The 53,353-nt window shown below is 34.9% G+C and overlaps 1 protein-coding gene across 2 annotated transcripts; it reads right to left on the bottom strand.

Moving 5' to 3' along the window:
• Positions 1-1,722: 1,722 nt before the first annotated feature.
• On the bottom strand, positions 1,723-43,930 carry LOC150107036 (protein archease-like). 2 transcript variants are annotated; one of them, XM_090393390.1, is made up of 6 exons: positions 43,802-43,930; positions 24,858-24,936; positions 4,916-4,998; positions 3,609-3,661; positions 3,480-3,516; positions 1,723-2,518 (listed from the first exon to the last, which is right to left on the bottom strand). In XM_090393390.1, the coding sequence occupies exons 2-6, from the start codon at positions 24,922-24,924 to the stop codon at positions 2,492-2,494; spliced, it is 267 nt and encodes an 88-aa protein (XP_090249516.1). In that variant the 5' UTR covers positions 24,925-24,936; positions 43,802-43,930; the 3' UTR covers positions 1,723-2,491. The 2 variants fall into 2 exon arrangements, with proteins under 2 accessions (XP_090249516.1, XP_090249517.1); XM_090393391.1 differs by having other exon boundaries at positions 2,494-2,535.
• Positions 43,931-53,353: the final 9,423 nt, after the last annotated feature.

Genomic DNA, 53,353 nt, shown 5'->3' with positions numbered 1-53,353 from the left:
TCCATCAATTCTTTTTTCAAATTTTATTTGCTTGTTTTCTTTTCTCTTCATATTCTTTTCTATTATTTCTTGTATTCCTTTGTAAATACATTTTCTTTGCTTTATTTTTGAGTTCAATTATTTCCTTATATTCTTCATCAAACCATTCATTTCTAGTTTTGCTATACCATCCTATTTCTTCTTCAGCAGCATTTATGATTGTTTGTTGGATTAAATCCCATTTTTCTTCTGTATTCTTTCCCTTTAATAAATTTAGTTTAATCCTTTATCCAAGTGTAAGCAAACAAAGTTTGCACCCTGAAACCGGTCTGGGTAGTGGCCCTTTCCTTAATGCATAGCATCATACATGGCTGCAAGGAGATGTGCTTTGCATTATGGGAGATACTAAGACAAGGAGTGATGAGAGCTTGGTCCACCTTTACCACGAGTTGCCTCAGTCCTGAAGAGTCTTCAGGCGCAAACTTTGTTTGTTTACACTTAGATAAAGGATTAAACTAAATTTATTATAGTCTAACTAAGTGGGAAAAAACTTCCAACATTCTTTCTCTTTTCTATTGTTCTAATATCTTTTATTTCTCTATTTTGGAATGCTTCAGTGTTCCATTTCTTTCTCTCTCTCTCTCTCTCTCTCTGGTTTTCTTTTGGTCTACATTTGATATTCTGTATATAAATTTAATTTTAACTAACATATGATCAGATTCATAATTTGCTCCACTATATGCTCATACATCATTGACTGAATTTGCCTATCTTTTCAAAATCAGGAAATGTTTATCTAATTACATTCTTTGGTTGTTAGAATAATCCAGGTCCCCAAAATGTATCCTCTTATGTTGAAAACATAATTATTCGAAGTTTATTTGATATTGCTAATTGTATAAGTATTTCCGTTTTCACTAGTTTCTTCATGTACTGTACTTTCCAATTACTTCAAGAAATATGTATTCTTTCCCTATTTTTACATTAAGATCTCCTAATATTATCATGGCATCATTTTTATTTATTTTTTCACGTTTCTTGTAAATCCTCATAAAATTCATCAATCACAATCTCGTAAACATTTTCAGCTGGGGCATATACATTAGTAAAAGCGATATTATGGAATTTTCCTTTAATTAATGCAAAACTTGCAAATTCTTTCATTTATTGGTATGAATCCTAAAATTCATTTTATTATTTTTTTCTAATAATAAATCCTACTCCATAATTTCCTTGTTCTTCAGCACCACTATAATACATAATATAATTTTTTTTTTTTTTTGTTTATTCTTCCTTTTTCTCTCCTGAAATGCTATAACATCCAATTCAATTTCTTTAACTCTTCTGCTATATTTTGCATTTTCCCTACCTGTAACATTGTTCTAACATTCCATGTTCCAAAATTCATTAACCTTTTCCTTTTCATGTGTTATTTCCATGAAGTTAGTCTGGCTGTTTAGCTTTCTTAACAAGATTTTTTTTTTTTTACTCCCAATCTGGAGGCCCAGGCCTCCAAATTAATATCCCCTGGAGGCATGGTGGCCCAGCTATACCCCTAGGCTCTAGGTACCCATTTTAGTCATCTCTTATGATATGCATAGGGTACATTGGGACTATTCTTTAACCCCGGTCACCACATGGGAGATCTATTTGTAAACTAATCAGAATAATATCAGTGGTCATTGTTCTCTAAATAACTAAATGCAGGCCCAGAGGGAAAACAAGGTAGTGACAAGAATAAACAAATTACAATGGAAATAACAGTATTATTCTTTTATTTTTTGAAATAGTAAGATAAAAAAAAGTAAAAGATTTGGGATAGATATCATAATGAGAAATACTCCTTGCAAAAGTATTCAAATTCACTAGGAAATCAGAAAGTAGGCATTTATAAAATTCAGTTAGTGCAAGTGATGGGGGAGATGCAGTTGAAATGCTTTAATAATGAACATAAATTATTAATCAACCAGTTTACAAGCTATTAAACACTGGATATTCACTGAAATGACTATCCTATAGAAAGATAATGACATTTGTTTGCTGTTACAATTTAATATCACATGATGTTTATGACAGCAATATATTTCAAATTATAAGCATGATAACAAGCATATTGTATACTAGGATTTCAGGAAATTTTTAAAACTGCATTTATTTTTAATAAGTATTACTTGCTACAATAATTTTTTTTAATAACAGAAAAACAAACTAACATTTTTTTTAATGTGGCTTCCACACGAAGTAAATGTATAGTACATTAGTACTGTGGGGATGAGCCAGGGATTTTTTTTTTTTTTTTATCAGTTTTATATTTTTACTTTTAAACAATCCAGAAACCCTGTTCTAGAGACTAAAGATGGAAGCCTGACATAGGTGATGACATTGATTTCCCACCTAAAGACAAAATCAACAAACATCCACGCCAATGGCAAGATTTGAACCTGTAGCCTATTGGTTGGAGAGTGGATATACTAATCACCTGGCTAACTAGGCTGGCATGCTTTTGAAAATACTATGAAAGTAATTTCCTCAATTCTTTCTATAAAATAAATAGAACTGAGTAAATATTTCTTAAAACATATATTATGCACTACTGATTTGAAAAATAACAGGCTGCATATGTATGTTTTATATTATTATATTATTTTATTTCTATTAATAAATATAAATTTCTCTTTATTTATTAGTAGAAATTGTTAGGATTGATCTGATGTCACATTTTTAAATAATTGTGGGCAAACAAAATAAATAACATATTTCCTACTGGGAGAATTTCAATCTCTGATAACAAGAAATGCCAAGTAAAAAATTTTAAATCAAGTAGTCTCAAAGATTAACTGAGATTAATTGTAATAACTCTTGGTTATTACAATTAATCTGTTAATTGTTCTACCATTAAGGAATTAAAAGCTGAGCAGGAAATTGCAGGATAAAAAACCAGAAGACTGTGTTTATCCTTCAAAAATCACGAAGCCATATAGACTGCTGATCCATTGTTTGTATATTTTATATATTTGATCCATTATGCTCCTCCATTAGGTAGGTTAAAAGGCAACTTGGATGACTAAGTGAATATTATCCTATCCGCCACCCCAACCTAAAAGCTGTGAATTCTATTTCATTGTGGCACATAGCTGCTGCTGAACATCATTAGGTAGATGTTCATAGCTTAGTGTCAGACAGCCAACTCTGCATACTGGAGACATAAAATGGCTTAAAAAACACCACATTTCAGTGCTCCAAGATTATCTAATTCTTGTCCAAGTTACAGAAATAATGTAACATTTATGACCATTCATGAGTGGAATTGTAATTAAATTGTTTCTTGACAGAGGGCAGGCATGTATTAGTATGCTTTGTAACTAACTGTATAAGAAATTAACCTTTAACACAAATAAAAGCAGAATATATTAAACCAACAAGAAACAACACTGGATATTCCATAAAACATTTACGATTTTGTTACATAACTGAACCCTATAATTAATGGTCTTACTTACTTGAGGATGCTTATCAAGGTCAAAAATTTCTCCATACCTGAAAAATAAAATGAGATTATTAAAAAAAAATTAATATAAATATGTTAAAGTTTTGCAAAACAGTAGCAGTATAAACCAAAAATAACTTACCCACGTGCCTTAATCTTGAAATTTGTTCTGTCAAAGTGCAGAATTTTCACTTTCTAAAATTAAAGATTTCAAATGAGAAATTTATAACATGGGTAAAAAATGATTATATAAAACATAATTTTAAGAATAGCAATATTCCTCAAACTCTGTGCACTCAATATTATACAATAATGATTTTAAATCTCACTATTACTGCACACTCTTAGTGAAAAGAGGACAGGAGGAGAATACAACTGCCATTTTTTTTAATCAATTCTGAAATACAACTTATGTTTATTTTAAGCAAGATATAATTTTTAATGTAGCATCCATATACTTGCAATAATATAGGATTATAAAAACCCTATATAACAGGGCATAACAACATATACTAAATACTTATCAAAATTAAATTAGTTATGATAGCAGCTACCCTAATTACTGAACTTGACCATATTCTCAACACTTTCTTAGCCAATGGCTGCAATCCCCCACAAAATTCAAAAAATATTAAATCACGTAACTGTCCCCCCCCCTCTACCCCTTCAGAGCAGAAGTTACAGAAAATCTATCACCATTCCATATATCTGAGGCACATCCGAAAAATGAACAAAAATCGTAAGGAAATACAACCTTACAACTACTTATATATCTGAGGCACATCCGAAAAATGAACAAAAATCGTAAGGAAATACAACCTTACAACTACTTATAGACCACATAAAAAAAAAAATCAACATCCCTTATCTGCTCTACCAAAGACCTACCAGGTTCCTTGCAGTTTCAAGTTGTTCTACTATGGCCAAACAGGCAGGATAGCCAGTATCAGAATTTCTGAACACACGGACTACACCCAGTTCCACCATTATAACCACTCTGGACTAGCTGACCATGCTTTGGAACACCCACCACAGGATAGTCAGAAGAAGGCCACTCTACAGCAAATACAAATATGAGCAGCTATTACTCAACTGGATGCACAAAACTGCCCCAAATTTGGGAAGCACTCATCAGATCTTCAGCCAAATGGCCAAGAACATCCAATTTAGCCCACCAGGGGTGCCATTTAGAACTCTAGGCTCAACTTTGGTTCCTTTCTTCAGCCTCATTTGTCCAGCATACGTGCCTGCATGCACATATCACTGTTTTGTGATCTCTGATGATGGCAATGTAATGTTGCTGAAATATAAGAAAGTAGTAAAGTTATTATAATTAGTATTTAGTATATGTTATTTCCTGAAAAATAATAGTAATCACTTGCTATTGTAAATGCAAAAACTGGTAATGTACATAACCAAATGAATTCAATGATATTGACGTTTACTCACCCTTGCAATGAAATATGGCTCAGCACTAAAAATATAGAGAAATTCATCAAGGAAATGGTAAAAAAGGCCTAACATATCATCACCTGCAAAACAAAACATTTCTGTAAGGGAAACAATATTTAAGTACATCATGATAATACAGTCAACTCTTGCTACAACACCTCAGAAAAAATTGTTTTAGCAGATAGTTGCTTCAATGCATTTCCTTTAGAACAGAACTGTAGTTAAGGGCTTTTGATTGGGATTTTTCAGCTGTTTGTTAAAATGACAGTCTAGACCAGTGGTTCCCAACCTTTTTCCACTTGCGTACCCCTTGTTTTTAAATACTGACACTTTTGTTCAGTGCCAATCTTAATGTAAAATTGTTTGCTTTACTTGTTTTTCCACCATTACTGATTATTTTTCGTTTACTCCTGAACGACCCAGCATGTATCCCCGGGGATATGCGTACCACTGGGGGTACATGCTGGGTCAGGGGTACATGAAAAATAATCAGTTTTCCAACTGGTGGTATGCATACCCCAGGGTATGTGCTGGGCCGTTCAGGGGTTACATGAAAAATAATCAGTAATTGTGGAAAAACAAGTAAATGCAAAACAAAATGTCAGTATTTAAAAAACAGCTATTTTAAAAACAAGGGGTACAATTTATAGAAATAGGTTTAAAAGGGGTACACAAGTAGAAAAAGGTTGGGAACCACTGGTCTACTAGACTAAGAATAATATGGACAATTTTTCAATTTTCTATCATTAGTGTATTAGTGTATTTTTACTTTTACATTAGTGTATTTATATTTTTTTTTTTTTTTACTTTATTTTTAACTACTCAGAGGCAATACTGAATATATATATATATATATATATACAGGGTGTTCGGGATAAATTTGACAGTTTCGTAAGGAAAAAGAAAATCTTCTTTGTATCTATTAAATTTAATGAATTGACAAAAAAACATTACAGGCAGAGTTAATTACAATACTATCAATAAGATTTACTCAAAATAACCACCATTAGCATCGATCACAGCTTCAATTTTGCTTCGGAACCTCGAACAAGCTGATGCTACAGTCTCCCTGGGAAGGGCCGCAAAAACTGTTTTAATTTTATCCATTAACTGGGCTTTTGTATTACTGGAAGTGCGATTGGTGTCTTTTTCAACTGCGCCCCATACAAAATAATCCATGGGGTTAAGGTCTGGGGAGTTTGGAGGCCAAACATTTGGACTGGTGAAGTCGTAGAAATTTTCAGACAACCATTTTTGACTTTTCCCAGAGGTGTGGCAAGGGGCCGACTCCTGCTGCCATACATACGGCCTACCATTGGCTGCCCTTGTTATCCAGGGCTTGACTACAGTTAGCAACTCCACGAACAAAGCCCGAATTCCAATGCCAGGGTTCTTCAACACCTGTTCCTGCAGATTTACGAGGAATTCTGCTGTACGAACGCAATCAGATCGTCTGCTAGGGATCTTTCTTCTTGCTACATCCTCGTAGTCACCATTGCAAGTCTCTAGTTCATGCCTGATTGTTTTTACTGTATTCAGGGAGCATTGGGCAGCAGTCGTAATATCCTTATTTTGATGGCGGGCACGAATCATCATGATACAAGTTATTCTCTTCCATGATTCAGGTGGGTTCCAGCTATCCATCCTTTCTGACATCTTGTATATGAATGAAGAAGGGTCCAAACTTTTAAATGAAGAGAAGTGTGTGTTAATACATGTAACTTACGGAAAAATATAATTAATTATAAATATGTCAAATTTATCCCGAACACCCTGTATATATATATGCCAAGTCTGAGGTCAACAGACAGCAAGCCCTCTTATGATCAGATTTACTCTGTTATGGCTTGTAACCAAATCAAAAGGACTAATCAATTACTTGTAAGTCTCATATATAAGTAGAAACCAGACTGACAAATTGGAAATGAACCCTGGACCAAAAAAAATTATATGATATAGAAAGGTGTAACCAAAACATTAAAAGTTTAATGTAGAACATTAGAGGAGTAGCACATAAAGATTTGGAGAAAACAAAAGCAGTATGTTATAAAAATAGCTTTCATAAAACAAAAAAGGGATTAAAGAACTAAATTATATTCAAATATACAGTGAAGTAAAAAAATCTAAAAGAATAAAAATGTAGAAATCATATTAATGATATCTGAAGATTGGAAAAATTAGCTATAAATACTAGAATGAAAAGTAAAAACACCGAGTAAAACATGATAATATTCAGTGTTTATCCCCTGAAGAAAAAAGAATTTCACAAACAACTTCAGCAGATAATTAAGATCATAAATAAAAACACACTGACTTACTTATATTAGGTGATCTAAATGCAAGAATAGATAACAAACCAATGAAAGATTGTATGGGAAATAATGGGGAAACCACATCAAAATAAGAATGAGCTAAGATTAATTGACTTTACCCTATTTAATAATTTGAAAATAGCAAATTCCTCACTTGCCTTAGTATCCCGCAATGCAAAGCACATATTCTTACAGACATGTATAATGCCATACATGAATTATGGGAAGGGCCACTACCCAGAGCAGTTTGACTTTTAATGAGAGCTCATCAGTGAGAGCCAGACCCAGAAGTGATACCAAGGTTGAAGCAATGCTGAAGTCATATTTCCATATATAAGTAGCCAAAAGGTTTAACACCTTATTACTAAAATACTCTGGATTACAGATAGATATTGAACGTTTTTCCACTTGGTTATACTATAAATTAAAGATGTCAAGAAATTATATTCTTGATTTAATCCTTTATTCAAGTGCAAGCAAAAAAACGTTTGCACAGCACGTGAAGTGACTTCAACTGGGCAACTCATATATACAGGCTAATCACTTGCCTTAGTATCTCGCATAATGCATAACAATGTGCTTTGCATTATGGGATACTAAGGCAAATTAAAACAGCACCATGTATGAGAATCATAAGACTTAAGTTTGCAGAAAGGGAAAGATAGTTAAATATTTATTATTTTCAGGGTTTCATTAGAAATATAATTTACTTCAAACGAAAGCAGGCAAAACAGCCGTAAAAATAATAATTACTTCAATTTTGCACGAGTAAGATTTATTTCATTTTTTTTATTTGGCTAAAAATTTACAATTTTTTTTTTTTTTTTGGAGGGGGGATGATCAAACATCCCTCTCTCTTTTATCTTACCTGGTTCTGCCATTATAAATGAATGATACTATCATCATCATCAAATTCCTGACATTTATCCTCAAGGGGTGCACAGGATATGATAGTACAACATGAAAAATTTATATCATTACTAACTTCCTACCTACAATTTTCCTCCAAATCAGTCTGTCACTTGTCAAGACTCCAATATTATCATTATCAGATCTTATATTTCTATCATCTAAGGCACATTGTACGGTATCAATCAACCTATATCTTGGTCTTCCTCTGGGTCGTTTTCCTGCCAACCTGGCAGAGAACACTTGTTTTGCTAATCTTTCCTCGCCCATTCTGTTTAAGTGACCATACTACCTGAGATTAGCTCTGCTAATGCATTCCTGGATGCCAACAATGTCAAGTTCTTTCCTAATATCCTTGTTTTTAATATGATATTATCATTGATGTCATCTATTCACGCCTCTAATCTTTCTCAGGACTCTCATATCTGATATCTCATATCTCTAATCTTTGGTCAAGTGTTTTACTTCTGATCCAGCTCTCAGATCCATAAGTTAAAACACTGTCTTCTATACAGCTAATTTATTGTTCCGACTATAATTTCTCTCTTATTATATAAGAATTTATTCAACTGACTCCCTACCATACCAGCTTTATTGATTTCGTTGTCTATTTCCAAATTTAATTTACCATCTTCACTAAAAATCGTGCCTATGTAGCTGAAATGTTTTACTTGTTCCACAGGTCCCCCGTTCACAACACAGTTGACATTTTCAACAATTCTGCCTATTTTCATTGTCTTTGTCTTTTTAAAGCTCACCTTCATATAATATCTATTACAACAGTTATTCAATTTAGTCAGGGACTCTTGCAAACTTGTAGCAGATGTATTTAGAAGTATAACATCGTCCGCATAAAGCAAAAAGCTGACATTAACATCTCCAATTCTCATATCATTTCATTATCTATATGGATCACATTATGAAGGAATGTGGTATTAAACCTGATATCAAAATTGGAGATGTTAATGTCAGCTCTTTGCTTTATGCAGATGATGTTATACTTCTAAATAAATCCGCTACAAGTCTGCAAGATTCTCTGACTAAATTGAATAGCTGTTGTAATAGATATGGTATGAAGGTCAGCAATAAAAAGACAAAGACAATGAAAATAGGCAGAATCATTGAAAATGTCAACTGTGTTGTGAATGGAGAACCTGTGGAACAAGTAAAACATTTCAGCTACTTAGGCACAATTTTTACTGAAGATGGTAAACTAAATATAGAAATAGACAACAGAATCAGCAAAGCTGGTATCGTGGGAAGTCAATTGAATAAATTCATATGGAATAAGAAAGAAATTAGTCGGAACACTAAATTAGCTGTATACAAGACTGTGTTCAAACCAATTTTAACTTATGGATCTGAGAGCTGGGTCAGAAGTAAAACACTTGACCAAAGACTAGTGACCGCAGATATGAGAGTCCTGAGAAAGATTAGAGGCGTGAATGAACAGATGGCATCAATGGCAATATCATATTAAAAATGAGGATATTAGGAAAGAACTTGACATTGTCAGCATCCAGGAATGCGTTAGCAGAGCTAATCTCAGATGGTATGGTCACTTAAATAGAATGGGAGAGGAAAGATTAGCAAAACAAGTGTTCTCTGCCAGGTTGGCAGGAAAACGACCCAGAGGAAGACCAAGATATAGGTGGATTGATACGGTACAAAGTGCCTTAGACGATAGAAATATAAGATCTGATAATGTTGGAGTCTTGACAAGTAACAGACTGATTTGGAGGAAAATTGTAGATAGGAAGTTAGTAATGATGTAATTTTTTCATGTAGTACTGTCATATCCTGTACACCCCTTGAGGGTACATGGCAGGAATTTGATGATGATGATGTTGATTCTCATATCATGTTTAACACCACTTTCCTTCATAATGTGATCCACATTGATAATGAATAACAGATGGGATAATGTACATCCCTGTATCACACCAGATTTAACATTAAATCATCTTCCAGTACTTCCTTCAATTCTAACTGCCGACTTACAACTCAAATACAGGCTAAGTATTGCTTGATATAATGTCCCATTGACACCATATAAATGTAGCGTATTGAATAGCTTCTCTCTTCGCACCTTGCCATATACCTTTTCCAGATCGCCAAAACTTAAATACAGATCTTTGTTATATTCCCATGCTTTCTCAACTATTTGTCGTAAAGTGAAGATCTGATCCTGACAGCCTCTATTTGGCCTGAATCAAGCTTGTTCTTCACCAAGCTTTTCTTCCACAATTCTTCTCAACCATTTCTCAAGTATGCTTGCATAGAACTTGCCAGGAACACTCAGTAGGGAAATACCTCTGTAATTCTCACATTCAGTTTTATTTCCCTTTTTATATTTATATATGGGTACTCTAATGGCTCTACTCCAATCATTGGGAATTTGTCCATCTGTCGAGGCTTTCTGAACTATGCAGTGCAGCCATTGTAAGACTCTTATACCACTATACTTCAGCATTTCTAGTCGAATATCATCTACTCCTGCTGCGTTTCCACATTTCAAGCCTTTGATGGGTTTTTCTACTTCAAGTATGGATATGTATTCCTGACTGTATGCCTGTTGCGTGTTTTTTACTACTGTGCTATCACTGCTTGTTTCATAGCAATTTTACGAAGTAATTACTCCATACTTCAAGGATATCTTTTTGTCCCATTTTCATTTCACCTTTATCATCTCTAACTCCTTTTACAGCACTCTTTCCTCAATTTCTAAGCTTCTTCAACAACCTCCAGAATATCTTACCACCTTCTTGATATTTATTTTCTATATTCTTGCCAAAGTCCTCCATGACTTTTGTTTAACTAGTTTTACACAGTGTTTAGCTTTCTTTCATTTGTCTCTGCATTCTCTAAGAGCACAAGCTGACGTATTTGCCAGGAACTTTTGATATGCTTTCTCCTTTTCCTTCATTGCCTCTTTAACTTCCTGTGTCCACAATGGAGTTCTGATTTTTCTATCCATGCAGACAACCTCACCACATGTCTCTCTGGCTAAATCAATCAGGGCTTTCTTCAAGGCTTGCCACTGAATCGACTCTTTCATTTTTCTTCTTCAATAATCTTTGTAATCAATAGTCTACAGTTCGGATATGAGAGATGCTCAACTTTTATTTGTATTAAAACTTTCTTACATGTTATTCTTTTCAATACGAAATTCAATTTTATCCTGCTCAAGACTAAATAGTGATCGCTTACAATTTCAAATCCTCTGTACACTCTGGTGTCCTGCACCAGGGAGAAAACATCATTATCAACAATAACATAGTCAATGAGATTTTTCTTATTCCTTGCCTCTTCTCTCGAAGTGAATTTGTGCATTTTTATGTTGGAACATGGTGTTAGTAATAACCAGTCCATTACCTGAGCAGAAATCCAACAGGTATTTGCCATTATTATTGGCTTTGCTCTTTTCTCCAAATTTTCCCAAAATATTTTTGTATGTCTGACAATCATTTCCTACTCTGCTATTTAGATCCCCAACAAGGACCATCTTTTCCTTTTTCATTGTGCGAGTTGCTTTTTCTAAAGCATCAAAAAATTCCTCCACTTCTACCTTAGTAGAACCTTCTGTGGGACCATAGGCACAAATAAGTCTCATTGTCCAGTTCCCGATTCTCATATTTGCCCACATTACTCTACTTGAGACTGACTGCTATTCAAGAAGATTAGCTTTGTATTCCGTGTTTAATCCTATGGCTGCTCCTTCTTTTCCTTGATTGTCATTGCCTGAATATAACAGTTTGTATTTATTGTTCAGAAAGATCTCACAGTTTTGGTCTTTTTTGTTTCAGTCACCCCTATTATGTCGATCTGGCACTTATCTAATTCCTCAGCTAGCTCCATTTCTTTGCCATTGAGGCTTCTTATGTTGATAGTACTGATCTTTAACTCTGGTGATGTTGAGATGGGGTGTGCTTTCAGATTTGTTCCAGTAGCTGACTTTTCGCTGTTCGCCCTGATTCCCTGTCGAAAGCAACGGGGGGGGGGGACTTGTTTAACAGGGTGATGCCCCAGCAAAAAAAAAGCCAATAAGAATACAATTTGGTCGGCTAAATCCCAAATTGCCAGCCCATCCTCGTTCATTTAGTATCCAGGTAGATACCCAAAAGGGTGTACCAAGGTGAGGACTGGACATTAGGTTAGAAGCCCTGGTCTGTTCTCGGCATTCCTTTAAAGGATATGTGGAGATCTCCTCTCAATTATACAGCTTTGACCCTTAAGCACCCCTAAATGATACTAAATAAATAATATTAAGTTTATTCTCTGTGCAGAATTAATCATGGTGAAAATTTATACATATATAGATATTTTTTACAAATGTCCCAATAATGACACAATCCTACTATGGAACAAATTTCCGCCCGACATTACTGCCCTCTTTGCCGACATACTACGGTCCGGTTATTTCATGTGGCAAAATGAATTTTACATACAAAAAGAAGGTACAGCAATGGGCTCACCACTACCCCTCCCCCCAATCGCTAACTTCTCTATGGAAGCTTTTCAACAAAGTGCTCTTGATTCCACCACTCTAAAACCTACAGTGTGGCTTAGATACATTGACAATTTGTTCATTATCTGGCCGCATGGGCGACAAACGCTAAACACATTCCTTAGCCACCTGAACAAACAACATGAACGCATAAAATTTACCATCAAAATTGAAAATCAGAACTCGCTTCCATTCCTAGATACACTGGTCACACGTCTTCCTTCAGGCAGTCTATCCTTCTCGGTCTACCGCAAACTGACACACACTGGCCAATACATGCATGCTAATTCATACCACCACCCATCACAAAAATATAAAGTCATTAACACCCTTAAAAACAGAGCTATAACAATTTGATCCAACCAGCAAGCTCTGAAACAGAACTAAAAATCATCAGCGACACATTCATAAATAATAGCTATAACAAAAATACTATCAATAAAATACTTCATAAAACATCAACAAAAAGGAATCTAGACTACAGTAAAACCATAGCCATCCCATACATTAAAGGGTTATCGGAAAAATAAACAGAATCCTACACCATTATAACCTCAATGACACCTTTAAACCACCTACTAAACTTAAAAACATGTTCAACTCCTCTAAAGATCCTCTCCTTCCATTAGCACATTCTGGAGTTTATTGCATCCACCTGTAACTTACCGTGCATTGGTGAAACAGAACATACAATCCCTATATGTAAGAAAGAACACATAAGACACATTAAATATAACCATTTTGGTGAAGCAGGCCTCTCAGATCACCCTCTCAACACCTTACACCAAATCGACTGGAAAAGTATCTGCTCTTTACACCATACTAAAACCTGGTATGAAAGAAAATTTAAGGAACCTTGCGAAATTCTAATAAACCACCCAAATATCAACAATAATGACGGCATGAAAATTCCATGAATCCAGATGTATTCGGATCACCGTGTAAGCCTAAAAGAAAGGATTATACATATATATTTTTTTTTAATGTACCATATATTTAAATTAGCAAAACAAGTATTCTTTACCAGGTTGGCAGGAAAAATACCCAGAGGAAGACCAAGATATAGGTGGATTGATATGGTAAAAAGTGCCTTAGAAGATAGAAATATAACATCTGATAATGTTGGAGTTTTGACAGGGATTGATTTGGAGGAAAATTGTAGATAGGAGGGGTTGCTTAAGGGTCAAAGCTGTATAACTGAGAGGAGACCTCAACATAGCCTTTAAAGGAATGCGGAGAACCGACCAGGTTTTCTGACCTAATGTCTAATCCTCACCTTCTAGTGGTGCACTCTGTTGGGTATCTACTTGGATACTGAACGAACAAGGATAAACTGGTAATTTGGGATTTAGCCGACCAAATTGTATTCTTATTTGTTAAACCAAAATAAAAAATGATGGTACAACATGACAAAATTTCTTGCCGGCTGGGGCGTCGCCCGGTTAAACAAGGTCCCCCACCCCCCGTTGTTTTCGCCAGGGAACCAGGGGAAAAAGCAAAAAGTCAGCTACTGGAACAAATCTGAAAACAAACCCCAACTCAACATCACCGGAGTTAAAGATCGGTACTATCAACATAAGAAGCCTGAATGGCAAAGAAATGGAGCTAGCTGAGGAATTAGATAAGTAACCAGATGGACATAATAGGGATGACTGAAACAAAAAAAGACAAAAACAGGTGAGATCTTTCTGAACAATAAATACAAACTGTTATATTCAGGCAATGACAATCAAGGAAAAGAAAGAGTAGTCATAGTATTCAACACAAAATACGAGGCTAATCTTCTTGAATGGCAGTCAGTCTCAAGTAGAGTAATGTGGGCAAATATGAGAATGGGGAACTGGACAATGAGACTTATTTGTGCCTATGGTCCCACAGAAGGTTCTACTAAGGTAGAAGTGAAGGAATTTTTTGAGGCTTTAGAAAAAGCAACTGACACAATGAAAAAGGAAAAGTTGGTCCTTGTGGGGGATCTAAATAGCAGAGTAGGAAATGATTGTGAGACATACAAAAATATTTTGAGAAAATTTGGAGAAAAGAGCAAAGCTAATAATAATAGCAAATATCTGTTGGATTTCTGTTCAGGACATCATCATCATCATGATCATCATCAAATTCCTGCCAAGTACCCTCAAGGGGTGTACAGGATATGATAGTACTACATGAAAAAAATTACATCATTATTAATTTCCTATCTACAATTTTCCTTCAATCAGTCTGTTACTTGTCAACACTCCAATATTATCAGATCTTATATTTCTATCGTCTAAAGCACTTTATAACGTATCAATCCACCTATATCTTGGTCTTCTCTCTCAGTCGTTTTCCTGCCAACCTGGCAAAGAACACTTGTTTTGCTAATCTTTCCTCGCCCATTCTGTTTAAGTGACCATACCACCTGAGATTAGCTCTGCTAATGCATTCCTGGATGCTGACAATGTCAAGTTCTTTCCTAATATCCTTGTTTTTAATATGATACTGCCATTGATGACATCTGTTCACGCCTATAATCTTTCTCAGTACTCTCATATCTGAAGTCTCTAGTCTTTGGTCAAGTGTTTTACTTCTGATCCAGCTCTCAGATCCATAAGTTAAAACTGGTTTGAACACTGTTGTGTATACAGCTAATTTAGTGTTCTGACTAATTTCTCTCTTATTCCATATGAATTTATTCAATTGACTTCCCACCATACCAGCTTTGCTGATTCTGTTGTCTATTTCTATATTTAACTTACCATCTTCAGTAAAAATCGTGCCTAAATAGCTGAAATGTTTTACTTGTTCCACAGGTTCTCCATTCACAACACAGTTGACATTTTCAATGATTCTGCCTATTTTCATTGTCTTTGTCTTTTTATTGCTGACCTTCATACCATATCTATTACAAGAGCTATTCAATTTAGTCAGAGAATCTTGAAGACTTGTAGCGGATTTATTTAGAAGTATAACATCATCCGCATAAAGCAAAGAGCTGACATTAACTTCTCCAATTTTGATATGATGTTTAATACCACTTTCCTTCATAATGTGATCCATATAGATAATGAATAACAGAGGGGATAATGTACATCCTTGTCTCACACCAGATTTAACATTAAACCATCTTCCTGCTGACTTACAACTCAAATAAAGACTAAGTATTGCTTGATATAATGCCCCATTGACACCATATAACTGCAGCGTATTGAATAGATTCTCTCTTGGCACCTTGTCATATGCCTTTTCCAGATAACAAAACTTAAATACAGATCTTTGTTATATTCCCATGCATTCTCGACTATTTGTCATAAAGTGAAGATCTGATCCTGATAGCCTCTATTTGGCCTGAATCCAGCTTGTTCTTCACCAAGCTTTTCTTCCACAATTCTTCTCAACCGTTTCTCAAGTATACTTGCATAGATCTTGCCAGGAACACTCAGTAGGGAAATAACTCTGTAATTCTCACATGCAGTTTTATTTCCCTTTTTATATATGGGTACTATGAGAGCTCTACTCCAATCATCGGGAATTCGTCCCTCTGTCCAGGCTTTCTGAACTATGCAGTGCAGCCACTGTAAGACTCTTATACCACCATACTTCAGCATTTCTGGTCGAATATCATCTACCCCTGCTGCCTTTCCACATTTCAAGCCTTTGATGGCTTTTTCTACTTCAAGTATGGATATGTATTCCTGACTGCATGCCTGGTCAGGTGTTTTTTACCACTGTGCTGTCATCACTGCTTGTTTCATTTAGCAGTTTTTCAAAGTAATTATTCCATACTTCAAGGATATCTTTTCCTCCCGTTTTCATGTCACCTTTATTATCTCTAATTCCTTTTATAGCACTCTTTCCATAATTCTTAAGCTTCTTCAACAACCTCCAGAATATTTTGCCACCTTCTTGATATTTATTTTCTATATTCTTGCCAAAGTCCTCCCATGACTTTTGTTTAGCTAGTTTTACACAGTGTTTAGCATTCTTGCATCTCTATATTCTCTAAGAGCACAAGCTGACTTATTTGACAGGAACTTTTGGTATGCTTTCTTCTTTTCCTTCACTGCCTCTTTAACCTCCTGTGTCAACAAGGGAGTTCTGATTTTTTTAACCTTACAAACAACCTCACCACATGCATCTCTGGCAGAATCAATCAATGTTTTCTTCAGAGTTTGCCACTGAATCTCCAAGGTTTGATTCTTGTTCTCAAACTCTTTCATTTTTCCTTCAATAATCTTTGTGTATTTTAGTCTACAGCTCACATCTGAGAGCTGCTCAACTTTTATTCGCTTTAAAACTTACATGTTATTATTTTCAATATGAAATTCAATTTTATCCTCCTCAAGACTAAATAGTGATCACTTCCAATTTCAAATCCTCTGTACACTCTGGTGTCCTGCACCAGGGAGAAAACATCACTATCAACAATAACATAGTCAATGAGGCTTTTCTTATTCCTAGCCTCTTCTCTCCATGTGAATTTGTGCATATTTTTATGTTGGAACATGGTGTTAGCAATAACCAGTCCATGTCCTGAGCAGAAATCCAACAGATATTTGCCATTATTATTAGCTTTGCTCTTTTCTCCAAATTTTCCCAAAATATTTTTGTATGTCTCACAATCATTTCCTACTCTGCTATTCAGATCCCCAACAAGGACCAAGTTTTCATTTTTCATTGTGTCAGTTGCTTTTTCTATAGCCTCAAAAAATTCCTTCACTTCTACCTTAGTATAACCTTCTGTGGAACCATAGGCACAAATAAGTCTCATTGTCCAGTTCCCCATTCTCATATTTGCCCACATTACTCTACTTGAGACTGACTGCCATTCAAGAAGATTAGCCTCATATTTTGTATTGAATACTATGGCTACTCCTTTTCCTTGATTGTCATTGCCTGAATATAACATTTTATATTTATTGCTCAGAAAGATCTCACCAGTTTTTGTCTTTTTTGTTTCAGTCACCCCTATTATGTCGATCTGGTACTTATCTAATTCCTCAGCTAGCTCAATTTCTTTGCCATTCAGGCTTCTTACGTTGATAGTACCGATCTTTAACTCTGGTGATGTTGAGTTGGGGTTTATTTTCAGATTTGTTCCAGTAGCTGACTTTTCACTGTTCGCCCTGGTTCCCTGGCGAAAACAACGGGGGCCTTGTTTAACCGGGCGACGCCCCAGCCGGCATGAAATTTTGTCATGTTGTACTATCATTCTATATTTTGGTTTAACCAATAAGAATACAATTTGGTCGGCTAAATCCCAAATTGCCAGCCCATCCTCGTCCGTTCAGTATCCAAGTAGATACCCAACAGGGTGCACCACGAGAAGGTGAGGATTGGACATTAGGTCAGAAGCCCTGGTCGGTTCTCCACATTCCTTTAAAGGCTATGTGGAGGTCTCCTCTTAGTTATACAGCTTTGACCCTTAAGCACCCCTATGTGGAGGTCGCCTCTCAGTTATACAGCTTTGACCTTTAAGCACCCCCTGTTCAGGACATGGACTGGTTATTACTAACACCATGTTCCAACATAAAAATGTGCACAAATTCACATGGAGAGAAGGCGCAAGGAATAAGAAAAGCTCACTGACTATGTTATTGTTGATAGTGATGTTTTCTCCCTGGCGCAGGACACCAGGGTGTACAAAGGATTTGAAATTGGAAGTGATCACTATTTAGTCTTGAGCAGGATAAAATTGAATTTCATATTGAAAAGAATGACATGTAAGAAAGTTTTAAAGCAAATAAAAGTTGAGCAGCTCTCAGATGTGAACTGTAGACTAAAATACAGAAAGATTATTGAAAAGAAAATGAAAGAGTTTGAGAACAGGAATCAAACCTTGGAGATTCAGTGGCAAACTGAAGAAAACATTGATTCTGCCAGAGAGGCATGTGGTGAGGTTGTGTGCAAGGATAAAAAAATCAGAACTCCCTGGTGGACACAGGAAGTTAAAGAGGCAGTGAAGGAAAAGAAGAAAGCATACCAAAAGTTCCTGTCAAATAAGTCAGCTTGTGCTCTTAGAGAATATAGAGACAAATGCAAGAATGCTAAACACTGTGTAAAACTAGCTAAACAAAAGTCATGGGAGGACTTTGGCAAGAATATAGAAAATAAATATCAAGAAGGTGGCAAAATATTCTGGAGGTTGTTGAAGAAGCTTAAGAATGGAGGAAAGAGTGCTATAAAAGGAATTAGAGATAATAAAGGTGACATGAAAACGGGAGAAAAAGATATCCTTGAAGTATGGAATAATTACTTTGAAAAACTGCTAAATGAAACAAGCAGTGATGACAGCACAGTGGTAAAAAACACCTGACCAGGCATGCAGGTGTTTTTTAAAAACTAAAAAGACAAAAACTAGTGATATCTTTCTGAGAAATAAATACAAAATGTTATACTGAGACAGCGACAATCAAGGAAAAGAAGGAGTAGCCATAGTATTCAACATAAAATACAACGCTAATCTTCTTGAATGGCAGGCAGTCTCATGTAGAGTGATGTGGGCAAATATCAGAATGGGGAATTGAACAATGAGACTTATTTGTGCCTATGGTCCCACAGAAGGTTTTACTAAGGGAGAAGTGGAGAAATTTTTTGATGCTTTAGAAAAAGCAACTGACACAATGAAAAAGGAAAAGTTGGGGATCTAAATAGCAGAGTAGGAAATGATTGTCAGACATACAAAAATATTTTGGGAAAATTTGGAGAAAAGAGCAAAGCTAATAATAATGGAAAATACCTGTTGGATTTCTGCTCAGGACACGGACTGGTTATTATTAACAATGTGATCCAACATAAAAATGTGCACAAATTCACATGGAGAGAAGAGGCAAGGAATAAGAAAAGTCTCATTGACTATGTTATTGTTGATAGTGATGTTTTCTCCCTGGCGCAGGACACCAGAGTGTACAGAGGATTTGAAATTGGAAGTGATCACTATTTAGACTTGAGCAGGATAAAATTGAATTTCATATTGAAAAGAATAACATGTAAGAAAGTTTTAAAGCGAATGAAAGTTGAGCAGCTCTCAGATGTGAACTGTAGACTATTGATTACAAAGAATATTGAAGTAAAAAAATGAAAGAGTTTGAGAACAGGAATCAAACCTTGGAGATTCAGTGGCAAGCCTTGAAGAAAGTCCTAACTGATTCAGCTAGAGTGGCATGTGGTGAAGTAGTCTGCAAGGATAGAAAAATTAGAACTCCATGCTGGACACAGGAAGTTAAACAGGCAGTAAAGGAAAAGAAGAAAGCATATCAAACGTTCCTGGCAAATAAGTCAGCTTTTGCTCTTAGAGAATACAGAGACAAATGCAAGAATGCTAAACACAATGTAAAACTAGCTAAACAAAAGTCATGGGAGGACTTTGGCAAGAACATAGAAAATAAATATCAAGAAGGTGGTAAGATATTCTAGAGGTTTTTGAAGAAATTTAGAAATGGAGGAAAGAGTGCTGTAAAAGGAGTTAGTGATGATGAAGGTGACACGAAAATGGGAGAAAAAGATATCTTTCAAGTATGGAGTAATTACTTCAAAAAATTGCTAAATGAAACAAGCAATGATAGCACAGTGGTAAAAAAACACTCAAGAGGCATACAGTCAGAAATACATATCCATACTTGAAGTAGAAAAAGCCATCAAAGGCTTGAAATGTGGAAAGGCAGCAGGAGTAGATGACATTCAACAGAAATGCTGAAAAATGGTGGTATAAAAGTCTTACTTCCTGAACTATGCTGCACTGCATAGTTCAGGAAGCCTGGACAGAGGGATGAATTCCCGATGATTGGAGTAGAACTCTCATAGTACCCATATATAAAAAGGGAAATAAAACTGAATGTGAGAATTACAGAGGTATTTCCCTACTGAGTGTTCCTGGCAAGATCTATGCAAGTATACTTGAGAAACGGTTGAGAAGAATTGTGGAAGAAAAACTTGGTGAAGAATAAGCTGGATTCAGGCCAAATAGAGGCTGTCAGGATCAGATCTTCACTTTACGACAAATAGTCGAGAAAGCATGGGAATATAACAAAGATCTGTATTTATGTTTTGTAGATATGGAAAAGGCATATGACAAGGTGCCAAGAGAGAAGCTATTCAATACACTACAGTTATATGGTGTCAATGGGGTATTATATCAAGCAATACTTAGTCTTTATTTGAGTTGTAAGTCAGCAGTTAGAATTGAAGGAAGTACGGGAAGATTAATCTTAAATCTGATGTGAGACAAGAATGTACATTATCCTCTCTGTTATTCATTATCTATATGGATCACATTATGAAGGAAAGTGGTATTAAACATGATATCAGAATTGGAGATGTTAATGTCAGCGCTTTGCTTTATGCGGATGATGTTATACTTCTGAATAAATCCGCTACAAGTTTGCAAGATTCCCTGACTAAATTGAATAACTGTTGTAATAGATATGGTATGAAGGTCAGCATTAAAAAGACAAAGACAATGAAAATAGGTAGAATCGTTGAAAATGTCAACTGTGTTGTGAACGGGGAACCTGTGGAACAAGTAAAACATTTCAGCTACTTAGGCACGATTTTTACTGAAGATGGTAAATTAAATATGGAAATAGACAACAGAATCAGCAAAGCTGGTATGATGGGAAGTCAATTGAATAAATTCATATGGAATAAGAGAGAAATTAGTCGGAACACTAAATTAGCTGTATACAAGACTGTTCAAACCAGTTTTAACTTATGAATCTGAGAGGTGGGTCAGAAATAAAACACTTGACTAAAGACTAAAGACCGCAGATATGAGTCCTGAGAAAGATTATAGGCATGAACAGATGAGATCAATGGCAATATCATATTAAAAATGAGGATATTAGGAAAGAACTTGACATTGTCAGCATCCAGGAATGCGTTAGCAGAGCTAATCTCAGGTGGTATGGTCACTTAAACAGAATGGGCGAAGAAAGATTAGCAAAACAAGTGTTCTCTGCCAAATTTGCAGCAAAACGACCAAGATATAGCTGGATCGATAAGGTACAAAGTGCCTTAGATGATAGAAATATAAGATCTGATAATGTTGGAGTCTTGACAAGTAACAGACTGATTTGGAGAAAATTGTAGATAGGAAGTTAGTAATGATGCAATTTTTTTCACGTAGTACTAACATATCCTGTACACCCCTTGAGGGTACATGGCAGGAATTCGATGATGATTGTAGATAGGAAGTTAGCAATGATGTAAATTTTTCATGTAGTACTATCATATCCTGTACACCCCTTGAGGGTATGTCAGGAATTTGATGATGATATTTAAAATTTTGAATTTTAAACATATTAAATAATACTTGCTGGATGAAAAAAATCCAGCTCTATGCACACAGATGAGATAGAGGAAAGTTATAAATGTTTGCATTTTTGGCCTATGAAGTGATGTTATGAAAAATGTATATTATTGCTTATTTCTTATCAATACTTGATTATAGTTACTACACAAAGTGATTGCCTTTCAAGTAATTGATGAATATATTCAGCGAATTGCCATTCAATGACTTCTTTATTCAAGAGAACTGTTTTTTGATGACTTTTTTTTAAAGAAAATAAACTTACACCAAATTGTCATTCAATGAACTATTTTTAGATTAATTGTTTTCAGTCAATTTTCTGCACACCAAAAATAGGATATCTGCATTAAAAATAGTTTGTCGAGAAGGCTCATTAATCAACCTAACTGCTGTGTTTTGTAATGAGAGCAATTTTTACAATGTTATTAGTGACATCATCCCAAATGTAAGGAGAGTATTCATCTAGTATATATTTGGGATCTGTACAGGATCAACAAATGTTCAGAGTAATATAATGATTGGAGCAAAAGAGATAAACCCAATTTCTTGGATGGTAAAAATGCAAATACTTATTGTTAGATTGTTATTGGGTGGAAATTTATGAATTCCTATAATCTTATCACAGTCTAACATGCTTTTCCAAACAAAAGAATGAGATAAATACAATAAATTGCCTCTAAGTGTAGAATAAGTATTATGTATATATAAATCAAGTGTGTTCTGTTATGAAAAGGTTAAATAAGTATGTATTCTGTGCCATTCACGAATGTGGTTAATTTAATATTGAAAGCGTAAAACATTAGCAGAGCATTATAAAACATGTATAAAAGAGTTATGGAATGTAAGCACAAATTCAACAGTTGGGGGGGGTCGAGTCCAAAGGTTACGCGGAGGAGCGGCTCGCACGTTAGCGTACGTGCAATAAGCAGGGCAGAGAATGGACGCCATGACATAATAGCAAGTGTGAGTCGGCCGGACATCGAAAGGGGCGAGAATCGCCAAGAAAGAAAGAGAAAATATAGGGGTCATGCGACCCTGTAACAAGGCTTTTTTTCCCCTGGATTTCCTGTGTGTTCGTCCCTCGTGGTGGCAGAGAGGGTGACGGTGCCTCGATGTCGGACGGCTCCCAATAGGCAGCTACAGTCATGGCAGCCGTATTCTCCACGAAAAGAAACTAGCCTGGCTGTCCACAGAAGGCCTGTTTCCTGTGAATCTATGAAGCACTAAAGAACCGAAAAGGGAAGATAAGTAGACTTTGTTTGTGTTTAACAGAATATGTGCCATGTTAATATGTTATGTAAAAGGAACATTAATGTTATAGGATAAGATTGTATTGCTATCAGTTTAGAGGGATATTGAATTTAATCTTACTATCTGTCGTTGTGTTTAAGTTCGCTTTTATATTGAATCAGATTAAGGAAATGTTAGAGTAAAGAATTGGTAAAATATAAAGAGATTGTGAAAGATATGAATGTTATCTTGTGTAGTCTGACAGAGCTATGGAGTTTTAGATTGATTGTGATAATAGTTCATGATTAATGCATTAGCGAAGGTTAATATAATTCTTACTTCAGGAAGCTACTGTAATAGTAGTGTTTGAATTTTATATACCTTGTCTGAAACTCCCTTAAGATGGGATTTTAATTTATGTTATTATGTGCATCAACTTTTGAGTATAATAAACCTTGCTTTTGAGTCTAACAAAGACTTTCTGTGATTTCTGGAATCCGATGCACCGCTTATAAAATATTAATGCGAACCTATGCGGGATATTAAATGGGATATTTGAAAAGGGTATATTTTGGCCACGTCTGCAGAGTTGATAGGTATCATTAAGTACTGTCCAGAGATTACCTCTTGGTTGTTAATGTTTAATAATCTAATAGCGCTAAGTGGCACAGCGAAACAAATAAATTTCTTGGCGTTTTACGAGAGGTAAATCTTAGACACTCTGATACTGCCTCTATCTCGAGGAAATTCCATTGTCCCTCAGAGGTACCTCGTGATACCCGATAGTGTATTACGGAGATAAAGCAACAAAGGTTTAAAATAAGTGTGAATAAGAAGAAGCGATACTACATAAATGGCGCAGCCAGTAGGATAGTTATAATAAGGAAGAAAAAGTTACAACATAAATGGGCGCAGCCGATAAGGTTAGGTTAGAAAAGATTGAATAAAATACAACCATTGTACAAAAAACGAATTGGACACAACATTATGGTATATTTATGATTTAAAAAGGCTGAAGTTATTTCCTGAAGAGAAAGCTCATCTTGCTTAGAGGTATATGGGAAGAGGCCATTGATTAAAGAAAGAAAGTAAGACATCTGTGAACTAAGAAATCTTTGTGAAACCCAACATCAAAAGTAAAGTTTGAGCACAGATACATGTGATGGTAATGTGTGAAAGGAAAGAAAGCCATCAATCCAGTTGCAAAAGTCAGAAGACAGACCACAGGATAAGTATAACTTAATAGGCCTTGAAGATGAAGTACAATTATTTGACTTCCTTAAAACTTTTCTATGGCATTTGTCCAAAGGTTAATAATATAGACAAGATGATCCCATGTTGATCAACAATAAGAGAATCAATATCAGTGATTATTTATTATAATGACCCAACTTAATAGAAAGACAATGAAGTAGATGAACTGTTAAAAACAAATGCACAAAGTGCCCTACAAGAAACATTCATTTAGAAGAAAACTCGGGAAAAGTTGAATAAAATGATACTCCATCTGTATATATCACTGTTAATAAAAGTGCTGGTAAGCCATACAATTGTGTATAGTCTTCCCTAAAAAAAACACTGTGTGTGTGTGTGTGTTTTAATATTAGTATATCATTTAAGATGAAATATTGGATTTCAGAAATGTGAATAATTTAACGAGCTACTAAAAATAGTGATAAGTTAAATAACAAAAGTTACCTTCTGCTTCTATGTCTTGTGTAAGAAGTATATCCACATACTCCAATTCTGTCATGTATCCAAACATCCCCACAGCAGCCTAGTATATAAACAATGATACAATTTATCAGTGAAAAGTGTCGTCTTAGAGACTTACTTTCCATAATATTAATAGCAAGTACATTAATGGAAATAAACTTTTAAAAAGCTTTTGGGCCAAATCTATATTGATTTAGTCATGGATGCATAATGGATGCTTTTCCCCCATAGAGTTGTGTGTGTTATAATGAGAAAGATTAAATAACCAAAAGGTATATCAGAGAGAGTTAATATATCATTATTTAACAATAGTACACAGCTCTTATATTTTACTTTGTGGTACTACTCAAACTCTTCCACAAACAGCTCACTAGGAATGGATTATCAACTGTGAAAGAAAGAAGAATTTAATAGTTAAAAGAAAACAGATTAATAGAAAAATGAGTAAAAGATTTAAACAAATATATAGTGAATCCCAGCCAGGAGAAAAATTCATACTAATTAGTATTAGTAACAAGGGTGGAGTAAAGGTAGCTAAACCAGTAGAGAGAAACCAAATAGGAAACTTTTGAGCAACTTCATGTCTCCAATAAGCAGGTTAATAAGGCTCATACTGGGTGATGAAGTTCATCTACCTCCTAAAGACATTTATATGTCTTTAGGAGGTAGATGTTGGTTGGAAAGCAACATCCACTCAGCCAACCAGGCTGACTTGCCTGAAACCAGAGCTCTAATTGCTTAAGCAGTCAGTCTGACTAAATATATAGGGTTTACATAAAAAAAAAAAAAAAAATGACAGTATTTTAAACACACATGCTTTTCAAACTAAATTGCTGATGTTATGTAATCATAAGTGCTAGTTGTCTGCAACTGTACAAGTCATATATATCACTATACAAATTAAGTGGATACTGAATCCAACATTATTTCCAAGCCTAATATAGAAACTCTAAGATAGAGACTAAGAGTTTCATGCTGAATATATAGAAACTATAAAAGTTTCGGCAGATCCAAGCATAAGCCAACACCTGGTTCAGGCTAGGGCAACTTGTAGTAAAGGTGAAGCAAGTTCTGATCACTGTCTTTAGTATTTTCCATAATGTAAAGCACATTTCCTTACGGACATGTATATCGCTATACATTATGGAGGGAGGGTCACTACCCAGACCGGTTTCGACCTTTGTTGATGTTCAAGTACAGGTCAAACTCCAAAAACTCAGCGTTGTTCCCCTCAGTAACAGGCTCACCCTGCCACTGAGAAGAACTCTCAGAACTGGTTGGCTCTACATCGTGGCAGGTTTACTCCACCACCGAGAAGAGCTGCTCATTTGCTCATATCTCGAGGGATAACAGCAACAGCCATGTCTCAGTTAACTTCACAGGCTACAGCATTGCCATTCATTACGCCCCCCCCCCCAACCTGGACCTTGGTGACAGCAACAGCCAAGCCTCAGTTAAAACTTCATGAGCTACAGCATTGCCATTCATCTCATCAGTGAGTAGGTAGACCCAGATGTGTAAATACTGAGGTGGAAGTGATGCAGAAGTATTCTTTACCATACGAGTTGCCAAAAGGTGCACCAACAATTACTGAGATAAAGAGCCAAAAAGGCTTCACTTCACCGATGTAAAATTATACAAATTAAGTGGATATTGAATCCAACATGATTTCCAAGCCGAATATAGAAACTATAAAAGTTTCGACGGATCCAAGAATAAGCCAACACCTGGTTCAGGCTAGGGCGACTCGTAGTAAAGGTGGAGTAAGTTCTGATCAATGTCCTTATATTTTCCATAATGTAAAGCACATCTCCTTACGGACATGTATATCGCAGGGAAGGTCACTACCCAGACCGGTTTCGACCTTTATTGAGGTCTCATCAGTGAGTAGGTAGACTGAGATGTAAATACTGAGGTTGAAGTGATGCAGAAGTTATTCTTTACCATACAAGTTAACAAAAGGTGCACCAAAACTGTCTGGTTTTCTCTGTAAAAGCAGAAAACCATATTTTATTAGGAAGGTATTTAAAAAATAAATAACATATTTTACAGCTTGAAGGATGCCCTGATATTTTCTACCTAAATGAAACAGTCCTGTAATGTGGAAACACTGTGCAACAAAACTTTGGAAAGCCATTTTCAAAAAGGTATAAAAGGATTAATTCCTTGGCTGCAACTTGTAGTCCTAACCACACATATTTAGATTTTTTTCTCCCTTCCCATGTAGGCTTATCTAAGGGATAAAATGTATCCTCATCAAAAGTCACTTCATTAGAACAGTTAAAAGAAAAAAAATTAGTTTCTGAGTTAGTTATTCTGAATGCTGAAGTAGAAAAAGGTGACAAATCTATGCAATCTAACTACCACCCTATCTCACTCACCTCAGTCCTCTCTAGAGTGATAGAGAAAACCATCAATTCTCAACTCCTACTCTACCTTGAAGGTACACAGCTATTGAGCGTCCACCAGTATGGATTCCATCAATGCGATCAACAGGTGACCTGTTCTCATATATCACCCATCTCTGGACAAATGCCATGGAGAAATTTGGACTGTCTCAGGACTTCTGCAGATGGATTGCCAGCTTTCTGTCTGGACGCACACTATGTGTGGTGGTAGACAGCTCCCTATCCTGTCACCATCCAACTAATGCTGAGGTCCCACAAGGTTCAGTTCTCTTACCGACCCTCTTCCTTCTGTATATCAATGACCTACTTCAGTTGACCTCCAACCCATCACACAACAGATGACATTGCTCCTCCCTTTCATTTGATAAACCTTACCCTACACAACTCACTTCAACCCACAGAACAACCACAACTTCCCTTAATTCGGACCTCCAAGCCATCCCCAATGGGGTTCAGATAACCTCGTCACCTTAATGCTAGTAAAACCAAGTTCTGTCTTATTTCCCACAAAAAAGAACCATTTTCCCCCAGTATTATTTTTGATAACACTCAAATTCCCAAACAAGATGAGATTTCTCTTCTCGGAATTACCTTGACATCAGGCCTCTCCAGGCATAACCACATCATAACCATTTCATCTTCAGCTTCCAAAAAACTAGGATTTCTCTTTTGCTCAAGATGTTACACTTCACCTCTAAACAGCTGTTAACCTTATACAAACCACAAATCCACCCAGCTATCAAATAATGTTCTCATATTTGGATTGGGGCTCCTAAAAGTTCTCTCAAAATGTTTGACTCAATACAGAGGAGAACATTTAGACTGATAAATAATCCATCTCTTACTAACTCACTCCCCTCCACTTTCACATAGACGTTTAGTCTCTGCAACTTGTATATTCTATAAATATTTCCATGGAAAATGTTCATCTTAAACAGGATCAATAATTCCCCCACTCTGCACTAAGCCCATTGAAACACATACAGCTGCTGCCCAACATCCTTTCACAGTACACCTTGAAACCCACAGAACAAGTTTCTTTTCCTCCTCCATCTCTGCTACTACTGCTGCACTGTAGAACAGTCTTCCTCCGATATATTTCCCAAGGAATACAACATACAGGCTTTTAAATCAAATGTCAACAAGTTTTTCCTTTCCCAACCCACTACCCATATATGGTACTAAAATACTAGAGGTTGACCAGCCAACTTCTCGTATATGGGACCAACAAAAAACACATAGGCAAGGGCTAAGTTCAAGTGTAGGGATGTATGGAGTTCATAATTCATTTGCTCCAATTTTTAGGTAAGAGCCAGTTTTTGTCACCCAGTGGGAAACCACCATCCTACTTACTAACACCATTCAAGGTTTACAACCTTCTGCAGGTGAGATTCATATAAAAATCATATAAACTGTACACTTTAAACTATCATTCACAATATGTTGTCATGTCCTAATTTTCTGAATATATATTATCATTTAAAACAGCAGCATACCATGTTTAACTGTTTAACCATTTGGCTTAACTACTTTATCCAGGAATCACCAAGATAAATAATAGCTTCATATTACCATTTTATTTAGAGACTAATGATGTTAACAGCAAGTCATTCTTTGAATAACACCACTGATACCGAGAGGGCAGTCTGGCTTCCATCAAACAGCTTCCACAATACTTGTGAACAATGATCACAGTTCAGTATGGTTTCTCACAGCCTATAGATCATTTTGTGGTCTCTATGGTTAGTGTCTTTAAAATTATATGCTGACAAGTGTATAATTTTAAATTTTCCTATGTCTCACTTGTTAGTGAGACAAGTAAGAAAATGAATATAGATGAAGTGGCCCTTCCCATAAAGTATAGCATTATACACGCCTGAAAGGATGTGTGTTTTGCATTATGGGATACTAAGGCAATTAATGTGAGGTCATTACCCTCTATATACAAGTAGCCTAGTCATGAAGATACTTCATGTGTAATCTTTGTTTGCTTACACTTGAATAAAGGATTAAACATGGATATAATTTCTTGGCAACTTTAATTTAACAAATGGGGACAGATATGAGGGTAGCAATGTGGATAAGATGGTGGCTGATACCAGATAGCAATTCATTCAGGAATAGGGTTCAATGGAAGGCCTAAGACTAGCAATGTGCTGCAGGACTCTATACTTAGGCAACTACTATTTAATTTGTATATTAATGATACAGGAAGTGATCTGTGGGGATGTATTCAGCTGTTTGCTGATGATAATTTTCAAAGATTTATTGTGGCAAAGAGATTAGTAGCTGTGTATGACATTGATGAAATTTTACTCCATGAAATTGATGAAGCCAGGATTTGAGGCGTTCGCAGACAGGGAGTTGAAGTGTAGAGGGCAGATTGTAAAAGCGGTTACAATAGCTTAGAGAATTACCTGGTTATTGAAGAACATCATGCCAAGCAGAGATAAGGTTATTATACCACTTCATAAGTCTTGATGAGGCTCCATCTAGCACAGATATGTTAAGTTTCTAGAGGATCCAGAGGCAAGATAGTGGCAGGTCTATGGAATGTCATTATGAGAACAGGTTGACGAATTGTGCATTACAGAAACTGGTTGATAGGTGGAAAAGTAGTGTATGATAGAGATGCAAATTACTGAATGGATTGCATAGGATTGAAACAGGAGAAATTTTAGTACACATTGGGTGGAGAGGGAACGAGGGCTCATCCCTGGAAACCAAGTCAGAGGGTTGTTAGCAAGAGTATTGAGGACTAGATTTTTTGCTTGCAGAGAGGTGGATGAGTGGATATCTCTGTACTGCTTTCAGATCTTACAAATGAGGTTTGAAAGCAGTACAGAGAGAGCTGGCTGCCTTTATCTGCTCTCCGAAGGATCCATTCCCCCTCTCCTGACTGTTCCAGATGTTTACAAGACTTCTTGTTCTTGCAAATTATCTTATTATGTTCAAACCAAGAGATATGCCAACATCTGTCTAGAAGAACACAAGAAATACATGAACTGCAATAACTATGGTTAGTCGGGTCTAGCTGACAACGCCTTAAATACCTTGAACAGCATCAAATGGGGAAAAAACTACTGTTTCAATGCAACAACTATAAAATGGAAAGACTTTTCTTAGAATCAGCAGAAGATTTGGGAAAAAAAAACAAAAAAAAAAACTTAATGTTAATAAATAAAGTTGCATTACACTTCCCAAGATTTAGGAAACTATTTCTTAGGCTTCCTGCCCAACAGCACCTATAGGGCACTCCTCACAGGGCATTAGGCTTTTAGTCTTTTTTTTTTCCACTTATTGTTTTGAGTGTTTTTTGTGTGTGTTTTTACAATGTTAAGATCCCTGATGTCTTTATGACTGAAATGAAATATAGGATCCATTAAATGTTTGTTTAATTGCCTCTCTATGCATATCCATTCCATTAAATCCTAATAATGAGAAGAGAAAGTTTGTGCACTTAACACATGGCCAGTTTTATCATTAGGAGAACTTAGGCAATCACCTATGGGTGCCAAGACTTCGGGGAGCTAGATTTTGCTACATATAAAACTAACAGGAACTCCTGTATTCCATAAAATTCATGTATGTAAGCGTACCATTTCTTTGCTGGACGTACATACACACACATCCAGCAAACCTGGATAATATTCTGTCTACCTGCTGAAAGAACATGGATAAGAAGTATAGTTTAACAGTCATGTCCATTAGAAGGGGCAATAATCCTTCACGCTGAAAAGAACACTTAACTAGATTACTTGGCATATTAGTAGCTATGTTCAGTTGCCTACAGCAAGAAAAGGAGTTGCTTGCCGTTTGCTCGGTAACCGGAATCTAAGTTATATCAGACTAAATACCTATGAGTTATATTCATTTTGCTGCTTGTTTTTATTGTATAATTATAGTTTTTAATGCCAGTGCAAAATAAGAAATCCTTTCATACTTTCTTCACTTCATATTGTATCACTATGGAAGATCAATGTCACTATCAATTTTTTGGCTAATTATTTTAATCACCAATACATTTTAAAATTCTCCCAGAACTTGATTGAAGATAATTATTTTTGTCAAACAATTATTTTATAAATTCATGAAAATCTGAATCTAAAAATGAATACAGCTTCCCTCTGTTTCAAATTAAGTTTTCCTTTTTATTCATAATCTTATTTCAAAGGTTAGTTCACAGATTGCACCAAGGTTTGCACTTTTAAATTTTGCTTTATAGAGAATCATGTGTAAATCTTGAATCATATCGTGTAACATATAATTTTTATAAACGTAATCTGTAGGTTTTTGCATTTCAACTTTCTTGGTTTCCCCAAATCACTCCCTACAAATCGAAATAAACGGCAGTTATGAAGTCAACTGTTATGTACATATTTTCGGTATTATGCGGCAGTTTTGAAGTAGTGATATTTTCCCTACACTTTATCCTTCGAAACATGTGTAGATGCATGCAACAAAATGAAATTTTATTTCCAAAATTTTCATAACAGAATTAATTCGCCTTTAATGGCTAACACCATCCCAAAATTATCACCCCCCCCCCCCACCACACACACACACGAAAAAAATACTGCTAGTAACATATGTGCACTTTCTTTTTGTTTGAATTCGTTATTTTTCCAAAGTAATTGTACTGTTGCAGTTTTAAGCAAAAGATAAAGGTGAAGAATCTCTGATAAAATACCATTGGATATAAATTTTTGATATTAAAAAGACTCGCAATCGGAAACCCTGAGTAATGTTTAACATCGTTTTTTTTTTAATGAACAACGTTTGTTGTTCATTAAAAAAAACATTCCTAAAATTGAAATGTGCAACCCATATAATTTTATTTTCAAGGAAAGAAAGCAAAATGTCATATACAGTGCATATAAAGACAATAATCCATTAACAGGAGGGGGTAATTGCATTTTAACAGATAGAATGCTGATGAAGTTTCATCAGCATTCTACATTTTTATTAGGTCAAAGGGATTTTGAGTATATTTGTGAACAGATATATTCAACATAACTTAGCCAGTTTTGTTGTAAAAAGTGCCGCATTTGCAGAAATATTAGCGGCATAATAATAAAATAGCAAAATTCATAATGCTTCAGAATAATTTGATAATACTAAAACAAGATGAGACACATCTGTAGAAATCTATTATTATTATTAATATTAGAGTCCTTTTAATTATGAACTCTATAAATATATATTTAATAAATTGGTTGTATTTTTGTGTTTTTAATTAAATAAACTAGTTTCATTTTGTCATAGATGGTGTTCGCTTCTGAACTACCTGGTTTATTATTCTTATCAATATTACTAAATTCCAATCTCCTTCTCTGGAAATTTACTCTTAGTAAATGTTTGACTTGTATTGACTAACCATTCAGTGACTCAGCAGTTTAATCCAGAGATTAAATATATGGTCAGTTTAATCCCTAACATTCTTAAGAATATTTCACCCCGTGATTTCCCAAAATCCTGTTAAGAAAGAACAGATAGCCGAGTACTGAACTTGCGATCATTTTGAAACACGTTCCTGAGATAACAGAGGTTTTTTTGTGTGCTGCTGCTATTTGTATTAATTAGTTAACTAAAGCTGGAATTATTATGCTTATTACTGCAACTTAAAAGAATCAAATCTGGAGATGGAGATATATATATATATATATATATATATTATATGCTTTTTATGTGAATTCCATGCTTCCAGTAAGTAAGGTGGTCTCGCATTAGGCGACAAAATTTACCTTTTGCCTAAAGTTGTGTGGTTGGAAAGCAGACACATTAACCATTCTGTCAACCAGAGAGGCATACTATGCATGTTACTGCAAACTGAAACGTTTTATATTTAGATCTATGTTGTAATTCCATAAATATAATGATTTTTGCTACAATTTTTATTACCGCAAATTCAAAAATTTTATTTTTAGTGAGAATATCTGAACTTTAGAGTTGATGAAGTTCCAATTTTTACCTTGATTAGCAAGATTAATTGGATTGCATTTAAATTCTTTCTTTTCTTTTTTTTTTTTTAAAAAAACTTTTATCCTTATACTAAATTATTACCATACCTTTTAATATTTTTTCGGTATTCAGAATTTTTGTAGCAACTATGATGCTTGTCAAACGAAATCAACGTTCTCAAAATCAACAATCAACACTGCAATTGAAATCTTTCACAGAAAGATTTTGGATATAAACGTAGATATAAAGAAATTAAGGACGCATTACTTGTACTATCCATTTCTCCTCATGAAAAACCTATTTCTAAATTAGAGAGGTCATCATTGGCTGAACATTTTGAGAAACCAGAAACAGCAATTTTAACAGTTGTGTGGGACAAAAGTTTACAACAAATAGATGCTAATAGTAAATCTCTACAAGATCCCAATATGAATTTGTTTTTAGCTAGTTGGTTTTATTTTAGATATAAGAAATAGTTTTGCTGCTGTAAATGAAGAAGCGAATTTATTATCAGATGAGACAAAATTTAAAGATGAAAAGGAAAGAGTCAGAAAACGAAAAAAAAAAAAACAAAAAACAAATGAGTGATGAAGTTTCACAATCTAACAATGAGATTATGTTACATAGGAAAGAAACTGTAAACACTTTTAATGTCATTTGCGATAAGCTAATTTTGGAAATTAATGAAAGAACAAAAAGCTATTTCGGCAGATTAGATATGTTTGGCATTTTTTTTTTTTTTTTTTTTGAAGAAAGATATAGATCAAGACAAGTACAAGACTGCTATTAATAAAATTTTACAAACTTATGGGACTGATGTTCATCCAGAAAAATTTACTGATGAAGTAAAGCAATTTTTAATAATGATGAAGGAAGAAAATTCTTCAATTAAAAATATGTAATTCTTCAATTCTTCAATTACAAATTTATAAACGATGGGTTAAGGTCTACTTTTCCGAACGTAGAAACAATTTTAAAAATATTTTCGACGATGCCCATTTCAAATGCAAGTGCTGAATGCTCATTTTCAGCGTTGAAATTAATAAAAAATGATTTAAGAAGCAACTTGCACCAAAATAAAACAAGTGACCTACCTTTATTATGCATTGATTCAGATGTAATAGACTCGATTAATTATGATATCATTTTAGATATATTTGCTAAAACCAAAGCCAGAAAAAAAAAACTTTTAGTTGTCGATTTTTTTTAAATTTAAATTTGAACTGATTTATTTTTATGCGTTTTTTTAAAATGCAAATATATGTATACTAATGTTGTATTGAGTTATTATTAAAATTAGTTATTATGGCAATGTTGACTTTTATTTTCAATAAACTTAAAAAAAGTGCTTATTTTTGAGGCTTATGATGTTGCGCCTCAGGCCTCCAAAAGTATAAATGCGGCCCTGGACACTGCCTGTTTGTAACTATCAATGAACACTCATTTTCTGTATACTTAAACGTGTTAAAAATATTTACACAATTCGTTAAGTCAGACGCATTTGAGAAATTTTTCAATTATGTTCATAGAAAACAATACTGTTGAATTATTAGATTATAAATGTATGATACATAAGTTATATAGTTATAAGTTATATATAATTGATAAATAACTTCATTAAGTAAATGTATAAAAATTTATTTGTGAATTACTGAATAATTTAAAGTCCGTTTTTTATAATTAAGTTTATTTTTATTTATAAATATTTCAGTTACTGGATTTTGAAAATGGATAAAAAGAAATCAGGTTTTCAATATTGCAAACATAAAGTGGAAAAGGAATAAAGATTGAAAAAACAAGAAGGTGCATTTTTAAAATATCTTTGCCGAGAAGATCGTAATCACATACAAGAAGAAAATCTTCAAGATTATTCGTTGGATAATTCGTCTATAATTTCGATTAATGAATTGGAGAATTCTACAGATACCAAAAATTGGATTAAAATATCGAAGGAGAAATCTACAGATCCGATCATAAAAGGATCGGATTTAAATTTGATTTTACAAATTTAAATTATAATGTTCAATCAATTACGTCAACTATTAGTTGAACATGGACCCGAACAGATTCATAATTTTGATTTTCCGAAAGATAACAATAATAGAAGATTTTCAATGACTCATTATACTCAAAGACTATTTAACAGCGAGACAATGCAGCGTCTGTGGTTATTGTACTCAAAATCTACAGATTCTGCATTTTGTTTCTGCTGTTTATTATTTGATCAATGGTGGATTAACCTTGCTGATTCTGGATTGAGGGACTGGAAAAATGCTTCTATTTTAGCTGCACATGAAAAAAGTCAAAGACATGTTGAAAATTACCATAAGTGGAAAGAATTAGAAATTCGAATAAAAGAAAAGAAAACCATTGATGAAGAGAACTTGCTAGTTATTAGAAATGAGGAGAAACATTGGGTGCAAGTATTAGAACGACTCTTTGCTTTAGTTCAGACGTTAGCTATTCAAAATTTATCATTTCGAGGAACAAATGAGACATTGTTTTCGCATGGAAATGGAAATTTTTTGAAATTTGTCGAATTTCTAGCCAAGTTTGATCGAATAATGAATGAACATCTTCGAAGAATAAAAGATAAAGATGCATATGTGCATTATCTTGGAAAAGATATTCAAAATGAAATAATAAACATCTTCCCAATGCGATAAAAGAGAAAATTTTAGAATCTGTTGTTGCCACAAAATATTATTCCATAATTATTGACTGTACATCCGGCATTGGTCCCACGGAACAAATAAGCATAGTACTTCGATTCGTAGACGCTAGTAATAGCACGGTTTCTATAAAAGAACACTTACACTTTTTGGGACTTATAAAAATAAAAAATATACCACTGGAGAATTTTTATCAAATGAAATACTAGGAACTGTAGACAAATTTTCATTACCAATACAAGATTTACAAGGTCAAGGATACGATAACGCCATGAAAGGTGATGTAAAAGGTGTGTAGCGACGAATTTCAAATATTAACCCGAGAGCAATGTATGTACCCTGTAGTTCACATTCATTAAATTTAGTAGTGAATTGCACTGCTAATACTTTAGATACCAGAGCATTTTTTGACGTGGTACATTGTCTATATGTATTTTTTTCTGGTTCAACTCTATGGGAATACCTCAAAAGACACAAGTAATTTTACACTCAAACCAGTCTGTGATACACGATGGGAGAGTCAAATTGACTCATTAAAGCCCCTAAAATATAATTTGTCCGAAGTTTGCGAAGCACTGCAAAAAATATCTCAAGATGATAGTTTATGTGGATTAAGTAGAAATACCATGAAATTAGATGCAAGTGATCTTCTTAAAACTTTAAGGAAGTTCAAATTTATCACATCCTTAGTAATGTGGTATAATATACTTTTTGAAATAAACTTTACAAGTAAACAACTTCAGAATACAAGCCTTGATATAAATGGTGCCATAAATTGTATTAATGATAAAAATTTAATGAAAATCCAAAATAAGGATGAATTTGAAAAGTGCTACAGATGTGGAAAAAAAAATCGCCGAGGTCTTAGGTGTAACTCCTAATTTTGAACAAGAAAAAGGTAGACTTAGAAAAAAAAAAAGTAACAATTTGTGTATGAAGCAGAGGATGAATTCATAACAGATTTTAAACAAAAATTTAAGGTAGATTTTTATTTTTCAATTATTGATACCACAATTGCATCTGTTGATGAAAAATTCAAGCACATGTCTACAATTAACGAAAAGTTTGGTTTTCTTTTAAATATATATGATTTTCAAAAAATTACTTCAGCAGAACTGCTTAAAAAAATGTTTGATATTGGAAAATTATATTGACGAAACAGATTTATGTAGTGAATTACAAATAATAGCAAGGCGAATTCCAGAAAATACTCTCATTAAACGACTCACTGTCCTGTCATATATATGCAAAAATAATTTAGAAAATAGTGTTCCTCGAAATTAAAACTTGCAAAAACTTACACTTGCTCTATGATGGCGCAGAAACGACTCACTGGTCTAGCAATATCTATAGAGCATGAAATTGCATCTATAATCAATATAGATGAATTAATTCAAAACTTTGCCAAAGCAAAAGCCCGAAAGATTAATTTTTCATAATTTTTGTATTCAAGATTAATTTTCTTGCTATACAGATATTAGAAGTAATGATATAAGTATGAAAATGTATTGGTTTTGATTAATAAATTTTATATATAAACTTTTATATATAAATGTTCTTAATGATATTTTTATAAATATCCACATGTGTAGGAATACGTGTGCTTGTGTGAGTATGACAAAATATATATACAGCAATCCCTCGATTAGTACACCCAAATGCAATAATTGAATATAATAACCTATGGGAAAAAGTATAATTCGTTTCTCAAATTTCTTTTTTGAACATTTTTTTTTTTTTTTTATAAAAGAATGAAGATATGTCTCGGGGCCTAGTTAAAGGAAAATCACGAAGCTGGAAGACAATAAAACATATTCAGAATATAAATTTTATTATTCTACTTCTTAACAAAGAATTGAGCTAAATTTTGTACGAAAAATATTATATCCCGCCACTTGTAATCGGCTTGCAGGCAATTTTTATGATCGGTCATAAACAGCGGAATTCTCTTTCCTGATTGTTGAAAGATTTCGGTATGTGAAAATTAACGATAATTCATGGATATTTCCATGTGTAAAAATATGCCACTTGGTCACTGACATTTGCTACACAGATGTCATTTCCTTCAGTTTTGAGAACAGAGGATGCCACTGATTGTTACAATCCGCTTGCAGGCAATTTTTATGACCGATCAATAAACAGCGGTATTCCCTTTCCCAAATGTTGAAAGGTTTCGATGTGTAAAAATTAACGATACACAAATATTAGATGTTCTGGGTCTGAGCTTTTCGACATATTCTCGAATATTATTCTCCTCAGAATATTTCCAGTACAAAATATTTATTCATAAAAAATGCCTCAAAAACTAAAATGACAAATTCCAGGAACTTCTCGCGGAACACAGTTTGGGAAACCCTGGTATATATACATAGTGTACATGGAAGTAGTGTAGTATGCCATTAAAAATAACTGTAAAATGTTTTAAATCGGTAACTAAATTAGTGAGCGATTTTTTAAAATAATTAGCCATAAAAATGTATAGATAGAAAATTTTTAAAATCTGTAACATTTATTTTTAAGATGTATATAGGCGCACTAATCGAATTTAGGTATCGAAAAAATGACACACTAATTACTGCATAGAGACAATGTATAGGGGTGCCTAAATTTTCTTTGCCCAGGGGTGTCAGATACTCTCGCACTGGCCCTGACTTAACATGATTCAAAAAGCCATATAGAAGTATTTTTTTTAAAATCCAATGATGTGTCAAAAAAAGTTGGGGTTTTATGAAATGTTGGTTTGTTTTTGATTTATGTACTACAGAATTTTTTTTGCCAATACAAATTGTTTAAATGAGATCAGTAGCAATGCCTAGACAAATTTTAATAGAAATGACAAATTTAAAATTCCACCAAGCCACCAGTGAGTACAGTGTGTTTTCATGGTGATGACAAGGATATGTTAGAATAGAAAGGGTCCAGAGAAGATTCACAAAGGTAGTCAGTGGTCTTTGGAATGTGGAGTATGAGGATTGAGAGAATGTAAGTTGCAGAGCCTCGTGAATAGGAGGAAGGGGGGGGGGGAATATGATTGAGACATATAAGCTGGTTAGGGATTGTTATCAGGTAGACATGGAAGAGATTTTTCAGGGGAGTAGAACAAGAGGCCATTGCTGGAAACTGTATAAGGAGGGTGTGAACAGAGGAGTGAGGAGCAGGTTCTTTGCATGGAGGGTGAGTGGAATGCATTGCCTGAGTATGTTGTGGATGTGGACACATTGAATCAGTTTAAGGCGCAGTTGGATGCGCATCGTATGCAATAGTATGTACCTCCCACGATGAGTCTCTGACTCCATGGAGGTCAAATGTTAATAATAATCTTTCTTTTCATCCTTTGGCTTACAACAGTAATATACTTCACTCTGTTATCACTGATCTCACACAAGATAACCTGAACTGCATTATCACCCATTCTCTGCATTTCTGCTAACTTCAACCTTTGTTCATTGCAATTCTTCTGCTTTCATCAGTAATACACAATCCCTATTCTGTCTCTGAAAATATAACATTCTCCATGTTTATATCCCTGTAACTACATCATCCACCAACGAGTAACTTTGGCTAAATAGAAATAACCAATGTCAAATACTTCAAACTTATTTCTGATTATTATCAGAAACTAGATTCAGCATTTTTTGTTCATTCCTATTCTCATACTTATTTGTCTGATGGGTGCCTACATACATTCACATCTTCAATATATCTCTATTTTCTGCACAGTGTACTAGGTGGTTGACACTGGTATGTGAAAGACCAATCTGGACTTGTGTTGTTGTTTACACAACATATTATACAGATCTATCTAGACATACTGTTTGGCTAATGTAGCAAAAGTTGCAAGTGCATAGAATTTTGTAGATCTCATCTAAGTTTCCTTGCTGTGGGTGGGGGAGATCAGAGACTGCACAAAAACCTTGAAATCGTTGTAAAGTGAAGTAAAAGCTGCTTTTATATAGCTTCAAAGCAAAGACATGATTCTGTTAGGAAATCACAAATGGGATGGATAATCATAATCTTGCCTTTGAATTCTTGCTTGTTAATTGGCATCTTAGGTGGATTTCTAAAATCTTGTTGATTGTCTTGAGCCCATATCCATTAAGGGACAGGATATGTTTGAGGTAGTTAAGTTCTTTATTTCATTTGATGGTAGTGCCCCTAGAGATGAAACAAAAGTTTCATCTCTAGGGGCATTACTGAAAATGCTGACAACAGCTATGTGCTTGCTAAAATGTCCAAAAGGTTCTATTACTAAGTCTTTAGTTCATTCAGTAAAGTGTAAACTGCTTTTTTTACATGCTACAATTCTATTTTCTCAAAGTGTGGCATAACCAGTCAAGAAAGATATTTTGACAGGATGGAGGGAGGGGAGAGTGTCTGATATCTATGATGGGTCATAAAGGTACTGCTGGTCTGGGAATTTTTTTGGGCTCCACAAATTCAAGGAACCAAAAAGTGTTTCTAGATAAGGCATTTTTTAAAACTCTTACAGTTAAAAAAAAAATTGTTCCAATTGATTCCGGTATTTTTGTTTAATTTATCATTGGCATTATTTTTATTTCACAGATTTATAATGTTTATATATCATATAAACATTATAGGGAGGGAGAAGAGAGTGTCTGATATCTATGATGGGTCATAAAGGTACTGCTGGTCTGGGATTTTTTTAGGCTCCACAAATTCAAGGAACCAAAAAGTGTTTCTAGATAAGGCATTTTTTAAAACTCTTACAGTTAAAAAATATGTTCTAATTGATTTCAGTATTTTTGTTTAATTTATCATTGCATTATTTTTATTTCACAGATTCATAATGTTTATATATCAATCTATTTGACTTATCTTGCAGATATCTATTAAATGTTTTATTTTATTTATTTTTCACCTATGTGCACTTGCATAATAAACTGCAAAAGAATGTTTGCAGTGCATGGAAAATAACCAAGGGATGTTGACAGAAGTATCAGACTGCATACCCAAAATCGGAAAGGGTAAAAGTGGTTGAAATTAGATTGATAAGTAGTATTATTAAGCAAAAAAAAAAAAAGTGGATGTATATGGTTAAAAAGCTGAAGAGCAAGCTCACAAAGAGTAAAAAAGGATGCCAAACATGGTGAGGAGAGCAAAATCAAATGACAAGAGAAAACTAGCAGGCAGACCAAAAGAATCCCAAATAGTTTTTTGTTATGTGGAGAGTAAAGGAGGATAAATACAGAAGGATAACTTTAAAAGATGCTGATAAGGAGAGGACAGAACCAGAATTAGTGAGTGATCACTTTGTGTAGGTATATTTATCTGAGTGGAAATCCTGCAATGAGAAAATGTGACAGGGACTGATGCAAGATTAGAGGTAGAAGAACTGAAGGTTCTTTAAGAAACTACAAAATCTTAATGTGAATACTGCTGTAGAATTGGATACAATATCGGTCCATATATTACAAGAGGATGCAAGAGAATTGGCAGTGCCTGTTATCAACAAAGGAGTGGAAACAGGCTAAGATAGAGATAGCAAGTTACAAACCATTCAGTATTTTAGGAGTTGTAGAAGTATTGGAAAAACAATTTTTTTTTTTAATATACTTATTATTACATAATCAGAAAACCTTGCCCTAGAAACTATCAGCTAAGCTAATGCTTTTTTTTTTTTTTTTTAAATTCCTATATAGGAATAAAAAAAAATAGGGCTAAATGGCGAGGCTGTTTAGCCCTATCTAACTTTTTAGAGACTGAGTGGGTAGTTCAATCGCCACTGGCAGCCAATCAGAGATAGCTGGTCTAAGGCTATCACTAATTAAGAGACACACAGTGAAGAGAAACGGCTCAACAAGTGCTGCCATCTCGTGGTCCCTAACACAATATATTTAATGTCTGAAATAATGCGAGTTCTACGGCCGATTTTCTTGAGTTTATGGGATGAAAAACCAGAGTTTCCGGGAGAAAAAAACCCGCTTGCCCATGCCAGAGATTGACTAACTCGGGAACTGGTTGAAAAAAGGCTTAGAAAAATTTCCTCTAGTCGACGACTAGATTCGAAATAAAGTCTTCCTTCGTGCGGTCAAGCGCCTTGGTGTGCAAACGCCACATCCACTGAGTCCTAGAAACTAAACAGACATTTTTTAATACATTTCAGATTTCCAGCAGAAAGCAAGCCAGTGGTCTTGCAGGGCAATGATATTTTATAGATAGCCATCATATAATACTATATATTATATGGTGACCAGTGGTGTGCCACAGAGCTATGTAGTTATTTAATTTGTACATCAGTAATACAGGGAATTACACTGGGCAAATCTAATTACTTGCTGATTATTCAAAATCGGGAAGGACAAACTTAAGTGATTTAATAAGATCCAGCAAGTTAACTTAAATAGACTATCAATGAGGAAAAAAAGATAATAGTTGTCAATTTAATGTGACCAGGTACATAGTTATGCACTTTGGGACAAAAAATATTGCAAGTTGTGTATTACATGGAAAGCTAAGATTTTGGAAGTTATGGTGGAAAGGAATTGAAGTTCAAAAGTGAACAAAACAACTAAAAGGATATTTGTATGTTGAACATATTAACAAGAAGAGAAAAGGAAGTTATCAATTAATTCACATAGCCACAAGTGAACTACTATGGTAGAGATTTGGTTACCCGGGTTTCTTGGTGAACATGGAAGTCAGATAGGATTCAGAGATAACTAAAATCGTGACTGGTCTACACAATTCTTCCTATGAGCACAGGCTGTAGGTTGTAAACTTTTAACTAAACAGCAAAAATGAAGAGATATAATAGAAACCTAAGTTATAAATTTTTTATAAAGTAGATATTGAAGATACTTTCCAATATGTGATAGGACAGGAAAGAATGGGTGGAAGGGGGTCATCTGTGGAAGTTGTGTAAGAACATGGTTAGCAAAAGTCACAAGGACTGGATTTTTTGCTTGGATAGTGGTGAATTAATGGAATGAGTTGTTAGAAGTGGTTCTGTAAGTGAATAAGAATGGAGATACATACATATTATATTAACAATGGCTAGCATGAGGATCTCACAAATTGGTCTTTGGACTCCATGAAGATTTCACTGTAACAATAATAAAATAATTGTTTTCTTTCATCCATCTGCTCACATCTTATTCTCTGAGAGAATAGTAAGACCATTTAGACCCTAACTTTTTTGAAGGCTGATAGGCAAGCATTCTCCATCCTTAGCCATCACTGACAGTGACATTCATAATCATCTTGGGAGAGAGGGCATGGCAGAAAACTGCCACCAGCACTATACATTATTGTCCAAAATAGTGCAAGTTCTAGAGTTGATTTTTCTTGAAGTTATGGAGTTAAAAACTAATTTCTGGGAGGGGAACCTTACTTGCCTATAACAAAGATCAAATAACAAACATGTCTCACTCCAGAAAACAAATTAGTCTACCATGTAAAGTCATCTGCAAACATCTATGCGACAACAATGGGTTTCTAATCCTTGGCTTATTGGGTAGAATGCAGAAGCGCAATCCACTCTATTCAGACAAACAAATGAAGAGTTTAATTTGTTCTCAGTGAACCAGGGCCATCTGTCTTGAAAGATTTAAATCTTTAGTGCTTCTATCAAGGATTTGGATCTCCTTTTGGCTGTTATGTGCTACAAATATTTTGCAGAATTTGAGAAACTATGCACAATGCATATCCAGATAATCTTCTATGCAGTCCATGTAAACATAAATTCAAAATAATGTCCGTGTTTCAAATTCAAATAGTTAAAGCATTCTTATTATTTTTTTAGCAGTATTATTAACTCAGCACATAAAGACATTAACTATTTTAATATAAATAAAACTAACAAGAATAAATATTACTGAGGTTATTCTTCATATAATATAAATAAAGAAGTGCAGTGAGTAATTACCTGTTCAAATGCTTCAGTTAAATCATCACCCCCTTAACAGAATGTAAGTCAAGGAAAAGACAGTCACATCTAAAAAGCTGCCACTAATATTTAAAATGGAGACATATTGTAAAACTATATTATAATATTCTCTTTATATTTACTCATTATTATATGTTCTTGTTATATCTACTTATATTGTTCTTATTTCCTGATATCTACCCTTAACCAACAAGATACAATGATAGTACTGTAGTACTATCATGATGTACTTAATTAGGTATTAACAAGTTTCTTCCAAATTACACTGTTATTTGTCAGTTTTCCAATATAGACAATCTTACATTTTTGACTTTTTGAGGTGACAGCAACATTATCTCCATACAGGCATAAGACTCGTCACAGGAGGCTCATAAAAATCCATTATCTGCACAATGCATATAGAGTCATCCCTCGACTTATGTTGGGGTTCCATTCTATCTGGCAGGAAGTAAGTCGATACATTAAATTAACAGAGTCATAGGGGTTAGAGACTTAACCGTAATAAGTATACTGTCATTTTAATTTTTAAACCTTATAAAACTATACTGTGCATTACTGCCACTATAAAACAGGAGAATAATCACCATAATCCCAAATCTTCCTCCACAATCACATCTTCATTACCTTTCCTATGTGAAGTACCAGGCTGTGGCTCTTCTGGTGTGACCTTTGTTTTGTTTTTTTTGGATAAAAATGACCAATGTGTTTTGCTCATTCCTCTTTTTCTTTTCATCATAATGCATTTGTTTATAGCAAACAAACACATTATGTACTTTCCTTTCTACTAATAAGTAGTGTTCAACATTGGGGTCCATGTCCTCAGCCATTTTGAAAACATTTCTGCAAGATCCTTCACTGTGAATTGTTTAACTACCTCTTCTTGTTTCTCTATTCCCCTCTTCCTTTTCTCGTTCTTCCTCTTCTGAAATATGTTCCTCTAGTTCAACCAATTCTTCATTGGTCAACTCTTCAGTTGAAGAGTTGACCAATGAAGGGGCACTTTATATGAGATGAACTATGTTGTCATCATTCACTTCGACATTCAGATTGTTTGCTAGGCCCACTATTTCTTCACTCAATTTACAAAGGTCTTCATTTTTTTGAAAACTTCCAAAATCATGCACAAACCTCCTTAATGTATTTTTCCATATGCCAATCATGGTTTAGGAGGGACAGAGAGAATAAAATGGGGGAAAGGGGTGTTATTGATGATAGCTGATGAACTACAGCCAAGGAGAATTGAAGTTGTATTGCAGGATAGTGAAAGGAGCTCATTTGAGGCTATTTGGTGTGAGATTGAGACTGGCAGAATAAAATATACAGTTGAGTGCTGCTATAGACCAGGTGATGGAATAGATGGTGGAGAAAGTATGCATAAACAAATTGATGAAATGAGTGGAAGAAGGGTAATTATTATGGAGGATTTCAACTATGGTAACATTGATTGGAAGGAGGAGAGGACACATGTGAGGAAGGAAATGGATTTTATTCAATTATTAAGGGATAACTATCTGAGACAGCATGTAATTGAAAATACTAGGGGTGTGAGAGTGCTTGACCTGGTAATAGCGTCTCACAATTTGACTGTAATGAATATGACCATGTTGCCACCTATTGGTGAGAGTGATCATAAGGTGGGTGACCTGGGAGGTGGCTAAAGGTGTGGAATTTTCGATTAAGACAGGGTATATGTGGAATTACCATGCTGGCAAGTTTGACAAGCTTAGGAGATTGCTTGGATCAGTGCCATGGCATGTACAACTGCAAGGGCTGGATGTCGATAGAGCACGGGAAGTGGTCAAGGAGCATTTACAGGAGGTTATGGCTGATTGTATACCTAGGGTCCGAATAGTAAAACAAGTAGGGGTAAAATGGATGAATAACACCATTAAGCTTGAGCTGCAAAAAAAGAAACAACTGTGGAGGAAATTTAAAGAAAGGGGGTGACTGCAGGCACACGAATGGTATAAAGTGCAAGTCAGAAGGGTAACGAGTGTGGTAAAAACAGCAAAAGCCGATTATGAAAGGAAACTAGCTATGCAAGCACAAGAGAATCCGAAACAGTTCTTTCAATATGCTGCAAGCAAGGAAAAAAACTGTACATGGCAAAATGATTTTAAGGAATGACGATGGTAAAGAGGTCACTGAACCAGTCGATATAGTGGAGTTACTGAGCGTGCACTTTGCAAAAGTGGTGACATTGAAAAAATGAAGGAACCATTAGTTTATACGGGAATTGTGATGAATGAAGTGGAGGTGAATAGTCTACTACAGAACCTTAATGTGAATACATCTGTGGGATTGGATGGTATACCGGCACGGGTCTTGCATGAAGCGGCTAAGGAATTATCAGTGCCCTTGACCATGTTGTTTAATCTGAGTCTCGGGTCTGGTTTAGTCCCGAAGGCGTGGAAAGAGGGGAAAATTGTTTCACTGCATAAAGGAGGATCCAAGACTATGGTGTCAAATTACCGACCGATCAGCATATCAGGAGTCGTTGTCAAGGTCTTGGAGAAAGTAGTCAAGGGAAAAATACAGGAATGGATTGATGAAAATGAGATAATGTACAGGGGACAGCATGGCTTTGTGAAGGGTAGATCATGCCTCAGTAACTTGCTCAAGTTTTATAACAAGGTGACGGCTGAACTGGATAAGCGTAATGGGTTTACAGTGATACTGCTGGACCTGGCAAAGGTGTTTGACAGGATACCACATGGAATTCTAATCCGTAAACCACAACATATGGGAATGGATATAGGGTTGGTGAGATGGATAGGTGGGTGGTTGATGGAGAGATATCAAAGCATAGTTTATTCAGGAGTAGAGTCCAAAAGACGGCCTGTGACTAGTGGTGTGCCGCAGGGTTCTGTTCTTGGACCACTGCTGTTTAATCTGTTCATTAACGATATAGGAAAGGATCTAAGTGGAACAGTTCATTTGTTCGCTGATGATGCAAAGTTGGGTAGGGCGATAGGGAATGCAGAAGATGTCAAAGTGTTGCAGGATGACTTAGATAGATTAGAGTTCTGGGCTAAGGAGAATGGATGTCATTTTAATGTGACAAAATGTAAGGTTATGCATTTTGGGGTGAAAAGATTAGCAGCAGTATACCACATTGGTGGAACTGTACTCCAAGAGATTGATGAGGGCAGGGACTTGGGAGTGTTGGTGGATAGGGAGATGAAGTTTAGGGGCACATTGCAAAAGTAGCTAAATCAGCTCATCAACTCACTTGGTTGTTGAAAAATACCTTAATGAGTAGAAACAAGCAAGTTATTGTACCTCTGTACCGAGCCCTGATAAGACCTCATCTCGACTACTGTGCCCAGATTTGGTCACCTCAGTTCCTTCTTGATGGGGAGGAGGTGGAGAGGATCCAGAGGCGAGTGACTAAGATGATATAGTTCATTCCAGGTCTATGGAATGAACTATATGAGAACAGGTTGAAGATTTGTGGGTTGCAAGAACTAGTTGATAGGTGGAAAATGGGAGATATGATTGAGACATTCAAATTGCTAAAAGGATTCTATAGGATTAATTCAGAGGATATTTTTGAGATCAGGACTGGTGGTGGGAGAACTAGGGGACACCTATGGAAGCTGGGCAAGAATGTGGTTAGCAGGGTTCTTTACTTTTAGAGTGGTAAATGAGTGGAATAAGCAGCCAGAGTCTGTTGTGGGTGCTATGACAGTGAGCGAGTTCAAGGCAAGGTATGATAGATACTATGAGAATGTCGAATAGTTGTGTGGACATGATATTTAGGGCCTCCCTCGATGAGTCTAAGGACTCCCTGGAGTAGCCCGAAATAAGAATAATACATTGAGAGGTCACTTCGTCCCAAGCCAGAGCAATATTTTTAATAACATGATAAATATTGAAGGTTTTCCAGAATTGCAGTCTGATTTCCTTCAATGGCTTGTGAAAAAGTTCTCTGTAGATAAGCCTTAAAATTGCAAGAACTCCCTGATCCATTGGGGTGAAAATCAACAATGTAAGGTGGATGACCTGGAGTATTATCTAGAATTAATAAAATTTTAAATTCTACATTTTCTTTCACACAATAGCTTTCCATTTCACTAGCATAACAGTTAAGGCATCCTCAAAGAATTTTTGAGTCATCCACGACTTCTTATTGTTATGATAATGAACTGGAAGAGTAAGCTTCCTAATGTTTTTGAAGGCTTGTGAATTCTCACTGTGCCATATCACAGATGGCTTCAGTTTATATCCAGCTGCATTACCCTCTAACAGAATCGTAATAAAGTCTTTAAGAGCTTTGAAACCAATAGATTTTAGCTTTTTGTGGGTGAATGTCTGCTCAGGCATTTTTTTCCAAAACAAGGGAAGTCTTATCCATATTAAATATTTGCTGTGGCAAATAATTTTATCCAATTTCTCCACAAACTCCTTGACAGCCTTCTCATCATCACTATTTGCAAATTCACCATACATTTTCACATTATGCAGTGGAAAATGCTGCTTGAATCTCATGAACCAACCAGAAGAAGTGTTGAATTCGTAGTCGTAATCGGGCCCTGCTTTCTCCTTCAACATGTTGAAGGGACTTACCACCTTAGCAGCTATGGTCATAGTGCTAATGGGGTATTGCACTTTTGGTTCATGTCCTTTATCCATGATGCAAGTAGTTTTTCCAAATCATCGATGGGACCTTGTAGTTACTTTGTCACTATTGTCAATTTAATGGTAGCAGATCCTTTCACAGCCTCTACGATTTTATCCTTATTTTTCAAAATGGTCATTACTGTAGAATGAGACCATCCGAAGTCATGTGTAATCACATTGATGGGCTTACCAGCTCCATGTTGCTTTATAACTTGCAACTTCGTTTCAAGATCAACTGCTCACATCTTTTTCTGATTCTTCACCTAGGTCTTTTGATTGGATGTGGAGGGGCCGTGTTGCACAAAATATTGTGAAATATTTAACGATAAATACACAAATGAGCTATTTCCCAAACACAAAATCAACAGAGGAACTGTTGAAGACACATGCCGATTGCTGAGGGAGGTTGCTGCTGAATGCACTATTGCCACCGTGCATGATGCATTGTTGCTAAATAGAAACCTTTTTACTTTACGTTCGCTTGTCTTGTCCGAAAGTAGAGTCGAAAATGTTATTTATTCCCTTATGGGATCAAGAACGTATCTTCAAGTGGGTGTAAGTCGAGGGATGACTGCATTATATTTCTTCGCTGACATACTTGCAACTCCAAGAAAGCAATCTAGTTCTTACATTTTTATTAACCATATTCTTACTCGACTTTCACACAATATGTTACTCCCTTAGTAACACATTTCTGACTACAGTCCTATTTATAATTAATAAAAATGTCGGGAAATTAAAATAATTATTTCTAAGTTAATTGTAATTAAATGGCAATCCAGGATCTTAAATCTAATATAACAATTCTCATGTTAAATTAGGACACCACTTTTGCTGTAATAAAACTATCTATACGAAAAAATTTTTTTCTCTGATGTTTTTTCTCATAAACAGAATATAGCTTTGATGTAGTTACTTTATTTTATTTTTTTTTTCACTAGAGGTTCAGGCCAGTAGAATAACCGTTGATCATGTCATTGTCTCGTTAGCATACTATGTGAAATGTACTATAGCTTGTCTCTCTCTCTCTCTCTCTCTGTGTGTGTGTGTGTGTGTGTGTGTACTCCAGATGATTACCTTAATATGAAGGTCGAAATGTCAGGAAATTAAAATAATTATTTCTAACATGGTTGTAGTCTCCATAATTTGTCTGAAATTAATTCCTCATTTGCAGCAATGGAATTCAAAATTTAGGAAATATTTCTTTTGATGAATTACTGACAACACTACAGGAGAAGGTCAAGCAAAATGCTGACAACAATTCACCCAGTAAACTATAATCCAGAAAACACTCCTGATCCATAATAGATTACTCTGAACCGAATTATCGTATTCAAGTAGCACTGGTCGCAAATCAATTATCTCAAACAGATGTCATTTCTCATATCAAAATTTTCCATTATATTCAATTAATCAATTAATATTCATTATGCATAATATATGCACATATGAGTGATACAAAAATAGAGAGTCACCAACAACGTCCTATGGCTGAAAAGACCTGAGTTCAAATAATCCCATCAATGACATGGATATTTATAAGGGCTTTTCAAATGAAGGTAAGTTAGTCTTATACCAGAGGCAGCAAGGATTTTTCAGCTTCACAGACCTTGCCGATAGTATAAATCACTATTACAGTACTAATCAGGTTTCTATAAAAACAAGCTATTTGGCTGCAAGCCACTGAGCTTAACATGCTGAGGAAAGATAACAATAAGTATAACATTAGTTTATATGACTATTTAAAGTAAGCAGGTATTAATGTTTATCTCAATTTTTTTAAGATAAGACAAGTTATTTTCAAGATTAAGGCATTGAAGCAGATAACCTGTGGGCTTCAACAACACAAGCATCAGAACTTCTTCTAAACCAATTAATTCAAAGCCTTTTACATTTCCAAAAGATAACATATCCGAAATATCCTGGGATAATGTGCAGTGATGTTGTCCAGCTGATATCAACATGCCAACACCACCAAGCATAAAACTGATACATCAACAAAACTCTTAAAGAGAGAGTCACTATGATATCAAGTAATGATAATAAAAGAAATATCTAATATTAAAGACATTCTTAAAAAAAAAAAAAAAAAAAAAAAAAGGCTACATCAGAACAATTAACATCTCAAATAAACCATCATATGCTCCAAGACAACAACTTGACAACCACAAAGGTGCAGTTTCCTTACCTTACATTAGAAATGTTACAATCTGCATAACAAAAGTTCTATAACAACATAATTTTAAAGCTGCCTTTCAATCGCAAATACAAAAAAGCCTTCCTGATATCAAGGTTGCAGAAACAACCCAATCAGCCAGGAAAAGACCAGGAATATACAAAATCTATTGTAATTGAAGCATTTGTTATGTTGGACAAATGGGACTAACTGAAGAAATCCATCATAAAGAACATATCAAAGATGTGGACACAAATGTGGAGTAGCTTTTCACACCACCAATGAAAATTGTCAAGTCAATTGGCAACTCGCAAAAATGCCATATACAGAGTTCAATAATTATGTGTTAAATATAAGGAAGCAAATGCAATGACATGATATATGACCCAGCATAATAAAAACCAAGGCCTTATCTTAAATTAGCTCTGGGCGACATACATAAAGGATCTATAAATTAATGAATTAGACTATGTCCAAATTAATGAATTAGACTATGATTAGTCCAAAGACTCACCAAGGGAGGGCACCTACCCTACAACTCTCCGTCTCCACTACTTCATCCACCAATCACATAAACCACTACTACCATCATCGTCTACACCAACACCATCTACTGTCCATTACCACCACTAGTATTTTTTGTTTGTAAATTGCATGTGTTCTGAAGGCTGATTTGTCTGTATGTGGGATGAAAACCCGAGTTTCCAGGAGAAAAAAAACCCTGCTAACTCACCTTCAATTGAAAATACCCATATAAAAATTCCTCCCATGATGACGAGAATTGAACTTAGGCCTTTTTCAATCGAAGAGCACAACGTACTATCATTCTTCCAATTGCACGCTACAGAAAGTAAAACATAACAGTTTATAATTCAGAAATCTCTTTGTAAAATACCTCTTTATATTTCTGTTTTGTCTCAATCTGAAATATCCAATAAGGTTGTATGAAACCAGTCATTTTTTTAGTGTTTTATATTTTTTATACGGTTTTTGCCAGCAATTAATTAAAAAATATGGATACAACGAGCCACAGGAATTTTAACTCAAGGAATTCATCACCATCTAAAGATATCCACACCACAGTAAGATTTTAACTCATAACCTAAAGCCTGCCAACAGGTTATGAGTTCAAAGCAGAAGTGCAATCTTAGCCAAGCAAATGTATATATATTTGCATCATTAAGTTCGAATTCAGTGCATCAATAATAATAATAATATTATTATTACTACCACTACATGGACATCTTCCTCGAGTCCTAAGACTCATCCTGGGAGGCCCACACTAGCCACAAAGCCTATCATACCTCTCCTTAAAACTCATTTACAAACAGAGAAATAACAAATGTCTCTGGGAATCCAAATAAAATCATCAACACTCTCCAAGGGAAAAAAAAAATCTAGTACTTATGCCTTCGATAATCATATTCCTGTTTGGGTAATCCCTTGTTCTCATCTCTCTAATCATGTATTGAAAAATTTTTTCAGCATATTTCAGAAATTTATCTATTTCTATCATATTTTCTGGTTCTTCTGCTGATCAACCAAACACAAATCCTTAGAGAATTTGAGAATATGAATCCATAGAGAATATGAGTGTGCTATAAATTAAAGATACCAAGAAATTATATACTTGATTTAATCTTTCATCCAAGTATAAGCAAATAAGTTTACACCTGAACTATTTTCAGGACTGGAGCAACTCGTATAAAGAAGCTAATGACTTCACATCACTTGCCTTAGTATCCCATAATGCAAAACACATCTCCTTGCAGACATTTATAATGTTATGCATTATGGGAAGGGTCACTACCCAGACTGGCTCAGAACTTTATTGAGGTCTCATCAGTGGGAGCCAGACCCAGAGGTGATACTACGGTTGAAGTAAGGCAGAAGTTATATTTTCATATACAAGTAGCCAAAAGGTTTCACACTTTATTAAAACTTTCTCTAATCCAAGTGTGCTCAAAAGAGCACACTTGGATTAGAGAAAGACCAATTCTGTGATACGAGCTCTTAACTTCAACTCTGCCCACCTACACTCCAAAATTCCTAGCATCATCAGTTTCTTGCAGTCAAGCTCAATTTATGTAATACACAGCTCATAGTTTTATCATTGAGAAGGATTGTGGAAGGGAAGCTTGGTGAAGAACAAGCTGGATTCAGGCAAAACAGAGGCTATCAGGATCAGATTTTCATTTTACGACAAATAGTTGAAAAATCATGAGAATATAACAAAGATCTGTATTTAAGATTTGTAGACCTGCAAAAGAAATATCGCAAGGTGCCAAGAGAAAAGCTATTCAAAACACTACTGTTATATTGTGTCAATGGGACATTATATCAAACAATCCTTAGTCCTTATTTGAGTTGCAAGTCAATAGTCAAAATTGAAGGAAGTACAGGAAGATGGTTTGATGTTAAATCTGGTGTCAAATAAGGATTAACATTATCCTCTCTGTTATTATTATTATTTGACACCTCCAGGGAGTCCAAGGACTCATCGAGGGAGGGAGGGCAGATGTTCTACAACACTGTCTCCACCATTCAATCACCAACTGACCGCAAATACACCAATGCCACTGGTATTTCTACAGACATCGATGCCCACGGCAGGATTCGAACCTGCAGCCTTTTAGCTGAAGAGCATATATGCTCTCCACTCGGACAACAGGCCAAGTTATTATCTATATGGATCACATTATGAAGGAAAGCAGTATTATACCTGAAGACGT

This window comes from Typopeltis vanoorti, chromosome 5 (assembly GCF_054136105.1).
Source record: "Typopeltis vanoorti isolate ZY-2024b chromosome 5, IOZ_Tvanoo_1.0, whole genome shotgun sequence".
Lineage (NCBI taxonomy): Eukaryota > Metazoa > Arthropoda > Arachnida > Uropygi > Thelyphonidae > Typopeltis > Typopeltis vanoorti.
Note: the sequence above shows the minus strand (reverse complement) of the source record. Positions and strands in the feature narration are given on the sequence as shown.

What these genes read in the sequence shown, in the direction of transcription:
- LOC150107036 (XM_090393390.1), bottom strand. Translation starts at nt 24,924, where the DNA reads ATGTTTGGATACATGACAGAATTGGAGTATGTGGATATACTTCTTACA. An exon ending in AGCCATATTTCATTGCAAGG is followed by an intron (nt 3,662 to 4,915) that starts GTGAGTAAACGT and finishes CTTTAATTTTAG; the next exon opens with AAAGTGAAAATTCTGCACTT. An exon ending in TTCAAGATTAAGGCACGTGG is followed by an intron (nt 3,517 to 3,608) that starts GTAAGTTATTTT and finishes TTTATTTTTCAG; the next exon opens with GTATGGAGAAATTTTTGACC.